Source organism: Chenopodium album, chromosome 19, assembly GCF_948465745.1.
Source record: "Chenopodium album chromosome 19, dcCheAlbu1.1, whole genome shotgun sequence".
Classification (NCBI taxonomy): domain Eukaryota; kingdom Viridiplantae; phylum Streptophyta; class Magnoliopsida; order Caryophyllales; family Amaranthaceae; genus Chenopodium; species Chenopodium album.
The window spans coordinates 7,330,472-7,402,560 of NC_137852.1; the positions used below are offsets into that span (position 1 = coordinate 7,330,472).

Here is a 72,089-nt window from a genome sequence, read left to right on the forward strand (position 1 = left end):
GTAGAAAAACCCAAAAAAAAAAACTTATTACATATGTCTCTGTAAAACTATCAACTAACTTACCAGATACATTGACCGGAGATCAAATAGAATGCTTTCAATGTACATGGTGTATTGCTGGTAATGAAAGTCATGAGACCATGTTCGTTAATCGATAACTCTTTTCTCATAATGTTATACTGTAATATATTTCATATCTAACTTGTACGGAGTATATCAATTTAGGTGATTTATAAAAAAATAAAAAAGTTTCATTCCATAATCCATAGTTCCATACCCCAATTTAAATTGACTTCTTGATTTCATATATGGTGGCCCATTCTCTATCACCTACAAAAATTACTCCTACAATGCAAAAACCATGCCGTCCAAAAATTAGTTACAAAACCGCCGAAATAAACAAACAAAAATAAAATAAAAATTCCAATCCAACGGCTCCAAGAAAATTTCCGGCATAAATGACGTAACAAAATCACACGTGTCACAATCTTATCCTTTCTCCTTCCTTTTTTCGTGTTATATGAAAAAGAAATAACTATGAATTTCATTTTTGAGATGATCTCACATTTTTAATTTTCCCTATCGAATCCTCCAAGAGGGAGGAACAGAGGAGAGAGAAAGAGTGAGGAGAGAGAAAATTTGAAAATTATCGAACTTTTGATTTCCCTATTTTTTGATTTTAGGGTTCGTAATCCGATCCAGTGAGTTGAGTTTTACTAATCGGAGATTTCGCCGGAGAATTCTTGATTATCCGGCGAAATTAGGTCGCCGGAATTTGATTGATTGCAATTTGTTTGATTGGATTGGAATTTAGTTGAATTTTGGAAGATTGAAGAAGAATTTCGATAAAAATGGTGAATTCTATGGTGGAAAGAGCTACGTCCGATATGTTGATCGGACCTGATTGGGCTATGAACATCGAGATCTGTGATATGCTTAATCAGGATCCTGGGTATATATTTTGCTGTGATTACTGTTTGATTGTTTTGTGATTGGTAATTAGGTTAATTTGAATGTTAAGAGCTAGGTTAATTGTTATTTTAGTTAATTTATTTAGTTGGGAAACTGCTAATTTGTGAATTGGATGTTATGAGAAGAATTGGGTTGATTTTACATGATTAGAGTTGGTTGATTTAGTAGAAATGGATAATTTTGATTGATTTTCATGTGGTTGTAACCTGTATTGTCTGTTAATTAGGGTTGATTGTGTAACGGCTATTATAAACAGAATGATGTAGTGGTAACGACTAAGGAGGAGCCTTTTTAGTGTGCTTGAATTGGTTTTGGAACTGTTATATGGAGTGTTTCTATTTTTGGCCCAGAACGGAGCGTCATTTTACGGGGCAAACGGTATTCTTGAACGTTATTCTATTGTCGAAAGGACTTGGAAGAGAGTGTTGTGCATCTTGATTAAGAAAGCACTTGGGTGTTTTGTAATTGGATACAAGTGTGCAATTATTGCTGAATTTAGTTGAATATTGCTTTTTCAACAATTTGATATGCATTATGGATAAGGGATTAGGGGCGCATGCATTAGTATGAAACTTGTGGGAATGATGCAATCAAGGGGAATGTTAGGTGGTACCGTGACAGGGAACTGTGGTGATTTTAGACTGTGGCTTACAAAGTACAAAGTACATGAAATGGTGATTTAAATTGTCAGTTTTGTAAAAGACTGTATACAAGGAATGCTTAATTAATTTGGTAGTCAAATGTGTGGGATTTTAGACTCTGGCTTGATACTTACATAGTGATCCTGTGGTGTTCAGTTTCTGTTCAGAACAGCATTTGTGCATCTTTTGAGAGCCATGATATCACTCAATATATTGTATTTGACACTCACTTCTTTGATGCTCATGTTTTACACATAATGAACCTGTGTTGGTCTTTAATTGTATGCATGGGATTTGTACTTCAGCAGACTTACTCTTGATTGAGAAGTAGAGGATTCTATTTTTTGGATTGTGTGGCTACAGCAGAGTTGACATGTATTTCATGAAATGGCTGTCAAAAGCTGTGGGATAAAGTCGCCTTGTTAGTTTCTTTAAGGGATAAAGCGGTGGGGGCTGACCCACATTATTCTATAGGGAGATTCTAAGAAATTGGGATATAGCTGTGATAATTTGGGTTATATTATAAGGACACCTTGTACTCTTACTGTACTTTGGTGTTTGTTCGGTGCAGTTCCACTCAAATATTTACTTACCTAAAAGAAAATACTTTGTTGTGTGTCTTTTATTTCAATAGTCTACTTATTTTTATCTGCCACTACTTTAATAGTGTATGAATTATTATTGTACTTGGCAGTACATTAAATTGTAATACCTATCTTTAAGAAGAGGCATTTTGATGTTTCATATAGATGTGGATGGGTGATACTAAGGGGAGTAGAAATAAGTGAATAAGTGATGAAGGAAGTAGAACTGAGATCTGTGGGAGCTACTGTTATCCTTGGTTTGATATTATGGTGGTCTAGGAATCGTTCAGTATGATGTTTTTGGATGTGCATAATGTGGGTGTTTAGCCTTATACCTTTTCTTTTGTGTGTTTACGTATGATTTCGCATCTTTGAAGCTGCAACTGGTTTCGTATCTATTGTTGTTTTTCCATTAGCTTCTATTGAAGGGGTTAAAGGATAAGGTACACTTTAGGATTTCTATTAAAAAAAAGTTGGCATTTAATATAACAAAATATTCTATGATTGATTGCAGATAATGAATATTAGTTATAGAATGTATGCAATTTTCAGAGTAACCTGTCATATCCCCATATTATATACTCCCTCAATTCTCTCATGTTCTACCCAGCTTCTGTCAATACATAATTTCAGAAAATTTTGAAAATGGTGAGTGGGTGTAAAATAAGTAGAGTAAACTAAGAGGGAGGGTATACAAAAGTGGGTGAGTGTGTGGAAAGGTGAATTAAGTAAGAGAGGGGGTGTGTGGAAAGGTGAATTAAGTAAGAGAGGGGGTGTGTGGAAAGGTGAATTAAGTAAGAGGGGGTGTGTGGAAAGGTGTGATTGTTGTGGGATAAGAGGGCTAAGATGATGAAGGATTTAAGGGGCGTGCTTAAATTAGAGTAAAGCTATGTGAGTAGAAGAAAAAGGAGCAATAATTGGAAAGTGAGTAAAACAATAAGAACGGTGGAGTAGGAATGAACCAAGGAATTAAGAAGAACATTAGGCAATGTAATGTGATTTATGTAATTAGCTAGAAGGACATCACTTTGTCAGGGGCCCCTGTGGAATTTTCTCCTGCACTTGTTACCTTAATCATAGCTTTTGACACCTAGGCCAGTGTCCTATATGAGTTTTGTAGCTAATAGCTAGGTCTGACATCTGCTGTTTTTGTCTGTACATAATATTTTATGCAAATGGATTTTATTGGTTAAATGTTGCTTCTTTTGGTTATCCAGGCAAGCTAAGGATGTTGTGAAGGGCATAAAGAGGCGTATTGGGAGCAGGAACTCGAAGGTTCAGCTTCTAGCTCTAACGGTGAGCCTTTTACAGAAATATTAACTGTAATTCTTCAATTTGAGCAGTTGTAACTTTCATGCTTATTCTTCCCAATTGTTGTCTATCCTTGGGTAAGGTCGTGTACTTTCTCTCACACCACCTTTGGAAGGATAAATTATGTTTTTTTTTTTTCCTAATAGTTTTCTTGTTTATTGTCTAGTAGTTTATTTATGATTAATATATTATATTGCCATTTAATTGACATGGGAGCAGAAATGAGTTATGATTGCTTGATAATTTTTGTTGGCTTGTGCTTGCTTATTCCTTTAAATCTTAATTAGTCATGTTGGTCTATTGTGTTTGCAAACTGATTGACCAACAGATCAATGGACAAAGATAGTCTTATTTTAGTATATCTTCTTAGTTTGCAAAAAGGCTTGTTGTCTGTTTATACCTTGTCTTCTTCATATGTTGCAGTGAACTAAATTGGTTATTTTATCTGCATACTGCAAATATAGTTGCTGGAGACAATTGTAAAGAACTGTGGGGATATCGTACATATGCATGTAGCAGAGAAAGATCTACCTCACGAGATGGTGAAAATTACTAAAAAAAAGGTCTGGGAATTTTGTTGTGTTTTTAAAAAGAGCAGATGGTTGTTGCTATAGACTTTTCAGTTTTTGAGGTTCTGGCTCACGTTACTTTTTATATTTTTTGTAGCCTGATTTTCATGTCAAGGAGAAGATATTAATTCTTATAGATACTTGGCAAGAAGCTTTTGGTGGACCCAGAGCACGATACCCGCAGTATTATGCTGCTTACCAGGAGTTATTGGTATTTTTTTACTGTTACCTCACTTCTTTTGACTGTAGTAGGGTAAAATTTGTATTATGCTCTAAAATGAGTATGATGCAGTTTTTTTTTTTTTTTTTCTTTCCATGCAGTGGTTTCATGGGACTTTCCTGATATTAATGCTTTTTCTTTAATCATAGTATGATTATATGCTTCTTTTGTATCAGCGTGCAGGTGCAGTTTTTCCTCAGCGAACAGAAAGGTCGGCTCCTGTTTTTACACCACCACAAACACAGCCTCTGTCTAATTATCCTTCGAATGTGCTCAATTCAGAGCAGCGTCCAGAGTCAGCAGAGGCTTCTGCAGAAACTGAGTTTCCCACCTTAAGGTTTATTTTCCGACCCCTTTAGCGCATGGATGATCAGTATTTATTTTCTTTACATTTGTTCTCCCCCTTTTAAGTGGGATTATGTTATTTTGTTTCTCAGTTTTCAAATATTAACCCTTAGATGTTGTGGTCAAACTATTCAAGTGATGCCTTATAAAAGCCGTTAGTTATAATCCAAAACTTTAAAGTATTTTGGAATTGAGCAAATTCATTGAGGGGCAGAGGAATTTAGTCTGTCTGGCATGCTAGTGTCCGATGAGCATCGGATTCATCTGCCGAGCAAGGGGAAACCCTTTTCTATTTTATTTTTTAATAATATTGTTATCAAAGAATAGCATTAGAATTACCCCCTAAGGATTCTTTGTACTTATTATTTCCCTTTTGAATAGCTTGTCAGAAATGCAGAATGCACGAGGGATTATGGATGTCTTGTCTGAAATGCTAAGTGCAATTGATCCATCTAACAAAGAGGTAAATGTTGTTTATCATTCAAATTTTTATTTCTAGTTGAAAATTATAACAATATGTAAAGGAAAAATGTCAACACTACTTCTTTAGCTTTTAGGAAATGGTCTTCTGCTAGAATAGAAGGCATTTTTTTGAGAAAATTTTGCACTTCTTGCTAGAATAAAATCGAAGGGCATGATTTGTGAACTTAGTTAGTCACATGAGTATTAGCCATACTACTCCCTGCCAACTGCTGGTACAGCAGCTAGATGTTAGTAATCTTTTTATTAGGTTGACTTAATGGTGTTCAATAAAACTATTTGTTGAGGTAGTGATCAACTGTATTGATATGACAAACAATGATCTTGATTCTTGAATTAAAGGATGTCTTTCTTCCATCAATGCTAAGAATGGGCACTATCCAAGGCCGGATCTTGTTTTTGGGGGAACTGTTTTATGGAAAACATCTCTTTCATAACAGAGAGCCTGTTTTCATTTGTGATTAGGCCGCTTTTATGTCATAAATATTAACTAGTATGTGCTTCACAAATAGCAATTATTATCAACAGTTAGTTAAATAGGGCATTGTTATTTTAAATTACTCTATTTCCTTGCGAGAAAGGTGAATTTTGGCTCTGTTTTGGGAAATGAGCAGCTATAAATTTCTAATGACATTTTGAAAGTACTGCTTCTGTTGATGTTTTATTTGTCAATTTATGCTATTTATTTCTTCTCCTGGCGATCTTTGCAGGGCCTTAGACAGGAGGTAATCGTTGATTTGGTTGAACAATGCCGAACATACAAGCAAAGAGTTGTGCATTTAGTTAATTCAACTTCGTAAGGCCTACTTCTCTGCCATTGCTCTTGGAAATTAGGTGTATGTTGGGGGGGGGGGGGGGGGGATCATTTGTTTGATTTTTTTTAGTTATGCTTATTAGTTAAAGCACAGCTAAATCTAACCATGTGAAGTTTGAATTACATTTTTAACAGAGGACCCATTGCCAATATAGAATCGGCTCATTTCGGCATCTATGCATGATAGTTTGTTAACATTTTAAAACAATTTGTACATTTTTTCCCCAATTAAAATTGCAGTAACAAGAGTTATTAACCATAGCTGTGCTTTTGCTTTGTTCATCAAGCCAAACTGCTAAAGTGTATACTTTTATATTTATTGTGCTCTCTGTTTCTGCCTTGCCCTTTGTTTTAGCTTTCTACTGATAAAAGGCTGATTATGTACATGATTAGGGTGTGGTTATAAGGTTTTACTAGTTACTCTTAGCTTGTACTACAGATTGTACTTGTGTCTGTGTAGTTGATATTTCTTCTTCTGATGGAATTGGTTGCAACTTCTGAAAGATCTAATAATCTGTTCAACTTTTGTGCTGTGAAGTTAGATTAGTTAGATTGTTGTTCTCTGAAGTTAAACATCATTCTGGTTTCAGGGATGAATCGCTGCTTTGCCAAGGCCTGGCTTTGAACGATGACTTGCAGAGAGTACTTGCAAAGCATGAAGCTATTTCTTCGGGAATTAAAGTGCCACAAGAGAGCTCAAAACCTGAATCTAGTAAAGGGCTCGTAGATGTTGATGCTCCTTTGGTTGATACAGGAGAAAGCAGCAAACAAGCTGATGGAAGGTACATCTGCGTTGATTGTATAATTCTGAATTATATTGTCTGTTTGGCTTAACTAGTTAGTAGTTATGTTTCTCAGTGTTTACAATTTGTGTAAATGGCTTGGCCCGAATTTTGTATATAGAAATTAACTGACATGTCTATGTTTGTTGTCATCACATTGCTTGTTCTTGGTATTGTGATTTATCTATATGCAGCGGATGGGGCTTAGACAATAAATGCTAACACAATGGGCCAAAGTGGTCTGACTAAGTTGATCAGGTCAACTGGAAAGCTATTGAATGTTGGGTGTTAGGGGTAGAACCAATTTTTTGAGGGTAATAATGAGCTAGGGACCTCCAATTAAGCTTTACAACTTTTTAAGGTGCTTCTATGCTCACTTGGGCTTGTTATGGATGATTTTACTACCTGATTCAAATTGATTATTCCATATTGTTTGTATAACAACCTGCGTCTTTTCAGATGGTATTTTTGACCATTAATCACTAAAATTTAATGCTACATTTCAAAAATACTAATTTTAGTATCATTTTATTCTTTGTTGAGATCATTACTTGAAATTTGAAAGTATATAACGGAAATGTTTTTTGAACAATGTGGGCTAGATATTGAAGTAAAAATTGAATTAATGTTGATGGAATAGTAAGGTAGTTAGCTAGGTTTAGAGTGGTGGAAGTATTTTGGTTCATTTTGTGAGAAGTTCCAAATTAAACCAAGAGTTTGGCTATGAGCATTTTTATTTCCGGCATATCTACATTTAATAGGATAGTTGACCATGGTATTGGTGACTTTGCCATAAGCTCACATGCATCACTGATTTACTCTAAATGTAAAAGTATTGAGCAATCCATTCAAATTACATTTTACTAATTATAAATAACTTATTTTCTACTCATTTTTTTTTTCTCATCGATTTTATATTTTGTAGCTCTGCCTCAGGTGCAACTCCTCCAGCTCCCCAAGCAAATGGCTCTGCAGCCACAACGGACAAAGCGTTGTCCAAAATTGACCTCCTGAGTGGTGATCTTTTAGATGATTTTAGTACTCCAGCTGCACAGGACTCGCTGGCTCTAGTTCCGGTGTCTGCACCTCAGCCTTCAAGTCCTATTCCTTCTGAGCATAATGCTTTAGCTCTTGTCGACATGTTTTCGATGGACAACACTGCAGAATCCTCAAATTCCCAGCATGCCTTTTCTGGTGGACAAGGTCAGCCATATCCTTTGGGCCCAGAACATCCACAGCAGCATAATTTTCAACCGGGGCAACCAACACCATATGCAAATGGAATGGCTCCAGGTATGGGGATGCCTCAGTATGAACAGGCAGGATATTCACAACCTGCAGGAGCTTCCTGGAATCCACAAGTTGCTCAGCAGCAGCCACAGCCTGCATCACCTGTCTATGGTGATTTACTCTTCTCTTTTGCTCTTTTGTAAGCCATGATATAGACTGAAATTCTGTATGGTAGATCTATGTCACTCTTCTACTCATTTTACTGCTAGCACATTGGTCAGTTATTTAACAAAAAGTACCTTGGCACGGGTTATCAGCATCTGGTCTTTCACTTAGGGATAAATAGATGATCTGTATACATTGCCCTTGTTGACACTTGTAGTCCAAGTGCGAATAGTATATAGGAGGTAGATCAGACTTGCAGTTATGATGTTGTTGCCTTTCATTGACATGTCATTACATTTGGCCTTTCAGGTTCTCAGAATGGAGGGTCATTGCCGCCACCACCATGGGAGTCTCAGCCTGCTGATACCAACCAGCCATTCACTCCTCCTCAATATTCTTCTTCAATGCAAGCCCCGCCGGTAGCTGGCCAACAATCACCAAATTTCCAGGGTGGTGTGCATCCATTTGCACCTCAACTACCTGGAAATGATCAAGCTGTAGGAATGTATGCACCGCACATGGCAGGTGGTCATATGCCAGGAATGAATGTGCAACCTGTGATGAACCAAATGCCAGGCATGTACCCTCAGCCTTATCAGGGAGGACAGATGATGGGTATGGTTCCTCAGGCAATGCCAGTTCCCCAGATGAACTCCATGTACCCAGCACAAATGTATGGAAATCAAATGGCAGCTTACGGCTATGGTTATGCACAGCAGCCTGATGCTCAATATCTTGATCAGAGAATGTACGGTTTGTCTATGAGAGATGACAGTTCTCTGAAGAATGCTTCCAACCAGAATTCGATGGCTTCCTACTTACCTCCTATGAGGCAGCAACCTAAGGGAGACGATAAGTTGTTTGGAGATCTGGTTGATATGGCGAAATCAAAGCCAGGAGGAAAAGCCACCCCTAGTAGGACCGGGAGTGTGTGATATCGTGGCTTATTATTGCATTATAATCTAGATGTTTTTGGAAAATTAGCTTGCTTTGCTAACTTGACTCACTTTGTTTCATTTATTTTCCACCCTTTTTTTTTTATCCGGGGAGATTTTCTGCCTTCCTCAACAACTGAAAAATTCTAGTATTCAAGTATATACGTCGTTTTTGCTATTTCACCCAAGTTTGAGCGTATCTCTTTGTGGGCATTGAATTTGATGTACATCACCTTATAGTCAGGTTGAATTGATTTGGAGAACTCTTCTCCTTTTTTCTCTTAAAATAAATTCTTGTAGTCACTTTACTCACATTTTGCTTGTAATGAAAGCACTAGGTGATTGTTTAATACGTTTATTATTTTTTTATTTTTACATAATTATCTTTTTTATTTCTGTTGTGTTTTGTTTCATTTTATATTCGTAATCTAATCTTATAAATGATTTCAATTTTGTAAATTGTGTATATGTTTTTGCATCGTACTTACCTTAATTTTCTTGGAGCACAAAAGCATTTTATTGACTCGATATAGTGAGGCACCACAGCGATTAATCTTTCCTCTCAGTATCTTAAATTCTTAACAGTGTCACAGTGTGTGTCGAGGAGGTGAGGGTTGAAGGGGGAGAGACTGTCTTAGATTAACTTGTTTTGGGGCGTCAGAATACTCGCACGTTAAAGTACGGTTGAAGTCATTTTGAAATCAGTCTTCACATCCATCCCCATACTTCTATCATCCAGTGAATTTTATGAGAAAATCAATAGAAAATACTTTGCTGTAATCAATCATTAATGGAGTACGGTATAATTGACATTGCTACCTGTTGCAGAGCTGCAAAGCAAAGTCACTAGGCTATATGATTTGAGAAAACCTGTTGAAAGTTTGTTAAAGCACTGAAATAGAAAGGGTGATTTTGTTTCTGATTGCAAAAGATGGTGGATAAACTCAATGCTGATCATGTTCCCTGCGACCTATATCATAACATCATCAGTGACTGTAGCATCAGCACGCCTTTTGATAAATGAGGTAAAGTTTTGCTAGAATTGATGCAATGAGATTCAATTCCAAGCCTCCAAGTCAAAGTGACAATGACGCTCAAATTTTATGATGATTATCGAGTACGAATATGAAAACATTAAACCCATTACAATAAGGCAGCTTGAATATCATTGGCAGATAATTTTACTTTATCTTATCCTGAAGGTCTATTGATGATCACATGAATGTGATGTGAGCAACAAACATGGATTCCATATGTAATTGAGTCTAGAAAGACATACACTAGTATTTTAACCAACCAAAACATGCAATATTGTGTTCTCCCTGATGCTACATAAAATCGATGGTGATTAAAAGGGGGAAGGGGAGAATCTGGCTCTGCAAGTATTCCTTCTTGCAGGAGCTCCTGGGTACCATCCAAAATAGGCGAACATGCTATCATAAAGGCATTGACATGCCTGCAATAAGAGCCAAACAACAGAGATTTTAGTTAACAACTTACGGAGTAGAAGTTATGAAACAGACAATTCCAAGAATAGCAGGGGTGGATATATAAAGAAAATAAAGTATAAACAACTGGTGTCATCCTAAAATATCATGATCACATGATGCTCAACTATTGCCGAAACATGCCACATGTCCATTTGACTTTATTTTAATGAAATACTTTCTTATGATATGTGTCCCATGACACAGATCACGACAGAGCACTATTAGCTTTGTTGAAGTTGTCTGGAATCTAGCTAGTAGCTAACATTACATGTAGTTCACAATAGTTCCTTCCCTCAGGTGATTTCTTTAGGGGTGATATTGCAAGTGTGGTTATAATCCGGGCAGATGGAAGAAAAGCTTACCTTAATTCTCTTCTCATTCCGTTTGAGAAAATGACATTCCAACAAGTGTGACATACTGACTTGACTGTTCTCTCACTTATTAGAAAAAACAGACGTACACAGGTACCATATACATAGTAAGTATAAACATGTTGGCTACTTGCTACTTAAAGGACGCCAAATAAAAACCCTCGATGTAAGACCTAGCATTCTGAAAGCTACGTCTTATCAGACATCAAGATAAATGACAGTCAAGTACCAAATAGCTCAACCTTTGCAATAATTTCCCTAGTAAAGTCAATTTGTAACTACCAGCACAAATGAATCCTATAAACATCAGGAGCAAAGCTTAAGTTAACGTTTTTAAAGTAGCATACACATAGAGATAAAGGTTGCCTATATGCAAACGAAAGAGTTTACTACTTACTGAAAGGTCTAGAATCAGATACTACACCATACATCTGTTACTTAGCACAGACTAGTGTGACTCAACTTTCCCCATCCAATAAACAATGTAACACCATGTCAAGGAACCAAAACTTAAAAGAACTCGTCAAATTAACACATTGTCCTGGTCTGAAGGAGAGCACTAAACATAGCATACAGCTTTCTACTTTTCAAACGTTATCCTTTTCCTTTTCGGCGCCAGGAGAGAAAAAAGGAGCAAGAAGCACATCATATAACCTCCTAAACTCAAGGAGCCATGAAATAAAGATATTTCTCTTTCCTTTGGTAGTATAAATGCTTTATACATTGAACGTAATGTCAAAGTACCTATTCCTACTCATTGCAAAGTGGTGGGAAAGAGAAAACTTTGTTCCTCATTTGATACATGGTTACAATCCCTTGCAGCCTTGAAGGAAGCACAGGCAGTTTCAAAATCAGCAAAAGATCATCAAACTGTGTACCACCAAGTTAACAAGTACTCCCCAAAACCTTTTCTAGCAACCTTATCAGCATAAAAAAAAAATAAAAAAAAAAAGGAAAAATAAAAAAAGGAAAAAAAAGAAAAAAAGAAAAAAAAAAAAAAAAAAGACGAGCAATTTTCAGGTGCAATGAAGTGCATCACTTGCCAGAGTTACCACCATCCAAATTTCCCATTTATTTATATGGACAAAAACTTTACAAGTTACAAATCTACAGCCAGCAAGGTTAACTAAAATTCACCTAATACAACCATAAAGTATTCATTTTCTATGAAGGGGGAAATTTAACCTAGGAAGCTTTTCCTTGTTCATGCAAGCAAATACAAAATGACAAAGTCGAAAATCAGCTCAAGACAAGTACAACTTTTGCTTTCCCAAGCTCCCTTAAGTGCAACCCTTTTACAGTTTTCATAATCAAGACCTTTTCCCACAATCTTACCTACGTAACACCAGGTTGTATATTAAACACCAACTAGGATCAAAATCAAGACAATCAACTTAACAACACAACCCCATTTTACAAATTAATTCACCAAAGGGAGACAAAAAATCAAAACATAGGAGAATTGTAGGTAGAAACCCACTTTGATGTGAAAAAAAGAACCAAGGTATTTGTGAGGTTGTTGAGGAGTCCGCCCTTTCTTCTCTAATAGTAATAGAGTGAAGGTAAATAGGTAAGAAACCCAATTCATTCTTACATAGGTTTAAGACCCACCAACAAGTTCATACATTTGTGTTTAACAATTATACGAGCAAAGGTGAAGAATCAAAACACAAAGATTTTGTCCAGCTCTAATCCCCAATAACGTAGAACTTGAAACTACAATAACACTGTTTAGATTGAAGCCTCAAATGTCCCCAAACAGTTGTCTAAGTTTTACCTGAACTACATTTACACTTCGATCATACCACTTTGCCATTTGAAATCTGTACATTAATAACAACTTTCAATCTCCTTTATATCTTGTATTTTTCTTTCATGTGATGATCTAATCAGCCCCAGCCCTCAAAACTATATATAGTTAGGATTTAGCTTTACATCCCTCAAAGCTTATGTTAAAAGCCACACCACAAAGTGCAAAGTGGGTCAAAACCCATGATATAATAACTTGGGCTACACCTAAAAACTACTACCTCCGTTTCTTTTTAGTTGACATGTATTCCTTTTTAGGAAGTTTTTTTTAAGTTGACACGTTTCCTTTTGGGGTAACTTTTTTACCTTGCATTTACAAGCTACCCCACTTGCTTTTTCATTCTCTCTCACTCTCTCTCCTCTCCTTAATATAGGTGCCTAAATCAAACGCGTCAACTAAATAAAAACGGAGGAAGTATTAGTTTATTCCTCTAGTGGGCTAGATCCACAACAATATCCCCTCTAGATCAGCATGAGAAAATACAATCACTTCATGATCACTTGAACCTTATCCCAACAATCCAACCATAAATCTCAAGCTTTATTCGAGAACTACTTTTGTCAACATGTCGACACCATTCTGGTTAGTGTGAAAGTTTTTGGATACATTTGCTTCTCAATCACATCTCGCAACCAATAATATCTAGCATTAATATGTTTAGTGCAAGCATGGTACAATGCATATTACATCGAATTTATAACACTAATACTTCATAGTCATTATGCTTCAAACCCAACTTTCTCGAAGGAAATACTTAAGCCTCTACATCTATGGCTATGCTTCCACAACTCCAACATTCCGCCTCAATGGTTGCAATGCTACACATTTTTGTATTCTTGAGAACATTTGTATATCCTTTAAGTACATAATTGCCACACCCATAACACAAACTCAATTTGGAAGTGCCACTCAATTCAATTATGGAATCCACTTCCTTGATTCAGTAATAACTATCAGCTAACTAAACCAATTGCTTGTGCAAGCCCTCACACACCATAACATATATCATCCAACCCACCCGAGGCATAAATTAATTCATTAAGAGCCTAATATGTGTGTGTGTGTGTGTGTGTGTGTGTGTGTGTGTGTTTTGTTGATTCAAGAAAAAGTTGTGTATTGATTCTGGAAATATTAATGATATATAAAAATATATCTATGTATATCTTTTCCCTAAAAAATTTCAAAATTTAATTGATTTTATGATATAAATTTTTTTTGAAAGAAATAGTTCAAATCAAATATCAAATAAATAGAAATATTTACTTTAGTTTTTGTCTTTCTATATAGATTCTATTTTTCGTCTAGAACGATTCGATTCTATTTCAATTAGATTTATAAATTCTATGAAATTTTATTTTTAAAATCCATTTCAAATCGAAATTAAAACAAAAATTCATTATATCTATAATTTTAAGAAATGGATAACTATTAGAGTTATAAGTAGAGTTATAAGAGTCTGCCTTAAGAAAACCTAGGACTTTATGACGTAGCTTTGATAAGCATATTAGAGGGGTGTAAAACCAAGTCTAAAAAGGGTTTTAGATGAAATTTAGAGTTGCTACCACTATACGGATTTCATGGAGGAATTTTGATCAAGAGGTCCGATTAAGGGGTGATTGTGGCTTAAACTAGGATAACTAGCTTGTGGGGGACACATGAAGCGTCAATTATAGATAGAGTGATCAAGCTCCAATTCTCTTATGTATGAACTTATCAATATGTTGTAAATTATGTGAGACTTATTTGAGTTTCTTATACCCTTAATAATTTTTTTTTAAAAAAAAAAAAGGAAAACAAAAGGGAAGACTCTTCATGCCTTGTGGTTATTTTTCACATTGAAGGGGTTTTTCATTTACCCTACTGGGAGTGCTCTATGGCATTTAGGTTTAAGCCCTTTTCACTTAAGTAAAGTGTATAGACTCGCACTTGAGCAGAAGTTAGATACAACTCCTACAAGTGTGATTATTTTCCCACATTGTTTGTAATTTTAATTCTAACTTAAGTGAGTTGCTCCTATTGCCAATTATTAGGATAGAATCTCAATAATACATTAGTCTCTCCTCTTTCTTAATCCCAATCCCTAACAACTTCCTTCAAAGTTTGTGCTTTTAACATGAAATAGAATATAATTCGTAGTATTCTACAACTCTGTTTTATGTTCCATTCCATAAAAATAATTTCACATAGCCTCATAACTATCTTATCCCAAGCACCAACTATATATAAACAAAAATAATAGAAATTAGACAAATAAAACCCCATAAACATGGTCAACATCTTTGGTTTCTACAGAAAGCCGCAACAAGCGATGATTCGTATGGGATTCGATCAAAAGCATTATCAACTAATCTAGCTAACATCTACATTCATATGGTCAACAATTTACAGCATTCTATAAACAAGAGAAGGGAGAAAAAGAAATAGACCTTGAGGAACTAAACACCAACTCTGGGAATCAACAGATAAAACTGACTGTAATCTAGCAGAAGCAATTGCGCTGTGCAATGGCAACATTGTAAGTAAGCAGCTTGCTTCAACAGGTAACCTAAAACCCCACAAAAACCCAGATTCAATTAACATCATAAAATCTCAAAATTTTCAAAACCCATCAAAAAATTTCATCCAAATGATTAATCAAAGACTTAAAAGACAACATTTTTACAATAGATTAAACGAAAAATAGGGGGGGAAAAACCTTGGAATGCGAGGAATGCGCTTAGTAGAAGAAGAAACTGGAGATGGGGTTGTTGATTTGAATAAGTTAGCAATTGTAGGAATTGATTTGCATCTTCCTCGTATAGTTGATAATCTGGAGAGAATTGCTGTTGAGCTCATTTTTTTCTTTACCCTATTTCCAGAATTTCTGTGTTATGTTAGTGAGAATGAACCAAGAAGTTGAAGAAAGGCAGTCTTTTAATTCTGGAATTTTGTTTTCTTCTTCGTTTGAGTTTCTTTTGACTTGGATTGCTTACAATAGGCCCAAGAAGAGGGTGTACAAAGTGCAATGATACAATGCCCCTTCCAAAAGACCCGAAAATTATATTCGGGTCCCGAAAAAAGGATGTTATCCTGAATGGATATATAGTTCAAATTGAAAAATATAAGCATATGTTTCGAAAACTACTGACAGTTATGCCATAATTTTTTTGTTAAATTTGATGAGATGAACCTATTGATCAATGACATTTTCTCCATTATTTGATGATCGTATTTTTTCGCTTTTGAACTAGCGTGTTATAAGTTAATGGATCAGTCTTAATGTATTATGATTTACGGAGTAATAACGCCAAATTCGTGCGTTGACAAATAAAAATTAAAATGTTGCCTTTATTAAAGAGCGGTTAAGTATTTACCTAGCTCTAGGTACAAAAATTACACTCTCCAATATCTGAGATCAAATTTCGTCTACATCACTGTCCTTTGTGGCTCTCTCTATACATAAAAAAATCACTATAAACTTGAATTCAAATGATCCATTTGCCAATTCTTGTCATTATAGAAATGTGACATTGCCTAATCAAACATTACCCAAATCACAGATTCACAACCACCTAGCCCACCTCTATTTGAAAGATAGGACAAGGAAATTGCAATAATGATGCAGTGCTCAAGTTTCATGTTTTGGAGTTCTAGTTCTACTTTCGGGGTAACGGGGTTCCATTTCCAAGTTTTCATTAACTAGATCAAGTTTTTCTTCAGCAATGTTCTTGGATGATTTGTCCTGGTATTTGAGACATACAGCAGATGCTACTTAGAGAGTCCTCTGAGGCTCTGAAGAGAATTTGTGGTCCTCCGGAAAAAAAAAAAAAAAAAATTATAGCAGGAACATATAACTTAATTTACAGAGTTAATATATTAGAACTAAACCAGAGACGATCCACTGGTTTATTATTAATGATTACACAGCTAATATTACACATGAAGTTCTCTATATTCCAGTGTACCAAATTATAACAAAATGATAAGGAAAGAACAGAAGAAGTAAAACCAAAGAAATGAAACCTTAAGGACATAATAATACATTTGACAGCAATGCCAATATAATTCCCTAATACACAGCTTTAAGATGTAAATTTAGCTGCTTCATTATTTGAGGAAGGATCATGAATGATTTTGATTTATTTATTTGGTCGAATTTGAGCGATTTAGAATCATCATATGCCTCCATGCTTGCTCTACAGAAATCTGTCAAACCAGTCACTAGCTTCTTTGACCATGGCTGGTGTCATCTGGTGTCCTATTCCAGGTTCTGCTATGAGCTGAAAGTACATACACCATTAGATATCAATGTGTATTGTTCGAATGAGCTAAAGAGAGGGAGACATCATCTTTGATAACTTATTTTACTCGTGACATAAAAGTGCCATCTCAATGTATTTCTTGAGATAAAATTGAGTCAATGAGGTAGGTTTTTAATATTATTTGAGTAGCTAAGGGAAGAACCACAGGAAGTACAACCTTCCTTGGGGAATAAAAATAATAATACTTCGTATTAGTTAGTTGATACATCAGATATGGAAAATTTTATTGAACAATTTTATTTGCTTCCAAGAATCATGCATAAGAAACCATGCCAATATTATTATCATGATTTTATTATACCTTGAAATAATTACTGTGATGATAAGCTTTATATGCCATCTCTGCTCTCGATACAGGTATGTCTAGACCAGCAAGGGGGCATCGAGGATCATCAGCACCTGTATATTTGATAAGAGATTCAGTCCAATGTAATATCAAAACAAATTAGGTTAGAAAATACTTGGTTTTGGCCACCTCAAAGAGAATTTGAAATGTCAAAAGTATGAAGACGAAGACCTGAGTTGCTGACTAAAGGAAGACAAGACATTAGGATCCTTAATGACAAGAAGCTTGGCATGCAATGACTTGACTACTTGAGCATGTTGTATATATACACAATGCAAGATAGTTATATCATGCAGAAGAGTGTAAAAAATCTTCTGGACTCAAATAGTTAAAAAGAACAAACTGATCTCAGACTGCCAGAAGATGCAAGAAAGATATTTTTTGGGGTAAATTAACTCATAAACCCTTAAAATGTCAAAATTTGTCACGTGTACTGAGCAACCACTAGTATGAAATACCATACTCATAATTGTACATTGTTAATTAATTGAATACTAATTTTACTTAAATGAGCAAATAATGAGATTTCATAGTAAGTGAACTGTAGGCAGATTGTTTAAGCTGTAACTATTAGAAAACTAAGTTCACAGTTACTAATAATCTGCTGTAGTTATGCGTTTCCCCTGCAAAATAATACTGTCAACCGTAAAAAGGTATCAAAGTCCTTTTAACTCATCAATCAAATTTTGCAGAGTTGGACTTATTTTCTTAATTGAAAAGCTTAAGCTAGGACAAAATTAACATTTGATATATATGGCTCCCAGAAATCACGGCACTTTACTTAATAAACATGTAATAGATGATACCACCAGACGTCCAGGCATATCAAGAGGGTTAGGCAATGCCTTCATGTCAGATGATGGATCAACAATAGATAGCTATTAATTATTTAAATTGTTACATAACTCATCCATGCTTTAAGAAAAGGTTGCACAAGAAATGATCTTGCTCTAATTTACTAGTGGTAAACATGTTTGTATTAGCCTACATAAAGACAGTATTTGTCAGTAGTAAAGCTGCTCTTATAAAATGCAATAGGGAAACAATAACAGATAATTTATCTTACAAAACATGAATAAAAACTGCTAATCCAAATCTGATCATCATGAAATTTAGCACTGGGAGCTTTACTGTCAATTCAAAGTGTTAACATGTCTTAATTTAAAAAGTCATACCATTTAAAATTATCAAGGGACGAGGAGCTATTGCCGGGATTGTGTAAGGTGCATCAAACTTTGAAGCCAGACCAGGAGCAATCCTATCCCAAACCTGGTTTAAACAGGTGCACAGTATGGGTTAACAACAGTGCTATACATTTACCAAATCATAAAATGCAGAAGTATGTATACGTTTGTTATGTGTTTCAGTTAGGACCCTTATAAGGACAAGGGACATACAGATAATGACAACATCAATCACATGCAACAAGTAGATGAATAAAATCAGTAAATGACCTTCTCTACGACTTCTTTATCTATAGCACTCTTGCCCAAATCAACACGGGCTTCTGCAAATGCAAAGTTTGAAAAAAATTAGATCAAGTTATTATCCCAGGTATAGTTATTGTGAAATGTTGCTTTGTTTCTTTCACTGCTCACCTTCAAAAACGGACTTGATACTGTCTACACGAGCCTGCCATTTGTCATTGTCTATGGCCCACCGAAACCCCTACAAACACCATTTGGTTAATCAGATTTTAAAATCAGAACTAATAACAAGTAGCTTTCACTAACTGCGCCTACCTGAACTCCTATGACAGGTGCAACCACAGCATAGCGTGTGTCAGCAAAGGCAGCAAACCACGCATGCATTCCTGAATAGCATGATGAACTGTGAGTTACATTAAATTCAAAGAGAATATCGTAGTTCAGATAAGGTGAACTACTCTAACAAACCTCCAAGTGACTCGCCAGTGATTCCAATCCTTGCATGATCAATATCATTCCTATGATAAGTAAGATAATCAGCCAGCTTTATCAGATCCCATACCTGCAGTGTATCTACACTCTTAAACTTGGAACATACTCAGATATTTTTCCTTTTCATATCAACCCTCTTCCTCCCAAAAGACAAAAACTCAAAGAAAAAATAGTAGGTAATTGCAGCTCATAGTTACAACAAAATACCAATATTTTAGCTTCCTATGTCAAAAACCTTAATGTGTGTTGTTAGTTGTTTCTTTCTTCTACAAGATGAGAAGTCTAATATAGGACCTCATTGTCCTCTTTTCTTTAAGGAAAAGATAGGAAGAGAATACTTTACCGTATCAAATATAAATGGCATAGTGTCACCGTTTTTCCATGATGATACAAGTGCCTGCAGTTCATTAACCAAATAACATGCTTATAAATTAGCTAAGTCTTTTCTAATCAAAAGGTTAAAAAAAGCCTTGAGCACAATAGAAAGACCAACTAAAGATGCATGGTACAGAATATACTTCACTATAGGTCGTTGGACTATTAGCACGTTCACCATGATAACGGGAATCAATGGCAACAGCAACATAGCCACGTGAGGCGTAAGCCTGGAACATATGAGAACAGTTATAAGGTCTGCAATAAAAAATGCAAGATTAATTAAAGCAAAATCCACCAGTTAATATCAGTAGCCACCTCAAGCAAAGGTCGAACCCATTCTTTGCACTTATTCGTGCTGTGCAGGATAACAACAGCTGGTCTCTTTGGCAAACAGCTAATTCGTCTCATGCTCAGAATCAAAACAGGCAAAAGTCCTTGCGGAGAGTTCTATGCAAGATCATAAAACATTAAGTCAGTCCAAATGTGTAACAAAACTGGCAGACTGCCAATCAATGGATGCCCCAGGAACTGCCAAAGTGAACAGCTATTACAACACAGATGAAGTTTGTCAACACAGCAATCTCACCTTATCTCAATAAAGAGATGAAGGATTTTCAATCAAATTATAGCAAAGACAATCTGATCAGATTAAGCATATCCCGGCAATGAATCTACAACTCTACAAGGCAACTTAAAACTCAGGTGCGTAAGACCATATGTTACTCCCCTCCATCCCAATATACTCTTTACATTTTCCTTAGAATACTTAACATTATCATATATTTTAATCTCTCTTCCTACTGCCAAATTTGTTTGAAATTTAGATGCAACAAGGGCTCCTCCATACCCAGTGGGCACTAAATATACCACTTGGAAGGAGGAGTGTATGAGACTTGAACCCATGACCTACTTGTCACGTTGGTTCTTGATACCATGTCAAAGGACTAATTCAACCAAAAGCTTAAATTGATTTATGATGTCCTGGATTGGTTATAATACTCTAGCACTAAAAATATGCAGTGAATGTGTTTGGCATTGTGCTTAGAGTCAATACCTCAGTGTGCAAGTATATATTTTCTTCAACAAGTAGATCCTTAAGATTATCGATATCTGCCTTAGGACAAGAATTCATAGCCTGGCAGGAATACGAGGAAAGTAAGTAATAGCTAATAGGAATGTACAAGACAAAGCCAAAGAAGAAACGCAAATATAAATAATTTCTAAGTTGAAGGGGAGATGAAAATGAGTAATAACCTCCTGGAGACTTGGTGGTGGTGGTGACGGACTCCCTTGATACATTGGATCCGTTACAGGCTCTGCAGGTTCCACTCTCAAAGGAACTACAAGAGATGGGTAAACACAAATCAATCTTGCAGCCAAAGTACATATTTTGTCCAGATTAGATTGCATATTGTACGATCCCAAGTCATCACAAGTAAATATCAATGTGGGCCTAGGCTCCACCCGGGTCATCAACAACAGAGAGAGTCTACTTAACAAAGCCAAAGGAGATTCCACCTTAAACCATATGGTAATGAAGGGGATAACCCTTTAGCCGTATATAGTGATTAACTGTAATACTCTCTCTTCTTTTATATATGTGGGACACTTTCATGCGTTGTTTTGGATAGAGTAATACAAAAGCTTCAACAGTTAACATACATAATTTGACTAAAACAACCTTTTTAATAATTGTTTACCCTAACCCTCTCTTCCTAACCAATTTATTTGGGAAAACTATAGAAAATCATGCATATATTGAACCTCTCTTATGAATTGACAGCTCTTTCCTGACTACTATATATTCTAGTCCGCAGCAACAACAATACAACAAAAACTTTATTATCTAAAATGATCAATCTTACAAATATGTAGGATGATCACACATCCAATATCCAATATCAGAAATTTAAAAAAAAAAATACAAAAACAAAACAATACAAGGACTAAATATAACGAGTTGATAAGATTAAGGCAGTAAAAGTAGTAAAATCCAAAGCTTTGTACTGAAAAGGTGGTAAATATTATCAAAAAAAAAAAAATTTAAAAAATCCTTAATTTTATTAAATTTTTAAGTTAATCATCTTATTTTATAAGCTTTTCAAATGAATAAGTTAATCAAGTTAATTTTATAAGTTAATCATCTTATTTTCAAATGAATTTAAAAACTCACAACAAATACGAAGTAATAACATTACTGTTTAACTATTCATATGTATGAAATTGATCAATATCGAAAATTATCATAGACTTCCTCATAGTAGTATCAATCTTGAACAACAAAACACTCAAATTTCTACTTCTCACCAATCACCTACATTGTCACCAAGCATACATCTAATTCATTCCTCATCAAAATCAAAATTTTAATCATCAAAGTCAACTACTACAACATTTCATAATTAAAAAATCAGATTAAAAAAAAAAAAATTCGCAACCTCAAATTCCCAAAATCAGAACAATTAGACATGAAATAATGAAAAAGATACCTTCAGTTCGTCGGCTGCGAAGAAGATGATAGAATTCGGCGCGTAAAGTGGCAGGATTAGCAGCAGTTTCTTCCATTTTCTTCGTTGACTGAAATCGAGAGGTGATAAGTCGGTATTTATGGGAGGAATTTGGAGAAGAAGAGTGGTAGGAGAGAAACGAGAATATTGGCGGGTGAGTTGGCACGTTTTTACAGCACGTTTGGCGTAGATGTAGCTGAGGGAGAACTCGCACATGTGACAATGGAGAATTGGAGATAGATAGCACGACATTTATAGGATAGGAATACATTTTTTATATTTTTCTTAACAAGTCAACAAAATATTCATTGTTGGTTTATTTTATTACACCTGTATTTTTTTATGGATTTTTTTTTTTTTTTTTTTTTTTACCATTTATTTAATCTAATTTTTCTGATTTGTCTTGGTTTGGTTTTGTCTAATTTGACTTTTTTTCATTTGTAGACTACTCTGTAATACATACGGAGTACTACATAAGATAATATAGGTATCAAATAGGATGTTAGTAAATTCGAATTTTTCAAATATGAATTTTTCATAATTTAAAAATAATGAAATTGAAAATAAAGTTATTTTACCATAAAAATAAGTCCGATTTTTTTTTGAAATAATTATATACCAACTTAAATAAGTTGCTTAAATAAGTTGGTTAAAGATTTCTTCAAAAAAGAAAAAAAAGTTGGTTGAACATAATCTTAGTCTTTGTTGAGTTAAAAAAGAAAAGATAGTATGGTCAATTGCTTTTAAATTGCTAGAGTCGGTTATTTTTTTTATTTTATTTTTTATTATTCGGTATGGAAATTGCAATAAATTCTTATAAAATCTGTGCAAATTCATATTAAACCTTATGGTCAACCAGTCAGCATAAAAAAACTTATAGTCAGCATAAACAAATGTTGGTAAACCAGCGTACTAATGCATTTCTTAATAGATTCAATCTTAGTCTATTTCTTAAAATAACAGATAAGAATATAAGATGCAGCAAAGGCTAATTGGCCATGTGCATGAAGGCCATGGACTAATTACACAAAAATTTGCTTTGTGCAATTTTGTACTTTGTAATTAAGTGAGCACATCATCCCATATAAAACTACTCGTACGATTAATATATATAATCGTTTCACCTTTTACAAAATTTTCTTAAGCTACGTACTTATAGTAATTAAGAACTCCGTAGAACATGAAAGTACGGAAGTAATGTTACTGAACATATGTTACCAAATCTATCATAACTTCATATCACATCGTGATATAACATATAAGTGGGATCAGTGGAACTGATTTTTATTATCAATAATCAACAGTTATTAACAGAAGACACTCTTAAGTCTCAAGTTCTGAACTAACCGTCAGTTGCTTAGCCATCGATCTGGAAAACATTGTGGAAGTCTGGACTCTATATATGCCATTTCAGCCTAGAAGTATTATACAGTTTTCTCCGTCTTGGGTTTTAACATGCCATTTTCGATAGGAAGTCCCATATGCTGCGCAAAAGTATTGGTGGCAAAAGCATTGGTGGAACCAAAAGCTACTCCGCCTGTTCTTGTAGCTGGTGTATGGTTAGCCATTGAAGCAAATGGCATTACAATGCCATTACTGAGATGCCCGTTATTGAAAGCATCAGTCTTTAAGGATGGTCCTTGACTATCTGCATCATTTCTCACTTGGGAAGAACACATTGTTTCTGCATATCAAAAAAAGCAGGTCTGAGGAAAAAAAGTTCTCGAACTAGCTAATAAGAAATGCATGTATTATTCTAAAACAAGATAAACATCTCATTTCACATTTTACACATGTTTCAACAAACTGAAACAAAACCTAGCATATCTGTTATAGACTGAAAACTAGTCAAATTCACGGAAACTCAGTAAAAATGAGACAGATTACCTTTAATGCTACCACAAGTTATTAGTCGGTTGAGAAAATCACGGAAGTTAGTCAACACCGCCCTCTCTTGTTTCACAAAACAATCTGTGACCTTTGGCTCGTGGGATGTCTCAGGAGCTGTGTTTTGGTTATCGACAGTTGGTCCTCTTGCACTCTCTTCCATCAGTACAGTTTCCTGTTCATAGCACATCAATGCCATTGTTCCAGGAGATGCTGGCCTTCCATTAAGTGCATCACTTTCATCCAACCCAGAACTCTCTGAACGAATCCTGACAGCTTGCTCATCAGTTGAATGGTTCTGCAGAGCTCCTTTTTCCATTTTATACTCTTTCTGATCATTCACCTTCTCTTTTGTTTCAAAACTGCCATGAGTCCTGGATTCATCCTTTTCTTGATCATCTATATTGCGGTTTTTATCTGCATTTGTTTAAGATGCAACATATGATAGATTAGTGAAAGAAAAGAAAGAATAACTGGTGCTACAAAATCTTGTGACTACGCCAAAACAGTTCAATTCTATGAAGCAAATTCGAATTACACTTTCAATCGTAGATGCTAAGAGACTACTGTAAGTCTGCAGCTAATAGGATTTAAGTTACCATTTTTGACTAATAGATTGTAACCAAAGAGCATGACCTGGAGTGAAAGAGGATAAGTGCTTTGAGATCCCAGCAAAGATTTTCGAATCTCCATTTGTCTTTGTCTCTTTGATTACCAAAATATAAATCAGCTCTAACTTACTATATTAGTTAGCAGAATTCTTATAGCACAGCAGTAGATTGCAAAGAGCACATAATTAACATTTCTCTTAGCGGCTTAGCGCTAATACATCAAAAGATGAGTACGACAGCCTGCACAGTTGCTTATTATCTAAATCTTCAGCCCAAATATTATTCCTTTCATCTGCAAAACAAACGGCTATTTGCCTCTCGATCAGTGTTTGAAAAGGCGCGCCTAGGCACTGAGGCGCAAGGCGTTAGAGAGCATGCGCTTTTTATGGTCTAGGCAAGGCGACTTCAATGAGGCGCACAGAGGCGAGCCTAGGCGCAGCCTGAGGCTCACCAAGAGTTTTTTTTTCAGAATTTTTTTATTGCCCACTGAGGCGCGCCTTAGGCACAAGGCACTCTGAAACGCCTTGATGCGCCTTTAGCCTTTTTATACATAGCTCTCGATCAGACAAGGAAATTATGAAAGAGTCTTCCCATCTTAAGAATTTCACCAAATCTTACGACATTACTGTATGAAGTCTAATAAACCACCTTTTTTAAAACAAATTCAAGTAACAAATAACCCAACGAAAATCTTCCAGTATTTTAGGGTCGGTCCAAACAGGTTGGTAATACTTTTAATTGCCCGCAATGAAAAAAATAAAATAAAAAACATATTCAGAGTCTAGAAGCAATACAATCTCCATATCAACATTCAATTGCATTGCTTTTCAAATAACGATACCAAAATCGTAATTCATGTTTTTACATGAAATTTTAGTGATGCTAACATGCAATGTCAAATGTACTAATAAACAATAATTGTGCTTGAGATATACCTACAAAAGTCTTTGCTACCTCCGTTGAAACTATCACCAAAAGAGAACAAATTTCTTTCACGTTCTGCGATTGAATGACACCAGCTAGTGGAGACCTAAAGACACACAAAAGCATAAATGAGCAACCAGTAGTTCTTCAAATAGAAAGCTGGAAATTGCACAGTGACAATAACGGGATGCTGCTGCAACAGCACACAGCATCAGGAATACCTATATGTAATTTTTGAAGCAGCTTGGGAACTGGTCCCACGAGTAGCAGGTGATTCGGATGGAAGAGTTGGAGGGGTAGATTTCACATGATTTCCCTGAAAGAAAGAGGAGAAATTACATGTTAATCACAAAAACAGGTTATATATCTAAAAGAAAAGAATCCTGATGCCTAATATGTGGTTGAAGTGCATGTAAAATGCATCTGTTTAGGTCAAAAAAATTATGCTTAGACATACTAATGTTGAGACAGTCAATCTTATGCATAAAAACAAACTTCTGATTGTATTAACTAAACTAATGAGTCATATAGAGAACACAAGCAAAAGTATGGCAATTGATCCCTCAATTAAATATGTATTATTTTCCCGGTACATTACAAAACTAGCAGGTAAAATTTTAAAATTAGTAGACCAACTTATTAGCATGGTGACAATGGCAAGGATACCTGCATATGTGCATTACGATAAAAAGGCTGATTATTATACATGCCAATGAAGTGTTCCTGACTTCTCCTCTTTCTTGATCCTGGAGAGTTGCCATAGCCAGATGGCCCAGAGGACCCAATTGCACCATTGATTGCTGCATTTGCTGCTTGATATATCATGGTATTGTAATTGCTACCATGGAAGAGAGCTCTTCTCTCTTCACTTCCCTCAAAATTCTTGCAATCAACGCATTTACAATTGTCGGAACAAAGAATATTTGCTTGGAAGCACTCACAGTACTTCTTCAGGCACCCTGATTTTTTACAATTGCACCCCTTATTATGTTTTCCCACCAGTTGTGCTGGCCCTGTTTCTGGCTGCATTCCAATAGGAAACTTAAGTAATAAGTTATCTTTCAATATGTCAATATAAAATAACAAAAGGAAAAAACCAATAGTTAGATTCAGTATATCACAAATAATTTAAAATTGAGACTGCCTTGCTAATAAGCAAATTATTGTAACCACTAATTCATGATAGCACACCTGAGCAGCAGATACGAAAATGTTGCATAAAATCCAATCAACGAAACCACAAGGATTTCAAATTTACCAGACCAATTTTAGGACTAATTCCAGTAGATGTTCATACGATTATATATCCACAACAACATTTATACACCTAATATCCATCAAAACCTCACTCGAGAAAATTCTTATTATCCCCCTTGAGACACAGAAAACACAATACAACCAGAATAAATTAATCCAACAATAATTCTTTGACTTTGCCTCAGAGAGCACACCTTATTCATTCGGGATCCATGTGGACTACTTGCAATCTTAGGTCTGAATGCATTAGGATTGCGCTCCAGGGTTGCTCCGATTGCTTCTTGCCTTGCAGGCTCATGATCCACATTATTGTGACAATTTATGCAGTTGCATCCATCACAATAAATCCCAGAGGCAAAGCATTCACAGTACCTGAACACATATTTTAGTATGTGATAGACATTCATAATTCTACAAAAATATACATGCTAAACCCACAAGGCCACCCAGCAGGTATCATTATATAACATCAAAATACTGTAAGTTATACAGTCTATGAAAGAATAGACATGATTTATACACTTTACCTAATTTTATCTTGGCAGTAGGCAGTGAACATAGACCATACAAAGAGACTACCTCACACCTTTCTTGTAAGGTGTATCTACAAGATATCAATCTCAAAAAAGCCAGACATCATAGGTGATTAATAGAGTTACAGCTATTTCCTAAAATCTGCGTCTTCTGGTAGAGTACCCGGTACTCACCTAAGACTAAGAGAGACATCGCTCATTTTTGCTAGACCCTAAATGCAATTGTTTGATTGTTTCTCAAGATATCCCATTGTTTACCGAGCTCAAACAAGTACAAGAGACATGCTAGAATTGCTAGGTCCCTAGTAGGCATTTTCAATAAGGTACCCCAAAATCTCTGGCCCTCTTGTTCTTGACTGGACTACTTGCAAACTTTTGTCATTTATGCACCCGTAAAGCATAAGCCGATGCTGCTTGCATAGAGCCCTGCCAGACACATAACTACTGCCAGACAGGGGCTTCCCTCGCTCTTGCTTGGGAGCATACCATGTCTCTCTGCCAACAGTCAACCCGTAGATGCCACTTAGCCACCAACTTATAGGAAAAATCTTGTTAGGATAACTCTGCTAAGGGGATCACGCTCATCAATATAGGAAAATGCTTGGGACACTTAAATTGAAGACTTAATAGCTTCACACCCAACCCTCAATGTATAATCATCCATACCACGAACTCAACATTACAATTCATATTCAACTAATTCATGTTGGCCAAGCACCTTGAGAGTTAAGTATCCATTTAATTACCTTGAGCTTAAAAGATTAAATCCAAGACAACACATTTACTGAGGTCAAAATGGTAACAGTCTCACATTGCAAAATTTTCCTACTCTAACCTTTTATTCGGGGATGTAAACTCTATAAATTCGTTATAAGGAAAAAAGTGTACACCTCTCCACCTTGCATGATTGCATGCATGTAGCTGTCAATAATGTAAATAATGTGAGCTTCCTACCAAGGGTTGTGAAAAGTGATAGGCGTTATGGTGCCTATAGTGAGATAGAACTCATGGAGACCAATTCAACTTCCATGCTAACTCCAATATATAAAGATTCTTTATCTTCAAATAAAGGGTCCCCCAAACTTACCCAATCACTTAAAAGAGCCCAACAGAACTGCATGAACTAGCCATCAGGTATCAAAGAGCAATGCACAAAAAGGCCCCAGCCACACCAAAGCGATAAGGATACCGCTACCATAGAACGCCTCGATGCACCCATTATCGAAGTGAGGCACACATAATATAAAAATAATATAATTTAATAAAACAAAACACTCTGGCAGAGGCACACTTGATAAAAAGTAGAAAGAAACGTTTTGAGCCTCACCAAAATAGCCTTGCCAACACCGAAAAAGATATGTAGGCCTGGTCACCTAGCACCTCACTTTCTAGGCATATGCCTTTTTACTATGTTACTCGGACTCTTCATTTTACCTCAAGTACCCGTGTCGGACCCTCGACCCTCAGACATGGGTATGACAAATGGACACTTCATTTTAGTTGAAAATCATAGAATTTTTTCACAAAATAACCGAGTCGGACACTTGGACACATACTCGTGTCGGACATGGGTACCCGAGTCCGAGTAACATAGCCTTTTTATAAATTGTCAAAGACAATCCTCAGAATGATGTTACAATGCGCACTCAACTTGTAATTTCACATATATTTCTTGGCATAGGCCTTCATATCATGCCAATTAACAAGTAGACAGCAACATCAAAACATACACATGGTTAACCCAATTAGCATGAAGATATTGTTTCAAATTGCTTCATTAACACAACGCGTCCTCAAAGTGGTCTTAAAATAAGCATAGGTTCTTACATTGTGTGGGAAACAAAAAACATAACACAAATTGCAACGCCTAACCTCTTCATATGTTTCTTGCTCAGAGCATGTGAGCAATTTAGGACCATTCTTTGATAGCTGCCATCTTCTTGCTTACAATACAGCCATCATTCATAATTTTATAAGATGATCGATTGGCCACTTAGCAACCAAACTCCTTCATGTGAAGAACAAAAAGCCCATAGAGCTTTGAGTGAAAGGCATCAAAACTTCTACACAAACCTTTCACAACACAAGGCCTCTCCAATACTCATTATCCACACAGCCACACTGACAAAGTAGATCCATGCTGCAATTGTGTTTCAAATGTACACTTTCCATATTGCACCTCTGTGACAAATTCTATGTCTAGATCCCTTTCATTATTACCTTTACAGAAGTTTTATTTTCCTCCCAGAATTAACCTCAATCATTAAAAAATCAGAATTACCTTGCACAAACTAGTCAATATCCAAGTATTCTGTCCATCTAGATACCAATTTCTTTGGCCTATTGGCCGGTCACTATAATGTTAAATGTCGTAGTTGCAGTCTCTCTGAGCCAGTTGACAAGACTTTGATTTCGCAGAATACCTTGATAAGACCATTAATGCAAGTATGACTTCTGAGATTTTCATCCTTTTACTATTCAACAACTCAACTACTTGAGGTCTCCCTCATTCTCAAATAACTCTACATGAGCAACCTTTTTTAAAGGGTTGGACTAGCACACCCTCATAAGGAGAGATGAAAGGTAAATCTCTTTTTGGAAGAGACCCAACTATATAAGCCTACATGAGTGTCAATTTGCAATTGTGGGTGCTTATGTTCTTGCGGCAATTTACACCATTCTCTTGAAACCTATGGGCATGCCTATGCTGGCCTCATCCATTGTAAACTCAGGATCAACCTTCAACAAGGATTTTTTCAAAAGGAAGCACAAAGAAATAAGCGTGCGCAAGCACAAACCACAATATTAAAATCATGACAGTCGCACGACATGTCAAAGTGTAGGCCTGGACACCTCAAGGAAACATGATATAGATGGGCAGCATGGAGCGTCACAGCTAATATACTAATGCAAAAATGGAGCATAAATGACCTCGATTTACTTATAAGAATAAGAAACAAAAAGGAGGAGAACAAGAACTACCAGGACTTAATCATTCACTCCAATGACATTCATATTTTATACACAGGTTCCAAATTAGACTTATCCAAGGAATAACTATTCATTTTTGAAACACTAGATTTTATAAGAGAAAATATAACACCGATCAAAATAGATAGCAAAGGCATGTCAAACGGAAGCAATTTAAAAAACAATAATTAAAAATTTCAGCCTCATTTAGAGGGCCCCAGCCTGTATGAACAGCACAGTACCACACTACCACCAGCACCTGTTGCTAAAGTACAATTTAAAATGAAGCACATGTCAAAGGTCTGCGAAAAGAGAGTTTGAAGCATGAAGTGTAATCTACATGGAAATATAGCAGCCTACTCAGCAAAATAGGGGTAATTAGTATCAGAATATTAGCAATAGAAAATGAAACTTCCCTCTAACATCAAGCTAGTACATGTGAATTCCAAGGTTCATAAATGGCAAGAAACATCATTAAGTTTGGTAAGAGATTGGGTCTACTGATCAATACTTACAATTTTAAACACCTAGAATTCTTGCAATTGCATTGCTTTTGCTTCTTTGGAGTGCCATCTTTGACTTCAGGGACAGTAGCTTGTGGTTGAGGACTCTGTAACTCTGGCTTGCTAACAGAGAAGTGGAGAAGACAAATGAGTGAACAGAAGCAAGCAAGAAAGCTGACTTGAGAGCCACATAATTTAAAAAAAATTACACAGTTTGTCATTCTACTCTTATCAATTACACACTCGAATGCATACTGAACAAAAATATAATTTTACTCATTTGATTTGTTAATATTCCAAAACTACAAATGTAATGATCAGAAATATGAAAATTAGGACTTACCCAAGAGATATACATTAAATTCATTTCTACACCTAAATGCTCACTTTTCTTTCAACAAAATTAACAAACCAATTCAAATAATCATAATTCAGAATGATTAAAAAAATCATGCACTAGATAATGCTTGTAGCATTTAAATGATCAACACCTTACTTCTTAGTATTTTAGTAAGATGCTAAGATTGCACACGAATCAATAGTCTTTAACAGCTCATGAACGAGTTCAGTGACTTCAGCCAAAATTCAAACAACTGAAGTACTGAACTCAAATCGCTGAAGTATTGAACACAAACAGACTTCTGAAGCTTATATAATACGGAGTAATGAGCCAAGCTTGACTGCTTGAGCACCGTGTTCTGCGTATTGATGGAGTTTCATGGTCTAAAAATACAAGTAATGTACTAATGTGTGATGTGTTCCTAAAGAACCTAAAAATCATTCACTTAAATCAAACAATCAAGCTCGAAGCCTTGAACAACATACTCGAAGCTGGACTCGACGCCTCGACCTCAAATTAAATTAGAAGAACAAACATACACACACTAATAGTCTAAAACTTCGTCTCGACTTAGCTCATTTACACCTTTGCTTCTAAACGCATCAAAATTTATGATCAACAACATTTATTATCACCAATTCCAAATCTCAAACACTGAATTAATCGCAAAAACAAACAACTCCCGTGCAATAACAACCAATCAATTTCCAAATTAAGAAACATACTCCATACAGTTAATACACAGCATATAAAACCTAATCCAACAAACTACCAAAAAAATTCAAAAATTCAAATATTTCTCCAGAAAATAAACTCAAATTAATGCAATTTAAACCACAACACAAATTCAATAACTCAAGTAACTGAAACTTACACTATCGCCGCCAATGCCGGCGGTCTAGGTGCAGGATTTACAGCTCGTTGAACAACCTGAACCGGCGATTGCTGAACCGGAATCTGTCGAACCGGCGATTTCTGAACCGGAGGAAGTAAATTCGGCGTAAAATTCAATTGCCGAGCTAACTTCTTCGGCGCAAACTCCGATGGTGATGAAGACGGTGTTGCCGCCGTTACCGCCGCCATTTCTCCTCTCTCCATACCAAATTACCTCCAAATTTCTCAATTTCTAAGCCAATTTCTTCAAATTAATCCGATTTCAAACCAAAAAATTCACAGATTTTGCTCTTTCAAATTCAGCAATTCCAGAAAACCTGAAAGTTGAAACCACAAAAATTGGAAAGTGTCGGAATAAAAAAAACTCCGGCAAAATCAGCGTTTTCCGACGCTATATATCACCGGAGAAGACGGAAAAAGTTGTTAAACGGCGTCGTTTTGATGCCGGTGATGAGAGAGATTGAGGAGAGAGAAAGTGAGTTTCTAAGTGGGCATGGCATTTCCTCCCTCTCAGAGTGTTATACATCCCTGACCTTTTGAATTTCAATTTCGGTGATTTTGGACGGTTAGATCATCACTTTTAAGATCCAACGGTGTAGCTTGAAAGAATTAGATCTACGGCTGTAAATTAAGAAGAATTTTGGAAGGATAATTTACAGCCGTTGGATTTGAAAAAAAGGCAGAATTTTTTTCCGGGAAAATGACGTCATGATGGTGTATTTTTTATAATTTTGAAAATTTAAAAGGATATTTAATTAAAGAAAAATCATATAAATTTGGCGCTAAATATGCTTGAGTTATAGTACACGTGGAGGGTGTTGATTAGAGAGAACAGAATAAATCTTTTGGAAAAGATGATAATTATTCTTCTTTTTTTTTTTTAGGAAAAATACAAGTAATTTGAATTTTCAAATGGGGGAAACGACGTCGTATTGATGATGCATGATTTTGGGGTGTGATTTTTTTGACTCGTGGGAGTTATAAGTTGTGGGGTCGAAATATTTTGTCGTTGACTGAAAAAAGCCAAATGTTTGCTGAAACAGGGTAATAATGAGTTTTGTGGGCTTGGTTCATTCAATCATATAGTCATATTAACCATTATTTATTACTACTATTTTATTCATCTTTTGGGTGTGATTATCCAAATCGGGTTAGATCAGCTATCGATTTGGATGGTTTCTGGTCAATTAACTTCAATCATATTACGAGTACTTGATTTAAAATTTTAGGTTTAGGTCAGCCTAATGAGTTAAAGAGGGTTTGTAATTCTTAAAGCTTTAACTAAATCTAGAATTAAGATTAACTTGCTCATATCTATTAGGCTTAATTTTAATTAAAATGAGATTAGGAGGGGAAAATTTACTCCAAAGGAAAGGTTAAATAATTTGCCAAAAAAAAGTCAAAATAGATCTAGTCAAATATTGAATTGTCAATGGACTATCTCAACCAAAAGTTTAAGATGATTGTTGAGAACCAGGCCAGGGATATGTTTTTTAGTTTTTATACTCTATAATGAATTGGCATAATAATTGTTATCTAGGTCAGGTACTTACCAATTAGTATTATGTGCACCATGGTGCATCTAGAAATAGGTGCACCACGATTATACTTTTAAACATGTAGTAAAAAAAATTGAACATTCTACAAAAAATGAACATTTAGTAATAAGAATATAAACACGTCACAAAAATTAACATAACCATGCAATTTTTATGTTCATATTTTATCAAGAAATGTTCATTTTGTATACATTAAATGTTCAGTTTCTATTACAAAACTATTGAATTATAACGTGTCAGTTCAAAATTTGTCTGACTCGTAATAATTCAAAATTTGCGATTGTTCAGAATTTTTTACTAAATGTTCAAAATTTGTTATTGTTCATATTTTTTTACTAAAATTTCAAAATCATAGGCGTGGTGCATTGCAATTGTTCAGATTTTTTTAATAAATGTTCCAAATTTTTGACGTTCAGATTTTTTAACGAAATGTTCAAAATTCTTGATTGTTCGGATTTCTTTTACTAAATGTTCAAAAGTATAGGCATGATGCATTGCAATTGTTCAAAAATTTTAACTAAATGTTCAAAATTTGCGATGTTCAGATGTTTTTACTACATGTTCAAAATTTGCAATTGTTCAGATTTTTTTACTAATTGTTCAAAAGTATAGGCGTGGTGCACCTAGAAGTAGGTGCACCATGGTGCATCTTAAAATTTGCCGGTACTTACAATCCCTAAAGAGAGACATGACCATACGAGCATGAAAGTGGCAGTCAAAACCCACCCAAATTGGATTGGGCTAGTCTTTATAATAACACAAATATGTATAGTAAAATATTTCTTCGGTTCTTTTTTAATTCACATATTATAACTTATACAAAGTACTCCGTATATCTTAAGTTGTATTGTTGTAAAATTTGTTAAAAGCTGATGATATTAAAAAATTATATTTCGAGACGAAACAACAAGTCTCATATAACTTTATCTAACTAGAAAGGCATATATATGACATGAACGTGGCAGTTGGAAAGTAAATTTTGCCCTTCAATGAAAAAAATATTAAAAACCATCTCAAACCCTAACCAATCTTAATTAAAGAACTAATGTCTAGTTCACTTCACCTGATACTCCTTCAAAATCTTTTTGTTTGCACCATGTGCCCACTTTTTGTGAAAGGTTATTTTAAGTCAAATGGTGCAAACAATTCGATTTTAAAAGGTTTAATCTATTTTGCTCTAAATTTATATTTTAGTTTGATTTGGTACATTCTCTTGGTATGACTACGATCTTTAACCGTACTTACAAGCTCGCTTAGCTAATTAACATACACGGAGTACTCTGTAACTAAAAAAACAACATTAAAAAGTGTGATTGTTAATGTTTTATTCGTCTTGATACGTATTTTCTAGATAAGCTTTTATTTACATACTTTAAACTTTTTAATTTGAAACGTACAAACCTCAAAAATAAAGAAATTTGAATAGCGTCATGTAATTTATTTACTTTATCGAACAAAGAATATAATCTATAAATTATTGTATCTACAAGTCAAATCATGCCAATTTAATGTAATACTTTGTATATGTAATTAAATTTATATGTTAGGTACTTCATTATCCGTTCTTGTGGCTCTCTAATATAAACACCATAAAAATTCTACTAATGGCTCTCTAATATAAACACCATAAAAATTCTACTAATTTATGTAGTGTATTTTTAAACACATACAAGGTACAAAAAATGTAATAATAGTGTATTTTTTAAACACATACGAAGTACCAAAAAAGTTAGTGTAATTGTGTTAAAGAACTTATTAGTCTTATTTAAGTGAAGCGGCCGTATATATAAAAAGAGAAAATAGGAAAAAAAAAAAAAAAAAACTTGATATATAAGTAGCATAGACTATAGAGACATATCACACAAATAGTTTGCTAGCCACTTAGGTGAGAAAATATTTCACAAGACTAGAAACTAGACCACAAATCCACAATTTTACGCCTATTGATATCTGATTTTAGTACTTCAATTCTTATATAATACGAAGTATATAGATAGGTTAAACAATCGAAATATCGTTGATTTAAAGTTTATAATTTAGTACAAAAATATATATATATAAAGTACTTTGTTTATTACATATACTTCGTATTTCTTATGAGACAAAGTACGTTCTATAGGTAGACTGTTTAAGACATGATTAATTAGGACATTGGAGCAAATCATTACAATAGACTAATAGAGTGGCCAGGAATAATCAATTGTTTCTTTTGACGCTAATTAAACTGCTTTAAACTGCTAATTAAACTCCTGGCCTGGATACAGTGATCATGATTGTCAAAAGTTACATATTACAAGCACAAAATCAAGTACCCTCATTGGCTTCGTATCTCAAGGTTGAATCATATTTCAAAGCACAACCTCCTAGAAGAAATTCTAGTTTTTTTACAACAAAAGGCAAATTTTTGAATTTGATTGGTATATAGTGTATTGTCACTTTCTAGGTTATTATTGGATCGTGTGATTTGTCCCTCTGTCATTTTTTTAATGTTAAAAAATCCTTTCATATATTGACAATTCAGTGGCGAATCTTGGGCCAAAAAGTTAGGATGGTCAAGGTTTGATCCTCAGCCTTTTGCACAAAAATAACAATAATTAACTACTATGCCACAATATTTTATTTGTAATTGTTAGACATCATATTACTTATTAAAAAAAAAAAAAAACTACAACTCAAATATGTTTAACGGGGGGCCGGGTCATTACCCACCCTAACTAAGATCCGCCCCTGATTTGATTAAAGTTTTAAGTAAGAGTGTTTTTATTATTTCATTAAAAAAAAACATTTAGTGTACTATGAAGGGAATTGAAAAGTTTGGAAATGTTGCAATTGATGCTTAACATCTATTTTTAGTATGTGTTGCAATTAATTTTTAACGGAGAAAGTATGAAAAATTATGAAAGCTAGGCGTCCACATTGAATAACACATTCTTGGCAAAAACAACAAAAGTAATTAAAATTTGATACTCATAATAGTTACGAGTATATGTTACAAAATGCTAAAATTTTTAACGTTAGTTTGAGAAAAGCTATACAAATTTTACGTTTATCATCAACCTCTATGGAGTACTTGAATATTTATCAAGCAAAAACTAACTTAGCTCAATTGATAAGAAACTTACTTTAAATCGTAGATGTTTTTAGTGCTTGAATAATCTTATTAAGTATGAGAATATTTGAAGGAAGGGATAGTCGATCTATTCGTCTTGCCGTACGTATAGTTTACTTTGTCGGAGTATTTGAGTTCTCAAATTTTAGTTTTGAAGCTTAGCAATGAGTCCACCTGCGAGCAATAGCAGTGTACTTACAGTATTACGCAGTATTTTTAAAAACTGTATAACAAACTTTTTTAATACGAAGCACTGTACAACTTTTGAATTGACTTTACTACCATAAATAATTCTCTATATATCTAGGTCATTTGATATTCGGTAATAATAATTTAACAATGAATATTCTTTACACCAGAAAACATTTACTAATCGATATTCGGTAATATAAGGGTCTGTTCACATTTACTGAACTGAACTAAACTAATTGGAGCTGAATTGAACTGAAGTGAATTGATTGGAGCTGAACTGAACTGAACTGAAATGAATATTTTATGAGAGAGAGAAATTAGGAACTGAACTGAGCTGAACTGAACTGATTAGAGCTGAACTGAACTGAAATTAAGTAAACGTGAACGGGCCCTAAGTTTAATGATGAAATATAATAACGTGCACTACAAACTTCAAAGCACTGTAATATACAAACATTGGCTAAGGTGTATTCAATATAAAAAGCATGATTAAGAGCTAAATAGAGTACTCTATTGACATCATTTTCATTTTTTTTTTTTTTGACAAAAGTGTTATCTAATCTATCTATTTCAATTCTCAAATTAAACTGATGAATAAATCAAACCAAAGCCCATTTGTAAGTTAGTGTTTGGAGAAATTTTGCTTATGTGCAAATTGGTGTTCCGATCCATACATGCAACTATGCAAGCTATGTAAGATTAAATCTAAGTTTAAGATAATCACCTTTTGAAACGTTTATTGAAATGCAAGTTTATTGTATGAGTTCTTGTCTAAGAAAAATATAATAAAGTTTATTGTATGAGTTTAAAAAAAAAAAAATGAAATGTTTATGGTATGAGTACTTAAACATGTTTTGACTCTTTCTGTATTGAATGAAGTATATACTCGTATAGAATCGTTCTTTTTTTTTAATTTGATCAAATGTATCTAAGCTAGGAACAATATGCTTAGGTTATGTTTAATCACCTTATTTTGCTGATCTAATCGTCTCATCTGCTGAACCTTTTTTTTTCTAATCTGACATGACCCAGATTTATTTTGTGTGATCTGATTTGATTGTTTGATTTGACTAAATTTTGACGTTAGCTCTTGTTAAAAAATCGTAATACTGTGCATTTTATTTGTATTTAATTTTCATAAGTTTCTTCATCATTACGAATTTAAGGAGGTTTAGCGACAAAAAATCGCACATAAATGATAAACTATGATAAGAATTTATATATTCTGATATGATGTGAAATAAGTAAAATTAAGGTGAACTAAGCATACCTTAGTTCCAACACTTCCACAAATATCTAGGAAAAACAAATCTATTCACAATGAAAATAAATTTAGATAAGGTCATCATTTGTAGGAAAAACAAAAAGTGTGGATTATGTTTATTAAGGAAAAATGTTTGATTTCTGCAAAGTTAAGATCATGAAAACATGTATGTTTATATATAAGTTCAAACAATGAAACAATTTAAGTAAAAGCATTCTTATGAATGTAACAAACACTTGGTAAACTTAATTACAATAATGAATCGACAATTCGATCGTAAGGCTTAGTTTGTAAGTTGTAACCTTAAGAAGATATTTAATCAATAAACATTGGCCAGTTTACAGTACTTAATACATGTAATTTCAATTCGATAAGATTTAGGTGTATTTGCTAATTTTCTATTGATTGTAACTAATAACACAATATTTACATACATTATTGTTTATGACACTGTTGATTAAAATCACAACTTGATTTTAATAATTTATTGTTTTGTCTTGAGTAAATTATTACGAGTATTTTTTTTTTTTTTATATATATACTTTAAGGACCCAAACTATTAATGGAAAGAAAAAGAAAATTCCATCAAGCGTACAATAGACGTAGTTATAGACTTATAGTAGTCGTATTGCTAACAGTTTTACTGTATAAAATGATAGTACGCCCTACAAAAAGTACAAATCAAACAAATTAAGATGGTCCTACGACTATTGTATTCTTTTCTCTCTTTTTTTTTTTTTTCCTTCTATGCGCAACAGCCAAACAAGGCTTTATGACATGCTTGATTATATAAGGAGAGGGCAGAACGTTATGTTTTTGTACTCATTTTACAACTTTTTCTATAAAACTGATTATTACAGATAATAGGAAAATTTCACATTTGCTACCAGGGAAAGCACCCTATTTCACATTTGCTACCCCTTTAATTTTTTATTTTATACTACTACCACACAAACACACTAACTGTTACAATCACTACCACTTAACGGAATTCGTTAGGATTTCCGTTAAGTTTATTAAAAAAAATAAAAATTAAATAAAAAAAATAAATTAAAAAATTAAAAAAAATAATTAAAACAAAAAATAAAAACCAGCCACCCAAAAAACCCTTGCCCTCCCCGTCAGCCACCCTCCCCCCTCCCCTGCCGGCGGTTAGCGCCCAAAGAGGCGGCGGCCGGCATCGGAATCAAACCCCTCCCCTTCCCCACCCAAAACCGACAACCCTAAACCCTATTTCCCTGCCCGAAACCACCCTAGCCGAGTTTTAGGGTTTCGCTTAGGGTGGTTTTGGGTAGGGAATTGCGATTTGTGGCTGATAAAGCACGCCGACGCGGCCGGAAAAGGGGACGGGGGACGAGGCCGGGGCTGGGATCGGGTTTTCGAGGGGAGGGGAGAGGGGCTGGGATCGAGGGGGTTTTCGAGGGGAGAGGGGCTGAGATCGAGGGGGTTTTCGAGGGGAGAGAGGGGGCTGAGATGGGGTTTTTGAGGGGGCTGGGAGCGCAACGCCGGCGCCGACAGGGTGGGTGGTTGGAGTCGCGGGGTCGGGGCTGCTGCGAGAACGGGGAAAGGGAAGGGGGGTTCGTTGTGGTGGCTGGTCGGCAGCAAGAAAGGGGCTCGCTGGTGGCTGGTTTGGTCGGAGTCACGGGAAGGGAGTCACGGATGGTTGGCTGGACGGTGAGTGGTGGTTGCGGTGACAGCTGGTGGAGTGGTGGGTGGGAAGGAGTGGTGGCTAGACGGTGGTTGGGTGGTGGCAACGGAAATAGTAACGGTATCTGTCAAGTGGTAGTGATTTTTAAAAAACTCTGATTTAGGTGGTAGTAGTATAAAATAAAAAATTAAAGCGGTAGCAAATGTGAAATAGGGTGCTTTCCCTGGTAGCAAATGTGAAATTTTCCTAGATAATATATAATTGGTTTTTTTTGGGACGAAAATATATAGTTGATTTCTACAAACATGACAAAGAATTAAAGAGTATCTCATATCATCTAGGTGGAAGAAAAAATGCCCTAATTAAAATAATTAGGACTGTTTAATTTAAATGTTGTTATCGTATAATTTAAAGTCTCTCATAACATATGATCGAAAAAGACTAATTTATCATATACTCCGTAATTTATAGAATTGTGTATGGCTAGCTAGCTAGTTTTTTCGTGTGACATGACGACACGTAGCAATTTGACAAATTAGAGAAGAGTGAATAGAATGGCTTTTGTATTGCTTGTCTATTATTCATAAATAGGTTGAGTATTTATACAAAACCTAACCTCATAAGATAGGAAACAATATTCCTAGAAGATATACCATATATCCTAATGATATATTCTCAAAATAATATCTTAACATAAATATCCTAAATATATTATTCTCCTAATAAGATCAATACGGAAAATATATCACACATATATTTTCCGATATTATCTCTAACACCCTCCCGCAATCGTAACGGCAGTAACACGAACGTTGCGATTGGAAATTCTTCAAATTGTTGAAGCCGAGATGCACACTCTTGTGATGTCGCCTTCAATTTAAACCACACTCAAATTTCTTATTGGTCTTTCAGAGTAAACCACACTCAAATCTCTTATTGATTTTTCTGAGTAAAACCAAACTCATATCCAAAGGAGCAAAATCATGCTCGAATAAACTCACAAAAAAGAAAAAAATTGCACAGCGGAATTTTTTGGGTAAAATTAATTAATCCCGCCGGTGAGTTTAATTTTCTAACCCACCGGCAGGGGGGAAATTTTTGTGAAGTATCCCAAGATCTAACCTGCTCTTGATACCATGACAAATTAGAGAAGAGTGAATAGAATGGCTTTTGTATTGCTTGTCTATTATTCATCAATAGGTTGAGTATTTATACAAAACCTAACCTCATAAGATAGGAAACAATATTCCTAGAAGATATACCATATATCCTAATGATATATTCTCAAAATAATATCTTAACATAAATATCCTAAATATATTATTCTCCTAATAAGATCAATACGGAAAATATATCACACATATATTTTCCGATATTATCTCTAACACAATTCGATCAACAAACGATGTGTCATGATATAATAGCGATAACTTCTTTGATTATCAAGTTATCATTAACCTCATGATCCACGTTAAGTATCGCCATCAATATCCTCGTTGGAACAAATTATCTCATTTATGCATGGCTAGTAATTTCATTCATCATTATTCCTATAACATTTACTTTATACGAACTTTTGTTTTCCTTGCTTGGTGGTGCAAAAGAGGGGACTTAGGGCATGTTCTATTCAACTTAATTTCATTTCAGTTCAGTTCTTAATTTTCTTTATTATAAACAATTTATTTCTGTTCTGTTCAGTTCAGTTCAGCCTCAATCAGTTCAATTCAGTTTAATTCAGGCCCTATATAGTTATATCATAATTCGTATGTACATATGTTTATATATACTACAGTACTAAAAGTAGATAGGCTAGAGTGAACAGTGTTAGTTGAGCGTCAACTTTTAAAGGCAATCCAACCAACGACATTACGCATGTATAACCTGGACCATCTGTATCCTTTTTTATTTTATTGTTTTTGGGAGAGGGGAATCTAGGTCGAAACTTGTTGCTATCAATCTATTGATAATAAATTAATTAAACTAAATAAATATGGATCCAGTAATTGCATGGCTCACAATGCAACCAAATAAAATAAAATGCAGGGTTAACACAAGCGCGTTGACAATTTGACATAGTTGAACTTGAATGTGGCAATTATGAAATGGTGTCATGGATGTAGCACTGTTTGCAACGGATTTTTTTAATTTAGAGCTTGTTTGACATTGTTTATTGTTTTTAGTTTTATGTTTTTTTGAAAATCAAAAACAGGAAACAAGAAAAATGTGTTTCTATTTTTTTGTTGTCAGTTTTCAAAATTATCATAATTTTGATAAGATTGACTAAGTTTTAACTCATTATATGACATATATTCTATGATTTTAAAAAATAAAAAAACCAAAAACAGAAAACCATAATGATGTCAAACGGACCCTTAATTATTATTTTTCTAATAAATGAATAACGTCTTATATAGTTATATTAATACTAATTCTAATTTATAAGCCCTTGGAAGTTGATAATTGAAGTGTTTAATATGTGACTAATAGAGATAAATAAAGTTATATATATATATATATATATATATATATATATATATATATATATATATATATATATATAAGGTAAGATGAAGGACTTTATTGGAGTGGCACTTCTCATAGGTTAAGTCAGCGAGCTCCGCAAGTCAGTGCTTGAGAATCCCCCTACTCTCAAGCAATTGTAATTGGTGGGACTTGAATACGTGACTTCAAAAAACTAACTCGTGACTTCAAAGCACAAGGTGAATTCCCCACCAATTCCACCAAGTTTGCTTGGTTATAATAAATAAAGTAATTGAAGATGATACATTAACCAGAGTTAATGTATACACTTGAGCGTATCACGTGCAAGTTGGCAAGTCGAACCCACTATACATTCATTTTAATTTTACATGACCTATATGCTATGTTGCACAGACTCGGATCGGATTTGGGTGTCGTATCGATGTCAGATCCTTAGACACTCCATATTTTATAAGAAACCATACAAGGCCATTATACATTTGGGTGTCGTGTCGTATCGTATCGAAATGTCGGAGGATCTGACACTGAACACTCGGATCGACATATAACAGGGTGTCGGAGTAACATAGCTTATATGTATATTGTAGCACCCTTAATTAGATTAGAAAATATGCAAAATTAAGGACTAAGTTTAAGATAGACTTGGGTATGTACTATGTATTATATTTACTTCGTACATACTACGTATGTATTACGTAATACTTGGTATATACTGTATTAGTTTGGCAATAAAAGTGGCTAAAATATTACGAATAGAATGTATATTCGTGCAAAATCATTTTACATCTAGCTAGATTAAGCATGTGAGGTTGTGCTATGCTAATTCTTCTGAATTGAATTGAGGGATGTCTGTAAAAGTGTAAGTATTAGGAACTGAATTATATTTAAGAGAAGGGAGCATAAAGAGATCTGATAATGATCATTTTTCCGAACATTGACTTTTGGGTTTGGTACTTTGGTACATCAATAATACTTCCCAGATTGATTACTGTTGACCCCTTTTTTTTTTTTTTAATGCGAATTACATTAGATTTATTCTCGTTAATAATCCCAAAATTTAAACAAAAATAATAATAATTTTTTGACTCCGAAACCTGTAAGCCTGTAACGCTTGCTTTGTAATTTTCTCGAATTTTTTTATTAGTGTACATGGAGACGATGAAGTATCATTATTTATAAACGATACTTGATCTCATATGTACCTCAAGTTCAAACATTTGTACCAACATATGGCGACATGTCTAATACTCAGTGCTTACACGAATTGCTGCTTGGATACATCTTCAATTCAATAAGGGGTTATACTGTTATAGCACAAGTTAATTAAAGCTCATTGAAGTAGCAGTTTCAACCAATTTAATAAGGAGTTATAGCACAAGTTAATTAAGCCTCATCAGTTCATCAATTGAGTAACAAAGTTGGTGTTGGTTACTTATTAACACCTTCAATATATGTCAATGAAATGCACAATAGAAATAAGAAGTACAGGGCAGTACATAAGTTTAGCATAAAGTATCAATCATGGAAATATTATTGTCTTCCCAACATTTTACATTTTTACACATTTTATGTCTCATTTTCTCCACTGGTACAAAATCCATGGTAAGTTATATGAACAGTCAATTTCCTATTGTTTTTTTAAACCCTAAACAAAAGAGACAAAGAACGTGGGATGCTTCATAATGTGGGGCTAGGCCACCTATTTAAGGACATCAACATACTAGTAATAAAATAAATACAAAAAAAAAAAAATATTATAGCAATAATAATACTTCTTCGGACTCACAAATCTTGCGTGCCCTAATTTAACTATTACGACTAGTTTGTTTCTTTAAGTTTGCTTCATACTCAGTATTGTGAATAGTTGTAAAATGGTACAAGTAATCAAGTACTTATACTACTTTGTTTGCATATATCTGATATGTATCTTTGGGCTAACCTCATTTTCTTTCACATCATATCTACTAATGTAAAAAGAAATCATACATTCATACTTTTATTGTCGGGTGTTAGGGCCTGTTCTCATTGACTAAAATCAGCTGAACTGAACTGAACTAAGCTGAACTGAACTAAGCTGAACTGAACTGAATATTTTATAAGAGAAGGAAATTAGGAGTTGAGCTGAGCTGAACTGAGCTAAACTGAACTGAACTAAATTTCAATGTAAGAGAACATGGCCTTAATTCGAGACATTATTTAAGGAACAAAGGAAGTATAGTTGTACTAGTGAGTGGTACCAGTTACAATGTAACCTATAAACTAAACCTAAAGCTATTGTAACTATTTATGCTGCAAACATATAACAATGTAGGGGTTACGATAAAGATGTAATGTTTCAGGGTAGGGAATATAATAATCTTACTGGGGTCTACTCTTTACGTTTTTATTTTTCTTTTCAAACGAACATTAAACTTTCTTAATTGCATACAGGAAAAGTGGCTAAAAAGGTAGGCCCTATTATTATTTGTGGGGATATGCTCCATTTAATATGTCACATATTAACATAAAGTATGTATGTCTATGAACAACTTATGTATGTTTAATGTTATGTATGCAAAATAGCATATCCATATGCTTTGATATTACGGAGTACTCCGATATGACGATATCATTATATATAGTGATGGTCCATATTATTTAATTATTTATATATATACTCCGTACTGTGTAATAATGTAATATAAATGCATTGATGACATGGCATTTATGTGTGATCTCATTTATTTATGTCATAGGTGGCTAACGGGCCGGGTAAAATAAAGGCCGCCAGTCCAACTAACATGCAATGTCTATAGTCTAATAAACCTATGAGATCGAGCCCAATCAAGGATTATTATTTTAATAATTATTAGATTGTGTTACAAAAAATGATCTTTGATCGGACCCTATATCGGGTGGATTATGCCATTGTAGATTGAACTCTCAACGTTCTCATCCGCCTTAGTGATCACAACCTAGCCTAATGGCCACATCTAGAAAGCCCTACCTTCTAGTTTAGTTAGTCCATGAGTTGGTGACAAATTCCCACCACCAACACACCCACTTGACTCAGACTTATTGTGTTATATCTTAAAACTAGAACGATAAAAATACTTCTCATAAAGTTTAAACTCATAAACACCAAGAATGATTTAGATGTCTTATTATCCATCTCTCTGTATTTTTAAATGTCTTGCGATCTTATCTATTGATTAATTAAATTATGCGCTATTATACTACACTTATAATATATTTATGTTTTTTTTATGTTTAGATTGGGAAGCATTTATCATGTTTACAAAAAAAAAATTAATAAAACAAAAATTATATTGTTGGCTACTCCGATCAGACCAAATTAGATCATACATGATTAACCAATAGAATTTAAATAGAACAACACAAGTTAAGGTTTGAGATTTTTAAACGACGCTTTTCCGTTGCAACTTCAAGATGGATAGTGTTGAAACTTGAAATACGCAAAACTTATCTTGATCATAAAGTTAATAGCAATTTTTTAAAGAAAAATACTAGGTAAATTAATACAACTCTACTTGAAAACTACATTGATCTGACAATTAAGTACATTAGAAAATACTCCATACTAGTATTTATTTCCTTTATATATAATAATATAAATGATATTTTTTTAAGCCATATGTTCAAAATTTCATATCCTTAACCTACGAGGTGGGTGAGTCGTGATAAATTAATCTTTGCTCAATCTTGATTTCGTGACAATTAGGCTTCGATTGTTGTTATTATACGGTTAATTGTGTTGTTGACCTGTTGTAGAGTAATTAATACTCCCTCCGTCCCTAAATTAAAAACCTCTTTTACTTTATTATGTGAATAATAAATGTTAGAAAGAGGCTTTGTATTAAGAGATGGAGGGAGTAAGTATTAAGCCTAGTCAAACATTGACAATCAAGTCAAGTAGATAGTTGTATATGAATGGATTTTAAGAATAAAAGCACATGAGATCAAGTTCGACATACACACAACACCACTACAAAATAATACTGTTCATTAAATTAGTCCATTATTGCCCTTGAAAGTTACTCGTAAAAAGGTGGTGATGCCTTAACTATGCCATTGTTAGTCTATTTAGCTTTTGCCTTTTTTCTTTTACACTATTATTTCCCGAAAACTTCATTGATATTGAGTTGAAGACTTGAATATTAATATATAATTAAGTGGATATTAAGAAGAAAGCACTTCAACTAATTTGAATTAATTTGTTGAGCTTTAGCACTTGTTTGAACTGTCTAAAAAGATTTACTCATATATTGAATCTGAAGCAGATGTATAAGCAGCCTATTCAGGAAGGAGGAGGTGTATACAATCAGATCAGACCACATTATTTTATTTGTACTATATTTATTCGTTTATGAGAAAAATATGAGTTTTTTTTTTTTTTTTTTTAGTTTTGATTTGAAAAGTTTATATTAATACAAATCTAAATTAATACAAGTTAATTTTGTGAATCTAAGGAGGAAAAAAAGAGAAGAGAGAGAGGGAAGCCATTAAAGTAGAGCTTGAGTTTTGGTCAGTAAAGTAAAGAGAGATGAGGAAGAAAGAGTAAAATGTGTATTTTTATTATGTTGTGTTAAGAATGAACTAATACAATATACAACCTATTTATACTCTCCAAACTAATTACATGATTAACAAACTTAATTTGAGTGAAGGAAGCAACTAACAAACTAAGTCAAAATATGGTTGACCAGGCCATCATAAACTCCAATAAATACAAATCTAAATCACCTGGTAATATATTTTTTTTCCCTCGAAAATTAGTGTTCCAATAATACTACCTATTGATGTTTAGTCAAATTAAAAAATTAGGTATAACCAGATCTGATAAGAAAATTTTAGATTTGATAGGTAAATGGAACATAATCATAGTTCATGTTGACAATTAGAGTACAGTACTAGCTAGATTAGTCACTAAGAAGTAAGTATTTAAATTAGGAACTTATTGCTAACCTATGATCAGGGGTGTTAGATAAGCATTTAATAGGGTTCCTAAAGTGGTGTTAATTTCGACATGTATATCAAAATTACGCATAGATCGGTGTAATTAATGTTCATTTAGTTTAAAATTTCTACTTTTAGTTATCTTGTCCAACACCTCCGGGACATTCGTGAGCTTTTGTCTTTAAATTATACTACAGAATACAAATTTCTTCCATTTTTTTTGTTTGTCCTATTTGAAGAGAGAAAAATTGAACCATGACGTTTCATCAATGCAAAATCTTATTATATTCATCTTGTATCTTCAATATTTACTTTCAAATAAAAAACTCTATGCTATTTTTTATAACATGTAATTGAATGTAGTAATGACGTAATGTTCGAATGTGAGAACGCACCATGCCAAAAAAGTTAAGAGGAGACGAATGAAAATACGAAAGAATAGATTATGGTATTGATAAAGAGTTGTGATTTCATATAGCAAAAATTGTTGTTGATCAATAATGTATGAGCGAGGTTTCAATCTGTAAAAAATTAAAATGGTCGATGTATCATTGTAGTATGGTTTTTATTATTATTATTATTATTATTATTTTAACGCCTCCTATTATAGGAGGGGATATGACTTGGATGAGGATCGATCCTCGCCATTTGGGGAAGAGATGGAAGGATTAAAAATCCCTCCACTCGTTGATTCCTTTTTTTTTTTTTTTTTTTTTTTTTTTTTTTTTTTGTAATATATGTATGTTAACAACTATATAAAGCATAATGTTTTCTATTTTTTGATAGGTAAGAAAAACCGCCTAATCCTGACCTATTGGTCTAAGTTAGTAGACAAGCTACTTCAACAGTGGTAAAACGTATAGATATCAGATCCATTGACGACAGAACCCTTACTCTTAAAGTTGGAAGATACTTTCCTTATAATTAGACCAAGCTTCAATTGGTCTTCCGTATACAAGCAAAATGTGTTGCGGGCTCGTGGGGATTATACTTATTTACATCCACGTACAGTCTTGTACTCGTAATAATTGGAGTTGAGTGAGCTACATAAATCTTTCCCAATTCATAAAAGGATTTGTGTCAGAAAATTTTACTACGAGTATAAGTATTTACTCCAAACTTTTTCTATCTACTCCGTGTCTCCGTAACTTATACTTCGTAGTAGTATAGTATAAAAGAATTCCAATTTGGTACAAAACATTTCTTGAAAAAAAATAAAATAAAATAAAAAACGGGGGTCAAGCTATGGACTCCTAAATCTAGCTGAAATAAAAGAATATTCTGCGTTGTTCCCTAAATAAATAAATTACGTACTCTACTACTCTAGTATCAATAAACTGTGTTTATATAAAGCAAAAAATTATTATGTCAAAATGTGAGTGACCCAATCCCTAGTGGAAGACATTAGGAGCAATTACAAGACATACCGGGTTAAGGGTCTGTTTTCAATAATTGAATTGAACTGAATATTTTATAAGAGAAGAAAATTAGGAGCTGAACTGAACTGAACTTATTACAGCTGAACTGAACAGAACTGAACTGAAAATAATTGTATGAGAACAGGCCCTAAAGCAGTGGAAGATAGACTCTTATTTTAATGTTATTTTCTAAGTAAGGTGTTTTGTAAACAAAGGTAATCTCTAAATGATAGGAAGCTACGTACGATAATAAATACTTAGACCTTGCTTAGTTAACTTTTTTTTTCTTTGTTACTTATAATTTTAGATCATAATAGAACAAAAAAAAAAAAGAGTTTAGATTAGATCAGATCAGAATATAAAAAAATAAGTTCAGAACAGATCAAATTAATTCAAATAAAAGTATATAAAATAATGTTTCAAATATTTATAATTATTAATAATTTGGTGATGATTTATTATAAGTTGTCCTTAGGCTGCATATAAACATTCAAATTAATACATTTTCTAAAGTTTTGTTTATACAAGTATATATTAATAAGCGTAAATATTGCCTGATTAGGCTAAAATAAAAATTGGGGATTTAATTAAGATATTACTTCTCCATATCAAAAGTAGGTCAAGTAATCAACCCAAGTCATACTAGATTATTATGAAAAAGTGTAGATCAAACCAAATAAAGTTTGACATGATAATTATAAAGATTATGATTCATACCCAATCATATCAAATAATTAGGCACTAAAAAATTTCATATCTAGATAACTTATATATGGTGAAAAAAACATGGTGTTACAAAAATAAGAAAAGTCCACTTTCTTTCTCCTTCAATTTTCCAAATATAATTTGTAGATTGCATATTTGCATCAGTGTCCTGACCGTTATTTAGTATAACATGCATAATGCAGCAATTAAAAAAATACCACTATGAAAATTACATGCAAATTAGAATCCAACATACATTTCGAATTATCAATTCTTTTGCCTTTTCACTTGCAACCATTTTCATTTCTCATGCTTATCAATTCCATCACCAATTTTTTTTTTTTTTATTATTATAATTATTAATAGTTAATAGTTTTAGATACGGTAAAAGTATAAATCAAGACAAATTTAACAAGATTGCACATAACTATTACATCTTCTTTGTTTTTTCTTTTTTCTATTTTTTTAACAATAAATCATCAAAGAAAATCAAAGTGGTTGAATTGCGTAATAATCAATCAATTGCAAGGGAAAAAAAAAGACAGAGGGTGTATAATTGAATAATTACCGCTTAAAAGATATGGAAAGAATCTTGACTTCTTTTATAATCTAACCCAAGTAAATGGGGAATGTCTTGTCAACTACTTCCTCCGTTTTTTTTATAGTTGCAATAGTTTGACTTTTACACTATTTATTTGTTTCATTTTGACCAGCTTTGATGATTTATACATAAGTAAAAATATAATCATGTGAGATCTTGTTAGATTCGTCTCGATTTGTACAATTTTAATATCTAAAATTTATAATTTTTACATATTGTTTTTTTAAAGATATTCACGATCCAAAACATGCATCGGCAAGCGTGAAAAGAGAAGTGTTGCAACTATATAATTTTAATATCTAAAATTTATAATTTTTACATATTGATAATTAAAGATATTAACGATCCAAAACATGTATCGGCAAGTGTGAAAAGAGAAGTGTTGCAACTATAAAAAAACAGAGGAAGTAAATTTTTTTTTTTTTTTTTTTTTTTTTTGGATAAATCATTGCATAGTAACAACAATAAATCAAACTTTCAATGATAATTGACCTTTAAGTTAGGTTGATTTTAATGGACCCAAACCCTATAGATTAGATCATGCCAAACACACCATGCCTAAAATTACAAATTTACAATGACTAGAATCTGATTAGGACAATGCTATGTTACAAAAAGTTGAGACAATCTTTACAGAAAAAATAGATGTAATTTCATCACTCATTACAAAAATTAAGGTCGGAACTACATGTATAGTATTTGATTGTATATGTCATAATGTCATACTCCATATTTTGTATGAACAACATGATGTCATAAAGAGTAGACACGTACAATTATATACTCCGCATTACCGTAGCAATTTCAGACCTTCTCACTTTTTTTTTTCTTCAGTATATAGATAATACATACTAATGGCCATGGCCTGATGGGTAAAACTTTTTTGCAGGAGAAAAAAATTATACTTCCTCCATTCTTTTATACTTGACCCGCTTTGACTTTTACACTATTCACCATCCCTCCTTTGACCGTTTTTTGTGAATAGTATGTAAGGAAAAACATATTCATGTGAGATCTTTTTTAATTCGTCTCAATAAATACTATCATAATATATATTTTTTTGTCATTTTTACTTATGGAGAATTAAAGTTATTAATCATTAAAGTTTTACATTGGCAAGCGTGATAAAAGTAACAGGTCAAATAAAAAAGAACAGATTTACCTATCAACGTTTTTTTACTTTTTTATGTGAACACCTTAATTTTGTGATTAATATGAAATGAAGGGAGTACAATATCTATTCTTTATAACACCTTGATTTTGTGATTAATACGAAATGGAGGGAGTACAGTATCTATTCATTGTACTTATAATTTTATAAAACTACAACTTAACATATTAAAGAGTTAGAGTTATGTATATTAAGGGTCTGTTTTCTTCAGCTTAATTTCAATTCAGTTCAGTTTAGCTTTTAATTTCCTTCTCTCATAAACAATTCATTTCAGCTTTATTCAGTTCAGTTCAGCTCTAATCAGTTCAGTTCAGTTCAGTTCAGTTTAATTCAATTCGGTAAATCAGAACAAACCCTAACAAACAAATAAATTTTATTTTTAGGACGAGGAAATATAAAATAAAAAGGTGTATATTTGAAAAAATAGTATGATGAGGGCAGCTAGCTGTGTGATGACAACATAAACGGACAGGAGTAATTGACAGGAGGAGAGTGGGGCCTTTTCTTTACCATATGGTGCCCCTGCCCCTGCCCCGCACCATACTCTATATTTTTTGCAGGTACGGACATGCTTCACTTTCTTCTTGCTATTGCCCACTTTTTTTTATCTTTATTTTTATTTTTATTTATTTCACAACAAAAAAAAAAAAGTGTCTTTATTTGTTAGGGTTCTTTTGTCCAATTGCTAGTAACTTAAAATGCTAGGGTATTCTAAATCATCGTACTCCGTATACAACCTTTATTTTTTAAAGCATTCTGTTTCATAATACAAAATATGGAGTATTTATAAAACAACTCTTCAATAAACATTTTGAAAATGAGATTTAGGGCATGTTCTGATTGACGGAATCAAGCTGAACTAAATTGAACTTATTGGAGCTGAACTGAACTGAACTGAATATTTCATGGGAGAAGAAAATTAAGAACTGAACTGAAATGAACTTGTTGGAGCTGAACTGAACTGAACTGGACTGAAAATAAGCTGAAGAGAACAGGCCCATAAAAGGGTAATAAATACAGTATACAATATTTTAATCTGGATAACTTCAGCACCGATAAGAAGATTTTATTAGGTATAAATTATTAAAAATTAATCTGTTCATTATTTCTCTTTAATCTCTATGTTAAAATGTACTTTCTCCGTTCTTTTTTACTTGACCTGCTTTAAATTTTACACTATTCATCACTCCTCCTTTGACCGTCTTTTGTGAAAAATAGATAAGAAAAAACATATTCATGTGAGATCTTTTGAATTCATATTAATAAGTATTATCATAATATATAACATTTATAATATTTACTTATGGAGAATTAAAGTTATTGATCGTTAAAAATTTACATTGGCAAGCGTGATAATAAAAAAAAAAAAAAACAAATCATGTACTACCTCCGTTAAATATTATGTGCAACTTTTGCCATTTTGGGATGTTTTCTATTATGTGCAACTTTCAGTTTTTTTTACCTATTTTTAGTAAGGAAAAAGCAGTGAAATTACATTTTTACCCTTACTTAACTTAATTTTTTTTTTTTAAACAATGCCCTTACTCTTAATTAATCACATTAACCTAAACTAATCAGATTACCTAAAACTAATGACTCCCTCCATTTATTACCCCCAATTCCCCCCAACTCTCTCATTTACTCACATTCCCAACCACCTTCAATTAATGAAAATGGTTGAGCTTCTGTATTTGTTCTGGAGAATTCCCCAGATGAACCCTAGTTCATCATCTGGGTTTTTCTCTCTCCTCTGTTCTTCGTTTTCCCACTTCCTGTCTCCAGATCTGCACAACCTCTCTCCTCTTTTCTTCGACTTTCCTCTTCCCCTGTCCTTCTCTCTTTCTGAAACACTACTTTCCTTACCACACAATGCTAGACCTAGATCCGTTGAAGGATGCTTACTTGGCTACTAACGACAAGGGGGAGGAGAGTCTCATCAAACACTTCCTCCACTGCTTCGAGACTGGATCTACCTTCCCTCGTGAGTTTTATGAGTCCTGTGAAACGGGAGGCTACTGTACCTTATACACTTACAGGGCTCTGGGGAAAGTGATGAAAAGCTTGGATGAGGAAGAAAGGAAGAAGAGAGAGGAAGGACAGGGTGAGTCCCGAGTGAAATCTGCTGAACCTTGTGAGGGTACTCCAGATCTGGTTGCTGAGAGTGCTCAGAGCAGTGCTGTGGCCCCAACCAAGGCCAGATGTAAGCGTGAAAGGCCACCACCAAAGATTCGTTCTTCGAGGAAGGCGGCGCGTGTGGCTTTGCGAAGGATGCGTGGGCTCCCTGACACCGAGTTCATCGATTTGACTTCTGATGATGAGGGAGATGAGGAACCACCATCCCAAAAAGATGAACCCGCCTCTTCTCCTGTCCCTGTTGTGCAGTGCTACGTGAGGCGGATGAACCCTAGGGTTCAACCCTCAAACTGACTGATCTCGTAACGCTTTCTAACCCTAATTTATTCTTTAAATTATTTGAGTCCCTATTTTGTGCTGGATCTGTTACACTATTTGCTGGTTATACTGATGTTGATGATGTCTCAATTTCCTGTTTAATGACCATGTTAATTGTTGATGTTTGTTGGCTGTTGATATAATTGGCGCTTTTTATTTTGTTGGTGGTTAGTCTTGGGCTTGGATCTGGTTGTTTGTTGTGATGGGTGACTGATGATTCATCCTTGATGGAGTTTAGTTGGCTATATTGTTGTTGATTTGAGGATGTCCTGTTGTTCTGGTTGCTGCAACTGTGATGGTTGTTGTTGTTCTGTGCTGGGTTATTGTTGTTGTTGTGTGTTAACAAATGTTGGCCTTTATGGGAATATGATTGATGAATGATGAGACTATTCTGGCTTGTTGGTTTCATGTAATGTTTCACACTGAGAGTCCCCTCACTGTTGCCTTTTCTGCCATGCATGATGAGTCCCTTTGTTTGACTGAGTTTGTTGTTATTGTCTAATCCAAATGATGAAGGGACTCCATTGAATTTCAATTTGAACAAGTATGTAGCTCCATCCTTCCCTTTTTTTTTGGGTTGATGTAGAGGTAACCTTGTTTAAGTTGTTGTATTCAACAAAAATATGAACTTCTGATGGATTTTGTGTGTGCACATAATTATCACTTTCATTCCATTCAAAATGTGGCTAAAAAAAGCCTTTCACATAAGAAATTGGACTTTTACATCACTGCCTTAGTGATTTATGAGAGTGTAAAACACAAAATACACCTAACCACCTAACAACAAAAGGCTATTAAAAACAATAAAAGTTGACTAAAGATGGTTATGTGTGGCAGTATATGTTGTTGTCCTGAGTTGAGGAGTTCCCTTACCTAATCTGCATCCACCTCAAATTCCTGTTGTGTGCCTTGAGTGTCATCTGGTGCTGGTCTGAACATTGTGTTCAAGTACTCCACAGCCTCTAGCACTATCTCCTTCTGAACAAACACTTGATTTGGCAGTACACCTAGATTTTCAAGTTTTTTTTTGTTCATGTGTGGAATTTTATACCTATTCCCTCCTTGTGCCTTCAGTATTTTGATCATGCATCTCTGTAGAGTGACCCATATGTACTTGTTCACTTCAGGCTTAAATGTGTTGTATGACTCTATCACCTTCTCAACTAGCTCATCTAGATTGTTAGGGAAAGATTGATTTTGTAATGACTGAATTGACCTGAACAGACCTAGATCCAACACATTTAAATCAGGAGATTGAGCTGGTTGGAACACAAATTGAATGTTAAAACCATTGGATGTTGTTGCTGTAACAAACTCCTTATCTGTTGGTATTTGATGTGGCCTTGCATTATCCCATTGTATTGTAACATCCTTGGGTAGACTTTCTGGCCATTTTTCCTTGATAGCTGGAATGACTTTGTTGAGTAACATGTCCCTGATGACCTCCTTGTTAACATTCTGAAGTGCTCTTGTGACCATTGTTCCTGCTGCTCTGTTCTTGCTTGATTTCTTAGCTCTGTCCTGGACTGTGAATGGGAAAATCCCATACTTTCCATCATGTACCAGTTCACCATTTCTGCCATATAATGGCTTGCTAATTATGGCCATGAACATTGCCTTTAACTTGAACCTTCTTGATTGTTGTGCCATGTATGGATCCTCTTCACTTGGTAGAAGGTAAAACCTCCTTTTATCAGGGTTCAAGTAGAACCATTTCTCATCTATGTGAATGTTGGAACTCATGTCTTCAAATGTGGGGTCCTGATTACCTTGAACTGGGTTTATTTGACTTAAAACCCACTTCATTCTAGCTATCTTGTGATCTGCTGACAGTGCTGGTTTGCAACTTGCTGTGTGTGTTCTCAGCCTTCCCTTTTTCTTCAAATTGTGCAAAGTGACATGTGAAATATTCAGTGCTGCTGCATATGACCTCTCTGTTTGCCTTAAGTACAGTGGGACAGATTGAAGGAATTCATCTGTGAATTCTCTTGGTTTTGGACCTGTTTTGCCCAACTTTTTTGTCCTGACATCAATCATATTTCCCTCTGCCATCTGTTTTTTAATGTCTGTGAAGATTCTTGTGATTGTTGATTTATGCACTTTGAATTTTGTTGAAAGTTGCATTTTATACCCTCTTGGTAAAGCTCCATCTTGCATCATCACCAACATTGCATCAACAATCTCTCTTCTTTGAAACATGGTGAGTTGTTTTCTGCTGGTTGTTGATGCTTCATCAGTTTGCTGTTGTTGTTGTTCTTGTTCATCTTGGTGGATAGTCTCTTGTTGAGCTTGCTCAGTTGTGGCTTGAGTCCCTTCTGTGTCCTCTTCTTGCTGCATGTTTTCATTATCAGAATCATACAACTCAATGTCTTCATCTTGCATTTGTTCTTCTTCTTCATAATAAAGCTCTGCCATGAGTTCCTCTGTTAGTAATTCATCGATATCAAACTGCTGAGATTCATCGAAATCTGCCATTTTTTGTTGGGGTCCCTTTCTTTTTCAGGTTGCTGATGATGATGTAGGGTTGGCAGATGAAGTTTTTTGGGAAGATGAAGCTGCCCTACACTTTTGTGTACATAAAGAACGAGCAACAACACTACTTGATGGTGGTTTCCTCTGTGCAGTACTAATGATGCTTAGGGTGTAATTTTTTGGATTATTGGGGGGGCTAATTTCTAATTTAGGGTCTAACTTTTGGGGTTAAACATTTGGATGTGTTGTTTAAACTTTATGGTGGCTGTATTTTATGCTTTGTGTTAACAAAGCTTGATTGACAATGGGGGCTCCCTTTTATAAGCCTCTTAACTGCTGTAATGAATGCTCTATATATGCTGATGGATGAGAAATGAAGACTTGTTTTTTTAAAACAGTTGGAGGGAATTTTGTGTAGGAGTTTATAGGTACTACGCAGCGGAAATAAACATGAATCATATTCATACAGTACCTAATCCAAGGATCTAATGCATAACACATAAAGCACAAATAATCGTACCTTTGAAGCGTGATTCCACGTGCGATCGAGCAAGAACAAAAGGGAGATAAAGAACCCCAAGCGTGATTCCTCTACTTGGTCCACGGGCACAGATTAAGACCTCCACTAATGCTAGTTAGTCGCAATTGAAACCTTCAATTGACCTTCTATGGAGAAGAGCGACATGCTAACCAAGAACCACCACGATAACCACCACGAACCACCACCTAAGGGGCGGTCGTACAAACGTGAGGGGAGGAGAGAGATAGCCGTGAGTTAGAGAGAGGATTAGGGTTTTTGGGATTGGTTGCCTTGATGTCAAAATTCACAGTGTGTGAATTATGACTCCTTACTGCAAGCCCTAGGCATGATTCTTATTTATAGATCTCATCTCTAAATAGGAGCCCATGTCAAAAGCCCAAAACCTAATTCCAATCTAACTATGCTAGCCCAATCCAATTCATGATTAGTTAATTGCTCATGAGGCCCATTAATGGGCCTCTTACTTGCTTAACCCAATACCCTTGTGTGTGACCAATATAGGATCCATTCTAAAGGGCTTTGGACTATTTGACTAGCCCAAAGATCATCTCTCATAGTCTAGCAACAGAGGATGACGCCCCAATAGAATGAACTTATTATCTCCATAATAGTGATCCTTGATATATCTAGTAATTGCACTTATCGAAGACATAATTCCTTTAATCTCCCACTTGTCTGAGACAAGTGCGCAATATTCAAATTCCTTAAGTCATTTTGTGTCGATTTGATAATATGATTGCATCTTATGCGATCTATATTAATCTACAAATCGTTTCTTGAAATCTGAGTTAGAATTGCAAAACAAATGATTACTACGTAATCCATTTGAGCACGGCCATGCATTTTTCTGAATTCTCCCTCTTCAAGAGGCCAAAACATGACACATTCCTAATTTAATAGGTAGACTCTATCCAATCTTGTGGCAACCAAAGCTCCCACTCAACTTCTGAAATAACCAGGAAACACCCTTTATAATCTCCAGTTACAGGTAGACGTTTGAATGTACCACAGTTATATCATCCATTGAATGAAACCAATGTTCCACTCATGTCAAAGGAATCCACTAATATATCAGGAAGTTCTATACTTGAACTTCAAAGTAGGTCTATAGTTCGATCCTGCATCATTCATGCATATCCATGTGATTGACCGAGCCTTATCACTATGCTCCTATAGCCCATGAAACCGAGCTATCCAATCAATCTTACATGCTAGTCCATTCATTGAAATCATTTATGTCCACTTTAATGATTTCGAACTAGGAACTTAAATAATATGTGGATTTTGTTCACCTGTGGGGTTTCATACACCAGGTCTCTATCTAATAGATAACCTGATGAGCCCATCAATCCATAATTATTTTTGGACATTTTATTTAATCTTGAAACCACGATCAAATAAGATTGAAACTTTGTTTCAATTGATAAACATAATTCTGCAAGCTAATGTATTTACTTTTGTAATATGCTTTCTCAAAACATACACAACTAAAATTACATAACTTGCTTCAATCCAAGAACCTTAGCATGACTTTCATACCTTGGTCATGGAAGGGGTTTTGTAAGTAGAGTTCATGAGACATTATCATAAACATGAACTTTGCAATTTCTAAATCTTATAATCATTTTCATCTCCATACACTAATAATTTTCCTTCGCCCTTTCGCAAGGAACTTAGGAATTTCTAATTTGTATTCCAACGTTACATTGGATTTCGATTGAAAACTATCATCACTTGTTCTTTAAAACACGCGAATCAAATAGACGAGTATAGTCCATGGCATGCATGATGCATCCTTTGCGAATTGCATAAGGATCATCACTCAAAGTCTTAATTTCATCAACCTTTTCAAGGTATTGAATCATTAAGCAACGTGCCATGTCATATGGGATTGAAACTCCTTTCAATATAATGTTGAACTTTATAAGAATCTTATCAATATAAGCTTCTTAACCAAAACTCTAACATCCTTCGAGACCTATGTATATAGATCTTGAATCCCAAATGTACTCATCTTCTTCTTCAAGATTTTCATACAAAATGCATTAACTATTACTTGACTCTTCAATAATTGCTTTTTGTACTAGACCAAGAAGACTTCATAGCTCCCACTAAACGTCTTGTACACATAAGACCTTTTCTTCATTTTACGAGAACATCAAATGATTTGATTAACTCACAAAATTAAGAACATTAACTCCCTGATGCTAACTTCAATCCATTATGGATCTTTTAGGCATCCCTAGGATTATTGGATCTCCAAACTTTTGATTGTATCATATACAAATCTTATTTCATGAACAATTTCAAGAAAGTGTTTTGAAATCCATCTACCAAATCTCATAAGGTAGAAATCACTAAAGTATCTTTAATAGATCTTTGCAACATGACTAATGTAAAGGTTTCATTGTAATCATAGTCATACTATAAATTAATTGAATCCTTTAAGAAGTCTTTGCTTTAGTTAGAAAACATTTTTCTTTCTTGTCTGCTTTGCTTACAATGGGTTTCACCCAATTTAGGCAAATTATTCAAGTGTCATACACTTGCTTACAGACTTAGAATCTATTTCAGATTTCCTGGTTTTAAACCACTTGGAGTTATAACTTGTCAAATCATCTTTATTACTTGCATAATCATCATGTTCCAAAATAAATATTTTAGAACTCTTAGTCAATATGAAATCATATTTCTTTGGCTAAGTTTTACATATGCTAGTCATCCTTGTGGGTTTTACGCAACAATTGAAACTCATACAACAATTTTGTTTAGTTTTTAATGAGAAACGACAATAGAGGATGTGCACTTGGAATGTACTACCTTCGACACATGGTTATTAATCCCATTACACATAATGAGACCACGCGTTGTCATTTGTAACATGAGGTGAATCATGCTCATATTGTTGCTTTTATTCGATAACTTCTCAAATTTCTTCGAGATTTTCGAAATCACTTTTCTTGAACTCTTTCAAGGCTCTCGAACTTTTCAAGATTCTTATACTCCCACTTGCCTTTTGAGGAGGCATATTTAGCATAGGGTGAACCAATCATGGTTTGAACCACGTTTGTTTGTTGCTTTTCTCAAACTCTTTAGAGATTTACACTACTCCCACTTGACCTTTTGGAACAATTTCCATAAGGGCACCTACTTGAGCAACAAACATTTTGTGCTAAGTATGGTTTGTGTAGTAGTACCCCGTGCTCTATATAGGAATCGAACGTGCATCAAACGGTTTAATACATGTTTTATTCCTTTCTTTGTAGAAAGACTTAATAAGAACTTTTCTTATCCATATCACATATGAAGCCTTTGCTACATTTGATTTGGCGTATGTAGTTTTTGTTTAGTTTTGTAGCTTATCTTAAAAGTATATCCCTTGAACAATGGTTGGAAGATAGGTAATTTACATCCATTATCAAAATGTATCTCATATAGATTGATAGCTTCCTTCATAAAAACTTCACAAGGTTTTCTTTCGGATTTTGTTGTAAAACGATTTTATAACTTTTGGATGTTTATCAATGTTTTGGCTTAAATTCTCATTATTACGATCATATCGCAATATTTTGAATGTGTTGCCAAGTACATGTCTTGACATAAATTTTCACAATTACAATCATATTGTAATGTAATCATTATCTTGTCAAGTTGATACTGAACTTCATACTGAACATTTTGAACATTTCAAAATTTTCACCCTTATGTTTCAACTAAGCACAAGTAGTGATCATATCACAAATGAAGTTTCATTGTCGTCTCCAATCTTTGAACCTTTGGTTTTTCTTACATCGATACGTATTTGACCTTGAGTTCTCATCATCATTTCTCTAAATGGTGACTCAGTCAAAATTTCAAATTAGAATGATAATTACATATATCAATGGATTCATAATCCAATGATATTGAAAGTCCATCCCTTTGGATCTTCCGCATGCAATTTTCATTCTCATTCGAATTAATTGACATGTTAGAGACAACTTATATATATAGAAATGGTTTAACTATTTCTATCATATAGAACTTTAAACCTATTTAGCAATTCAAAACACATTATGACTCAATGAAGCATAGAATAACATTTATTCCACGTTTTTGAATCTTCGATGCTTAGTCATTACTAACATTGAATGGTGTTTTGATAATGGCAAGAGTAGATAACATTTATTTAACTCTAGCCATTATTGGTGAAATACTGGTTCTACTTGTAAAGTTGCAACTTTTGCTTCCAGACTTGTAGATTCTACTTGTGAAGTTGCAACATTTGCTTCTAAACTTGTAGATTTATCTCTCCTTTAGCAATAACTTCTTCCTTTAGTTCAATCACATTGTGCAATGAGTGAGCTAAACAAGACATCATATGTCCAAGAAGTAGCAATATGCTAAATCAATTTCTATAATATAATTCTTAAATTGGAACATTTCCATTCTTTTACCTTCCAACTATATGAGGTAGTATCTAATCAATTGGAATTGATCCATTTAATTTGAAACATTTGTTGTTCACAACAACTTTTAGCATGTAAGTAGTTTTAGGTTTGAGAAGTAGCAACTTGTTTGCATTTCTTGGCCTATAACTTCTTAATGCAATCCTCATATATTTCTAAACCCTTCCATTTGAGCCACTTAGAACATTTCTCTTAGGTTCAAAATGATACCTTGCTCAACTACTTTAAGCAATTTTTCATGATCTTGCTAAGTCTATTCTATCATTATTTATATTTGAGTTTAATCAAGTATTAAACTCTATATAAAGTAGATGAAGAATACCGTTATTTGATCAACTTTTGATCACAGAGATTTCCAATCACTTTCTTATATTCAATCATATTGAAGATAAGAGATTTTATTGGATTTGTACACTTGTCTTTTGAGGGATTGTACCTCTCATCTCATTATGTCCCTTGAAAACATTTTTCAAAATGAAGATGTGTTGATATTTTACTCAAACATTTTGAATAAAACCAACCTTAGACATGTAACATGAATTTCTAAAACTTGCCTTTTAGAACAATCTTAGCAAAATTGGAATATAGGTTTATGGATTATCTTTTAAACTCTTTTGAGAACGTTTCTCAACTTTATTTTCAATCGAGGAGATTATATATAATAATAAAATTAGAACGACATGTTACTAACAAGTAAACGCAAAATTCAATTATGTTTATTAAATTTAAAGTACCATAAGTAATTTTAGAATTTATTGGTAACTTTAAAGCATTTTATTCAATTTTAAATTGACCCCTATTGAATAAAATGATTCCAAGATCCTTTATTTGTGCAATAATTAACCAGAGTGAAGCCCCGCATCAACCATTACATTTTCAAGGTGAGTAAACTCTTTACTGATTACAACTCTTGTAATTCTTGGTTGAACAATTAACCATCGCATGTTTAATTATTACTCTTAGCTTCAAGGTTCTAAACGATTTAGGTAACCTTGTTGAATATAACCAATTAAAAGTGTAGATATGCGGTTCTACCCCCACTTCCCCAAGATATATTATGATGCTCTGCTGAGTGCTGACCCATCACAAACGATCAAGGTTTTCATCGGGTTTCTAATTGGAAAAGCTGCATCAATATTACTGGGATCTAGATTTATTATGTTGTGATTAAATAGTGAACTCTAGCGCATCATCACAAAACATCAATAAAATCTAATATGCATAAAATACTGAATGCATAAATAAGACATAGCATGGCCCTAATCCTAAGAAAACTAATAAAGTAAATGCTCCCACTTGAACCATCATGGATCGCATCCACCTTGCTCCTTTGGGCCTTCACTTCATGGGCTTCTTGGATTAACTGCAACCTGTAATTCTACTCTATTCTATCTACTACTTAAATAAAATAAAATAAAATTACAAAATACTTTATCGGTACGTAGACCGTACTAAGATTACAAAAATACATCACGATGCGCAGATCGTATTTAGCAATCTACTGGGCCATACTAGTCATTATATAGCAATAAACAATATCATATATTATAAAATTGCCACATAATAAATCACTCATCATGCTTTCCTAAACTATAACATCTGATGATCATAATAAAGGAAACATGGCATCTAAATATCTCATATTTTAATTAAAGCAATTAGATAATATCATATATTATTCATGATCATCAATAAAATATCATATATTCTAAATTAGTCATGAGATAGAATCAAATCTTATTTTAATCTTAAAAAGATAAATCATATTTATCCTCAAAGATTATCCTAACAAAGTTAGGAAATTCTATCCTAATTACTAGCCAATCACAATATTTTAAATCAATTATATCCAAAAATAATTATGGGATAATCACATTATTTAAATCAATTATTATCCTTTTGGAATATGCTCAGAATATCCTAACAAATCTTATCCAAAATTAACCACTTTAATTTAGGATAATTGCCAATTTAACAACTTAAATATGGATAATATCAAATATAACAACTTTTGAATATTTGATTTTATCCTAAAATAAAAGATCATATTTTCAAAATATTTTAACTTATCCAAAATAAAACTGATTTTATCCCAAAATAATTCATAATTATCTTGAAATAAATTTTCAAAACAGAATTTTTTTTTTTTTTTGAAAAAACCGTGACTGCATGGTTGCTGGCCACCGTGGTTGGCTAGCCGGAGCTAGCCACGGTGGCTGGCCGCTTTACAGCAGCCACTGCCGCAAGGCAGCAGCAACCAGCAGCAGAGGCAGCCACGGCAGCAGCGTGCAACGCTTGCACAGCTGCTGCCCCAACCACCAAGACCGCCGCCCTCCCTTCCCCTCCCTCTTGGACCACCGCCTGGTCGGCAGCCGCCGTGGCTGCGCCACCCAGCCGCGGTTGCCGACCTTAAATAATTTTTTTTTTTGTGTTTTTAATTTAATTAAAACAACATTTATCATAATTAAATTAAATTAGTCCATAAGATTAAAATTAAATCACATTCAATTTTAAAATTAGGGTTCATCATAAAATTAATTCCAATTTAATTATAACTTTTAAAATTAAATCTATGATCATACATAAAACATTTTTATGCATAAATCAACCCAATTAAAATTATGAAACATAAAACAATTCGAATTAAATCAAAATCAAGCACAAAATCATATTTTAGGGCTATAAATTTCGAAATTATTCGAATAATTAGGGTTAGGGGTTCGAAAATTCGAACATATTAGGGCATAAAATCGGTCCTTCATGGCTATTTGAGCATAATTAAATCGCATTTAATCTATTCCAAAAGTTAAATCACATTTAATATAATAATTGACCCATAATTAAATATTCTCCCTCCTAATTGAATTAAAATTGTGGATTATCAAAGAATTATTGGCAATATGCGTAAATGCAATAGGCTAACTGATACCACTGTAGGGTTTTATAGGTACTCGCAGCGGAAATAAACATGAATCATATTCATACAGTACCTAATCCAAGGATCTAATGCATAACACATAAAGCACAAATAATCTTACCTTTGAAGCGTGATTCCACGTGCGATCGAGCAAGAACAAAAGGGAGATAAAGAACCCCAAGCGTGATTCCTCTACTTGGTCCACGGGCACAGATTAAGACCTCCACTAATGCTAGTTAGTCGCAATTGAAACCTTCAATTGACCTTCTATGGAGAAGAGCGACATGCTAACCAAGAACCACCACGATAACCACCACGAACCACCACCTAAGGGGCGGCCGTACAAACGTGAGGGGAGGAGAGAGATAGCCGTGAGTTAGAGAGAGGATTAGGGTTTTTGGGATTGGTTGCCTTGATGTCAAAATTCACAGTGTGTGAATTATGACTCCTTACTGCAAGCCCTAGGCATGATTCTTATTTATAGATCTCATCTCTAAATAGGAGCCCATGTCAAAAGCCCAAAACCTAATTCCAATCTAACTATGCTAGCCCAATCCAATTCATGATTAGTTAATTGCTCATGAGGCCCATTAATGGGCCTCTTACTTGCTTAACCCAATACCCTTGTGTGTGACCAATATAGGATCCATTCTAAAGGGCTTTGGACTATTTGACTAGCCCAAAGATCATCTCTCATAGTCTAGCAACAGAGGATGACGCCCCAATAGAATGAACTTATTATCTCCATAATAGTGATCCTTGATATATCTAGTAATTGCACTTATCGAAGACATAATTCCTTCATTTTGAACCCTCCCAAAATTTCAAAAAGTTTAAAATTTTGGCCAAAAAAAAGAGGGAATCTGATTTTCCCACTAAGGAAAATCAGATTTTCCCACTAACCCACATGGGGGGACCATGTTTTCTCTCTCCTCTCTATTTCATTAATTCTATCTAAACACACCTTAATCTACCCCATCCATTTTTTGCATTGGCAACCGTGAACCTCCCCAAAGTTGCACATAATATTTAACGGAGGTAGTAAAAAAGATCAGAGGAAGTATGTCAAAAAGATTGGATGCAACTCTTACAAGTAGATTAAAATGGATGAAGTACTATAGTACAAAGTACTTTCTAAATAATAACTTAAGCAGTTCATATTTTAACATGGGACCAAATTTAAATCATTATTGTGTCTCTCTCTCTTTTTTTTTTTTTTTTTTTTTACTAATCTTGTTCCATTTGCACTATTTTTTTTTTAATTTTATTATTTGTTATTTTTAACTCTCGCACACAGTTTAAAATAATACTTCATCCGTTTTCTTTTACTTGCAACACACCTTTTAGGCACGCAGTTTTAGGAGATGATTAGTGAGGGTAAACGAGCAATTTTATCAAAATAATTTTTATACGAAGATTAGAATAGGGTTAAGTATCATTTGTAAAAATTATAATGAATAATTTATCCGTTTACATTACATATCCCTGACCTCAAAATACGTGCCACAAGGCTGTGTTGCAAGTAAAAGAAAACGGAGGAAGTATATACTCATCAACCTCATTTGTGCATTAAATCATCATCTATTTCCATGCACTCTATAGCATTTAGTTATTTACACGTTTTTTCTAAATTAAATTACGGGTAAATGCAAGTGCTATAAAATTTAAAAAATGAATATAATAAAAATGAAAAGTTACGTATTATTTTTCTACCAATTTTGACATATGACCCACGTTATTATATAACTTCATTCTTTTGAATAACTTCATTCTTTTGTAATCATTTTTGCCCCACTTACCTTATTTTAGTACTATTTTTTACAACATTACATCACTATACATTATTATATTGATCTTTTCAAAGCATTTATTCCTCAATTTTTATTATTACTTTGAAAATTCCTCAATTTATATTACTTTACACGCTCATATTATTCTTCCTTATAACATTCAACTTTTCTCCCTCAGCCTTCTTATCATTATATTGGTCCTTGTGAAAAATGTGTGTAATCATTAAACCGAAATGGATCGAGTATATGGTATAATGTGTCTTTTAAGTTTTAACTATACTCTTGTTATCTTGTACATGGAATAATGCATATAGGATGTGTCGAATTGGAAAGAATCAAGATTAACACACAAAGAAATCAGGATAGCTAAGCTAGTTACTCCAATCCATTTTACTAACTCGAGCCAACCTTTCGGTAGCTTAATTTACTTTAAAATAGTAGGCTAAATATTAAATGTTAGTCATATATATCAATATATCATATTGGTTCGGTCGGATTTTGTGGGCTAAGACCTCCACTATATCATGCACCAAGTGTACTGTCCAAGCCAGCAGGTTAGTCATAGAGTTCGTGTTGAATAGACCTCCCAAGTATCACCACATATAAGTGTCCCACATTGGTTGAAGAAGAGAATCAAACACTTTATAAGGGTAAAGGGCCAAACCTCTTATATATTGTCATATGGTTTTGAGGTGAAACCTCCTTAATTGGTCGTATAAAGTAGTAGTTATGATGGGTGTGGCTCAGACCCGTTTATCAGTTCGATTCGTACTTACATGTCACACAATTCGATCACATACTTCTATCACTTTGACTCATTTTCTTGAGTACAAAACAATGAGATATTGGAGCTACATCTCTCTCACAAAGACAGTGTATATATATAATGTTAACCTACCTAATAAGTTGTTACAATTTATGTCATTATTCATTAACAACATTTTTACCGATCTTGATCTGTGTCCATCTTAAGAATAAAAAAGATTAAGAACAAACCAGCTCATAAGTTGAAACATATTAATACTAAAGCTAATGTATTCTACTTAGTTACATAAACATCTTTTTTTTTTTTAAGGCACATAAACATGAAACATCATATTTTAAAATTACTTCATTCGCAATCTAGAAACATTATGGCATCATATTTTATTTTATTTTTAAAATTAAAAAATCCAAGCCCTAAAATATATATACAAGTATGTGTACATACTACATAGTAGCAAGATTATTGCTGTATCGATAAACTACCAATAAAATTTTGATGAATTTCTCGAAAAACCAAAATCATAATTTCGAAATCCGTTGGCTAGATTGAATACATATACTCAAAATATTGGCATATTTAGATGTCGGCAGGTATAATAGTATAAATACAATCATTACAATGTACGTAGTATGATGACAAATTAATTAATCCGTATAAGTCATGCAATTGAAAATTTTAGATGAACTGACCTATATTTTTTTGTTTTATAATTACTGATTTGCCTTTGATTGAGATATTGCAATATTTAGATTTGCTTGATTAGTACAAACAAAAGCAAACCATCGATTTTTTTTTTCTTTGTTACCTGTAACGACTTTTTATATCCTTTACTTTTTTATTTCTTAAAAGTAATTATTATATGATGACTATATTATTCAATCCAAATAAAATTATAACACTTAAATGAGATGGTATGAAAGGAGCACGTCACAATAAGAACAAAATAATGTCAAACTAAACAAAACATGCATGTATGGGCGTATATATGATGGCTAAAATTAAAATGTGCATGTACCTCTCCAAATTACATTTGATAATAAGCTATATATTACAAAAAGACTATTCTCTTGTATCTTGTTACAGACTTACTTACTGACAATCTGACATGTTGAAGGTATGTATGTAGCACATACCCTATACAAAGTTAGAAATTGATTGCACAGTAGTATTGTATATGAACTATTATGTACTACGTCTCTTAATAACTTTGTATGACAATCTAAAGTCACTATAATAAGTTTGGGAAGTATATTTTTTATGATCAAATTACGCGTGTTTAGACGAGGGTTTTTTGTGACCGGGCCGGGGTTGAGATTCTTTACAAATTTAAGAGGGTTGTTGATACTTTTGGGCAATCTCACAAAACAAAAGTTTAAAAAAAGCGGGTTTACAATAAGTTATTGAATGGCAGTGGTTATGGACTTATGGCCCAATTACACATGTAAAATTTCACTCTCCTTTTTTTTTTTCCTTCTGTTTTTTCTCTTTCCTCTGCTCTTCTTTTTCTCTCTCCTCTTCTTTACCCCTCTTTCTAGTTTCTATCTCCTCGGTTCTTCAATTTCACTCTCGTTTTTCTATCTAATCTTGGTTTTCAACTTAATTTTGTAATTTCTTTTGTTAATTCTTCTTTTACATCCAATTTTGAGGTATGTATGTTCATCTATTTTTTGTATTTTTGGTTATTTTAAGGTATGTTCATGTAAATTCGAGTTTGATTTTAGTTTTCGAATATAATGGCGAATGTTAAGCTTTCAAAGAAGGAGACAATTGCTCCTCCCACTACTAGTTCAAACGAAAAAGTTGAAGGTATATTTTCTGAATTTTGTGACCCATTTTTTTTTTTTTTGAAGGTCGGCGGATAGTACTGTGTTTTTGTAAAATATGGGTTACTTTTGTGAAAAAAAAAGGGTCACTTTTGTGAAAAAAGGGTCAATTTTGTAAAAAAAGGGTCACTTTTGTAAAAAAGGTTCATTTTTATGAAAAAAAAACACTTTTGTTAAAAAAAAAGGGTCACTTTTATAAAAAAAAAAAAAGGGTCACTTTATAAAGAAAAAAGGGTCACTTTATAAAGAAAAAAGGGTCACTTTTGTAAGAAAAGGGTCACTTTCCGCAAATTGTTCGATGTACAATAAAATTATTGTAAACCAGGGGCATGCAAACTTATTGGATAGTAGAAATTGGCGAATATCATAGTCAATTACGAAAGCAAAAATAGAAATCTTAAAGCATAGTACAACTATATTCGTGTACGTATCACTAATAAACTAAACAAGAACCATAGAAAAGCATAGTGGAAATAAAGTTGTATGGCTTGATATATAAAAAGTACATAGGATAGAGATTGCTAACTACAAAGTAACTTGTATTATTATTACAACTTCTATAACAAAACGTACGCTCTTCTATGGAAAAAGCTCCAAAAACAAGGCATCAAAATTCTAAGGGTAGACAATTCTTAAACGGAAGAATTACATGTATAATTAAATAAATAAAATAATGATTTTAAAATAATACGTAGTATACTAATGTAACGAAATTGTTTATGCTCTTATTTTATTTTATTGGTAATGGCAACAAACAAACAATTGTGTCCTACTTGCTGACCTACACTTCTGCCATGTGTCTTTTACTATTTTTGCACTATAGGATAACAAAAACAGTGGATTTGATTCCAAATTTTCCCTTCGTTTACTAGCTACTAGTGTTGTGGAAAAACAATATCGAATGAAGAATTTATTAAAATTTCCACGTAAAGTATGAAACTATTTCCACGAGAGTATCGACCCACGATCAATTCTATGATAGGTCAATTTTTGAAATTTGGTTGATTAAGAATTGTCAAAAGTTTAATCAAAAACAAAATTATTAGCAAAAACCTTTAAATTGATGTGCTTTAGTGAAAAATGATACGTAGTTTGAAATATATAATTCCTTATTAGAGCACACTTGTTCCTAATAATACATCTTGCTCTCATGAATTGTGAAGTTATATATTGTCATATGTGTCTGTGTGGGGATGAGGATGTATAAGCCTAAATGATATCATCTGTTAACTGAATGATATAATGATATTTTAGATATCATTTTTTATATTCTTATATTGGTTAGATGGTATAATTCATTGTTTGAATGATATAATTAATTGTATGGTTAAATTAGTAGTCGTGAGATGATATATTTCAGTATTATTTTTTTATAGGCTTGACGATGATAAAATTCGTCATTGCTTGAATGATATAATTATTGACTGGATGACATGGTTATTAGTTGATTGTTTGGATGAAATGATCAATTATCTAGATGATATTAGTAATTGTGGAATTTATTTTTTTTAATATTCTTTTGTTTAGGCCGAATGATATGATCAATTATCTTGATTATACCATTAATTGTATACGCTGATATCATTAACTGTCCAGATTATATGATATGATAATTCATTTAGATGATATCTATTTATTGGATTCATTGACTAAATGATATTATTTATTATTTGGATAATACTATTCATTACCTTGATTATATTTTTAGCCTGTGAAACCCATTTTCATCGGGTTACAAACTCACGACGATGAATGATGATGGTGGTCGCGTCCTGAGCTTCAAAGAGAATTGAAAGAAAAAAAAAACACCTAAAAATTTTAAGGTATAATAGCCTGTACTTGCTTGGGACAAACAAAAAACACGGAAAGATTAGAACATGTAGCTATTTTGTAAAGAACATATAACTATTTAGTAAAGAACATCCAATATTATGTTTTTTTTTTTTTTTTTTTTTACAAAAACCTAAACAACATCTATAATATAAATAAAGGACATGATAATATTATATAATGAGCATTATTTATTTATATATATCCACCATAATTTTAAGACAAAATTCAAAGAACAATTCATAATAAGCAATGAACATTATATCACAAATATAAGTATATTACACTGTAATGACAATCAAGGGACATGGACATATGTTCTTTTCACTCTTTTTTGGTGCAAATATGTTCTTTTTACTTTAATTATATGTTCATTACATTTTAATAGTATTTTTTTTTACTACAGCTGTATGTTCTTTACATTTGTATAATATGTTCTTTTCGCGAAACGTCTGTACGATACAAGCTAAGATACCCAAGCCCGTAGGAACAACACACTAGAAAAGACAGGTGGGTAGTAGAGTGGATCAGAGTTACGATATGGGAATTTTGGGTTAAGTTAGTCAACTGCTACTTTACCGAACACTCAGACCTAAAATTACCTATCTTCACAGTTAACATATTGTTGACAACTAACAGCTACCTACACAGTTAATTAACAACTACCTTTATAGCTCACAGCTAAATTTTGCCGAACACGCCCGTATTATAAAAAATACAAAGTAAAATTCAAGTACTCCCTTCTAATTCCCCGCTTTTCTTTTGCGAACGTATATAAATAATAGCATCATTGCTTTATTTTGGAAACTTTTAACATTATTTTACTATGTTCCTCTCCACTAGTGGTGCGCTCATATCTTATTTTAATAATTTTCATATTTCTGGCCTCCCCACTTATACCCTTTAACTTTTTTCAGATTTTTTTTTTAATTTTTGAATCTACCTCATTTCTTGATAAATTACGGAATAAAGCATGTTCCTCCTAAAACTCCATATCCGAGGAAGGTCATGTTCTTTTGAGCTTATGACAAAACAAAACAGATTTCAGTAGAGTATGGCAGACTTTAGCAGAGCAAAGCAGGTGCCAGTAAAGCATGTTGAGTCAGTGTACCTGTATAATAGAGTTAAGCAGAGCAGAATAGGGCTGAATTGGATCGATGAATTAGATAGGAAGAGATTAACCTTTTTTTTTTTTAGATACAAAAACAACTTTCGAAATGGAATTTCACTGTAACTGGTTAAGAAAGTGATTCAAACAAGATTTTACCATAGGAATGTTTTTTTTCACCTTATCTGAAAACACTGGGCCCACCGAGAAGTGGGATAAAGTGGTTCTTAACTTCGGGATGCGCATTTAGATGAACCAATTCATTTTTGTTGATTAATTAATTGAAGATTTATGAAGTTAATTAAAGTGAAATCAGGACTAGCAGTTCTCTCATCTATGCGTCAAATTACAACTTAACTTTTAACCTTTTCTTCATTAAAAAATTATTACCCGTTTTAAATTTTTTTTTTTTTTTATTATTACAAAAATTACTCCATTTTTTTTACAGAAAATAATTAATTAAAAAAGGATAATTGTCCTAATTTAATAATTTCCCACCGCTCCTGTTTCACTCTGTGTCCTCAATCACACATCACACCCACATCTTCAAATCTTCACCACAATTCTTTTTCTTCACCCCAAAAATATAATTATTATTTCTAATCATGAAAAAGGGTCCTTATATAAAAATGATTAAATAATAAAATAAAAATCTTTTTTTTTTTTTTTTTTTTTTTTACATTTTATTAACTGGTGGTTGGTCGTTGACGGTGGTCAGGTGGTAGACTT

At 33.6% G+C, this 72,089-nt stretch overlaps 5 protein-coding genes across 5 annotated transcripts; 1 reads left to right on the top strand and 4 right to left on the bottom strand.

Annotated features, from left to right (window-relative positions):
* The first annotated feature begins 345 nt into the window (after positions 1-345).
* LOC145595698 (TOM1-like protein 9) lies at positions 346-9,400 on the top strand. Its single transcript, XM_081652116.1, has 10 exons — positions 346-952; positions 3,415-3,493; positions 3,973-4,071; positions 4,175-4,288; positions 4,474-4,634; positions 5,024-5,105; positions 5,833-5,918; positions 6,527-6,718; positions 7,644-8,119; positions 8,423-9,400. Exons 1-10 carry the CDS (start codon positions 852-854, stop codon positions 9,046-9,048), a joined length of 2,016 nt encoding a protein of 671 aa, XP_081508242.1. The 5' UTR covers positions 346-851; the 3' UTR covers positions 9,049-9,400.
* An 806-nt stretch (positions 9,401-10,206) lies between these two features.
* Positions 10,207-15,615, bottom strand: LOC145595849 (uncharacterized). Its single transcript, XM_081652284.1, has 3 exons — positions 15,415-15,615; positions 15,146-15,264; positions 10,207-10,504 (listed from the first exon to the last, which is right to left on the bottom strand). Exons 1-3 carry the CDS (start codon positions 15,552-15,554, stop codon positions 10,485-10,487), a joined length of 279 nt encoding a protein of 92 aa, XP_081508410.1. The 5' UTR covers positions 15,555-15,615; the 3' UTR covers positions 10,207-10,484.
* Positions 15,616-16,533: 918 nt separating this feature from the next.
* On the bottom strand, positions 16,534-22,469 carry LOC145594609 (uncharacterized). Its single transcript, XM_081650930.1, has 13 exons — positions 22,153-22,469; positions 20,918-21,003; positions 20,718-20,798; positions 19,979-20,110; positions 19,804-19,890; positions 19,629-19,682; positions 19,262-19,355; positions 19,109-19,179; positions 18,965-19,034; positions 18,821-18,873; positions 18,542-18,635; positions 17,322-17,419; positions 16,534-16,978 (listed from the first exon to the last, which is right to left on the bottom strand). Exons 1-13 carry the CDS (start codon positions 22,439-22,441, stop codon positions 16,895-16,897), a joined length of 1,293 nt encoding a protein of 430 aa, XP_081507056.1. The 5' UTR covers positions 22,442-22,469; the 3' UTR covers positions 16,534-16,894.
* Positions 22,470-23,165: 696 nt separating this feature from the next.
* On the bottom strand, positions 23,166-32,610 carry LOC145594591 (protein tesmin/TSO1-like CXC 5). Its single transcript, XM_081650912.1, has 8 exons — positions 32,070-32,610; positions 30,868-30,978; positions 27,044-27,221; positions 26,259-26,615; positions 25,814-25,908; positions 25,604-25,698; positions 24,058-24,474; positions 23,166-23,854 (listed from the first exon to the last, which is right to left on the bottom strand). The coding sequence occupies exons 1-8, from the start codon at positions 32,291-32,293 to the stop codon at positions 23,595-23,597; spliced, it is 1,737 nt and encodes a 578-aa protein (XP_081507038.1). The 5' UTR covers positions 32,294-32,610; the 3' UTR covers positions 23,166-23,594.
* Positions 32,611-54,538: 21,928 nt separating this feature from the next.
* Positions 54,539-56,140, bottom strand: LOC145593926 (uncharacterized). Its single transcript, XM_081650283.1, has one exon. The coding sequence runs from the start codon at positions 56,138-56,140 to the stop codon at positions 54,539-54,541; it is 1,602 nt and encodes a 533-aa protein (XP_081506409.1).
* Between the last annotated feature and the right edge of the window lie 15,949 nt (positions 56,141-72,089).

Excerpts from the sequence above, each read along its gene's own strand:
- LOC145595698 (XM_081652116.1), top strand. The coding sequence starts at position 852 with ATGGTGAATTCTATGGTGGAAAGAGCTACGTCCGATATGTTGATCGGA. Across the intron at positions 3,494-3,972 it reads TTCAGCTTCTAGCTCTAACG|TTGCTGGAGACAATTGTAAA; the intron begins GTGAGCCTTTTA and ends CTGCAAATATAG. Across the intron at positions 5,106-5,832 it reads TTGATCCATCTAACAAAGAG|GGCCTTAGACAGGAGGTAAT; the intron begins GTAAATGTTGTT and ends CGATCTTTGCAG.
- LOC145595849 (XM_081652284.1), bottom strand. The coding sequence starts at position 15,554 with ATGAGCTCAACAGCAATTCTCTCCAGATTATCAACTATACGAGGAAGA. Across the intron at positions 15,265-15,414 it reads CGCATTCCTCGCATTCCAAG|GTTACCTGTTGAAGCAAGCT; the intron begins GTTTTTCCCCCC and ends GTGGGGTTTTAG. Across the intron at positions 10,505-15,145 it reads TTGGTGTTTAGTTCCTCAAG|GCATGTCAATGCCTTTATGA; the intron begins GTCTATTTCTTT and ends CTCTTATTGCAG.
- LOC145594609 (XM_081650930.1), bottom strand. The coding sequence starts at position 22,441 with ATGTATTCCTATCCTATAAATGTCGTGCTATCTATCTCCAATTCTCCA. Across the intron at positions 19,891-19,978 it reads GGGTTCGACCTTTGCTTGAG|GCTTACGCCTCACGTGGCTA; the intron begins GTGGCTACTGAT and ends CATATGTTCCAG. Across the intron at positions 18,874-18,964 it reads TATCAAGTCCGTTTTTGAAG|AAGCCCGTGTTGATTTGGGC; the intron begins GTGAGCAGTGAA and ends TTGCATTTGCAG.
- LOC145594591 (XM_081650912.1), bottom strand. The coding sequence starts at position 32,293 with ATGGAGAGAGGAGAAATGGCGGCGGTAACGGCGGCAACACCGTCTTCA. Across the intron at positions 25,699-25,813 it reads GCTTCAAAAATTACATATAG|GTCTCCACTAGCTGGTGTCA; the intron begins GTATTCCTGATG and ends GTGTGTCTTTAG. Across the intron at positions 23,855-24,057 it reads AACTTGTGGTAGCATTAAAG|AAACAATGTGTTCTTCCCAA; the intron begins GTAATCTGTCTC and ends TTTGATATGCAG.
- LOC145593926 (XM_081650283.1), bottom strand. The coding sequence starts at position 56,140 with ATGGCAGATTTCGATGAATCTCAGCAGTTTGATATCGATGAATTACTA.